Source organism: Lathyrus oleraceus, chromosome 1 (genome assembly GCF_024323335.1).
Source record: "Lathyrus oleraceus cultivar Zhongwan6 chromosome 1, CAAS_Psat_ZW6_1.0, whole genome shotgun sequence".
NCBI lineage: Eukaryota > Viridiplantae > Streptophyta > Magnoliopsida > Fabales > Fabaceae > Lathyrus > Lathyrus oleraceus.
In genome coordinates, this window is record NC_066579.1 from 150,751,577 (window position 1) to 150,823,665 (window position 72,089).

Here is a 72,089-nt window from a genome sequence, read left to right on the forward strand (position 1 = left end):
ACTTATTTAAAATTGTCTGATTTACTTTTAAGGGATTGCTTGGGTATTCTTGAGTGAAAGATCCTACACCCGGATCTAGTGTACCTTAGGTAAGTAGCAATAGATCATCACGACTATCCGGCGTATACTGGAATGGTTAAAATGATGGCTACGGTTAATGTGACACTTTGGTTGTCCTGATGTTCCTCATGTTACTTGAGGAAAAATTTGGCTTCCGCGTGGTGTCATCAAAGCATTAACCAGACTTTTAGAACCCTAATTGACTCATCCTGGCCATTAGAAAGTAGTGAGATAACTGACTTCGGTTCCGACTGGGGTTGGTTGAGACTCGATACTACACTCTTTGAGATTGGACTTTAGGGAAGCTTCGGTCAACCACTTGGTGTTGCACTGAAGTGGACTTAAGGAAAGGTCGATGATTTGAGATCCTTTTAGAACCCGGTTACTATTCTAAGACAGGTTGAACCAACTAAACTTCAGTGGGGAGGGTACTTACCTATGGAACTCATGCAAGCCTTAAAACCTAGGAATGATGGTTGTGTGACTTGCTTGTGCTTGTTATTTATTTAACCTCATAACATCATAACATCATAGCATCATAACGTATGCCATTTCAAGGACTTAGGGATTTAACTTTGCTCTGTTTTGTAAGGATATGGCTCCCAGGAAGACCATCCGGATTAATCTTGTAGCAATCTCTCCTCAACTCAAGAACTTAGTGTCAGAACTTTCCGATCATGCGCAGTTCATCAAGAGACATGGTTCTCTCCTCAATTTGGTTACCACTGGTTTCAAAGAAGATATGATGAGAGTTTTATTCCAGTTCTTCGACCCTAAACATCATTGCTTCACATTCCCAGATTATCAGTTGGTACCTACACTGGAAGAATTCTCCAGACTGCTTGGGATACCTATCCTTGATCAAATACCTTTCAGTGGTTTAGAAAAGGTTCCGAAGTCTGAAGAAGTTGCCGCAGCTTTACACATGACGAAGTCCGACATTGAAGCTAATTGGGTAACAAGGAGTGGAGTTAAGGGTTTACTTGCCAAATTCCTGACAAATAAGGCCCGAGAATTCTTAAAAGTTATGAATGTCCGTGCTTTCGAAGACATCCTGGCATTGCTAATCTATGGCTTGGTGTTATTCCCTAATCCAGACCAATTCATAGACATGAATGCTATTAAGATATTTCTCACTCATAACCCTGTACCTACCTTGCTGGGAGACATTTTGCATTCCCTCCACACTCGTACTATGAAAAGGCAGGGGACTCTCATGTGCTGCATACCTCTATTGTCTAGGTGGTTTATTTCACACCTTCCTCAATCAGTCTTGAAGAATGAGCAAAATCTGAAATGGTCTCAAAGGATAATGTCACTCTCCCATTCAGACATCTGTTGGTGTCCTCAGTTCAAGGAAAATGTTACCATCATTGACCATTGTGGCGAGTTCCCTAATGTACCACTCCTAGGAATAAGAGGAGGTATTACTTATAATCCTGCTTTAGCTCTGCGACAGTTTGGTTGTGCTCGAAGAGATGGTCCACATGAAATGATCATCGAAGGCATTGTGTTCGACTATGACAACGATTCCCAAGGCCTCTGTCAAAGATTTGTACGAGCTTGGGGCATGGTGAAGAGAGGTACGTTAGGACAGAAAAATTCTATTCCTATGGAACCTTATCTCAGATGGGTACGCGCCAGAGCTCGTGAACTTGTCATGCCATATCTTGCAATCGGACCTCAGATTGTCGAACCTGAAGCTGAAGGAGGTACTCCTCAGATCATTCCTTATCCAGATATGCCTACCAACGTTGAGGAACTAAAGAGATCCTGGATCCAGTTGAGAGAAGAAAGGGATACTTTCGAGACTCAGTTCGTCGCAGAAAGGAAGAAAGTGTTAGAACTTACCAGTCAGCTTAATGAGGAACGAAGACTCAATGCGTATCTTCGCCCAAAAAGAAGTCGCCCCTGGGAGACTTGAGCTTTCATTGTTTTTTTTTATTATTATTCCTTTTGTAATGAACATTGATCAAAGAAATTAGCAATAAACATTTCTCTCTTGTTGGTGATTTACGCAAAGTTAAATTCCAAAAGTCCTTGAAAACATTTCATGCATTGCATAACATAACATAACACTGCATAACAGGTATTCTACAAGTTCAATGTTCTCACGGTCTTCATTACAAACAGAAAAATGGATCTCGAACAAACTGTCAAAGATCTCCAGACTCAGAATGCTCAATTCAAGGAGATGATGCTAAGCTTATCCAAGGGGCAGGAGGAACTGAAGGCTTTTTTGGTCGAAAAGAAGAAAGACAAGAAAGCTGTGAGTTTCATTAACCCGGGAAGAAGGCGTAAAGGACAGGCTACGGGAATCAAATTTGGAATCCCGAATGGTCCAGAAGAGGGGGCGGAGAATGACTCAGAGGAAGAGAATGCTGATTTCTCCAACCCTGAGGATGACGATGAGAACTATGAAAATGAACAGTACTCTCCAAGAGACGATAAGTACAGATTGCTGGAAGAACGCATGCTAGCCATGGAGGGTCAGAAGGCGCCTGGTCTGGATTTCGAAAGTTTGGGTCTGGTCTCCGATGTGACCATTCCACGCAAATTCAAAATCCCCACTTTCACTAAGTACGATGGTGCATCCTGTCCTCAGATGCATTTAAGGGCTTATGTGAGAAAGATTCAGCCGCATACCACTGATAAGAAACTATGGATCCATTTCTTCCAAGAAAGTCTGTCTGGCACTCAGTTGGAATGGTATTATCAGCTCGAGAGCTCTGACATCCGCACCTGGACTGATTTAGCAACAGCTTTCTATAAGCAGTACCAGTACAATTCTGAATTAGCACCTACTCGGCTACAGTTGCAGAATATGGCCATGGGATCTAAAGAAAGCTTCAAAGAGTATGCTCAGAAATGGAGAGATTTGGCCGGCAGGGTCAAACCCCCTATGACTGACCGAGAATTAGTAGACCTGTTCATGGGTACCCTGACTGGTCCATTCTACAGCCACCTACTGGGGATTTCTTCATCAGGTTTCACTGAACTTATACTGACAGGTGAACGGGTGGAGAGCGGCCTTCGAAGTGGAAAGATACAGGTAGCTACCTCTACGAGCAGCAAGAAGTCCTACCATGGGAAGAATGAATCAAATGCTGTGTACGCTCAAAAGAATCATAATAAGAAAAATGGTGACCACGCCGTTGGAGCAGTGACGATCGCAGCCCCACCAGCTCAAAACTTCCAGCAAAGACAAGACAGACCAAGAAGGCAGTTTACCAAGCTCAATATGACTTTAGCACAAGCACTGCAAAGTATGCTAAAGGTAAACTTAATCACTCTCAGAGGTCCTCCTGCAAATGTCAACACTGCTTCGCCTCGTTATAATCCCAATGCCAGGTGTGCATATCACTCCGATAGCCCCGGGCACGATACAAACGATTGTTGGTTGTTGAAGAACAAAATTCAGGATATGATCGACGTTGGGGAAATTGAGTTCGAGCCTCCGGAGACTCCTAATGTCATCACTGCTCCTATGCCTAATCATGACAAGGCTGTTAATGCTCTCGATGGCGATTCTCTCATCACTACTGTAGCGGACTTAACATCTCCCCTCCCGATCATAAAGAGGAATTTATTGCAAGCTGGTTTATTTCCAGGTTGTACTGAAGATTGCAATCTTTGCATACTCTGGCCCGAGGACTGTTTGAAATTGAAGAATGGTATTCAACGGCTGATGGACGATCGTACAATTCTCTTTGAAAGGGTTTCTAAGGCGGAAAACCCTATTGAAGAAGTATCTGTGATTGCAAGGTCCAAAGTTCCAGTGAAGATTACTGCTCCCAGAATACCTGTGAAGATTATTGCTGAGCCCAAGATAGCCCCCCTGATCATTACTGCACCTGGCCCGGTACCGTATTCTTCAAGCAAAGCCATTCCGTGGAATTATGGAGGTGATGTTTATATCCATGGCGTAAAGCAAGTTGGTGATTCTGCTAATCCTAATGACATTGTTGGGACTAGTAAAGTCACTCGAAGCGGAAGGATCTTCTCTCCAGAGATCTTACCTCCAGTTCCCGAAAACCGAGGAAAGGAACCGGTCAACCCTTCTCAGTCAGATATACCGATTGAAGCTACTACTGAAGACGTTGCCAAACGAGAAATGGAAGAAGTGCTGAAAATCATCTGCAAGAGTGACTTCGATGTGGTAGAGCAGTTGGGGCATACCCCGTCCAAAATCTCGATGTTGTCCTTGTTGTTATCTTCCGAATCTCATGCCAATGCCTTGATAAAATTCCTGAAGACTGCCCATGTACCTCAGGAGACCTCCGTCGATCAGTTCGAAAACTATGTTGCTAATCTGACTGTCGACGGTGGCCTAGGTTTTTCCAATGCTGACCTGACGCCGGCGGGAAAGAGCCACAATAAAGCCCTGCATATCTCCATTGAGTGTAAAGGGATTACCCTGTCTCATGTGTTGATCGATAATGGCTCTTCTTTGAATGTGTTACCGAAAGCCGTGCTCGATAAACTTGACTGTAAAGACATTGAGTTGAAGCCTAGTCACATTGTGGTACGTGCTTACGATGGTGCGAAGAGTGTTGTCCATGGCGAAGTAGTCCTCCCTATCAAGATAGGACCTCAAGTCTTCAATACTACCTTCCATGTAATGAACATTCGTCCTGCCTATTCCTGCTTACTGGGACGCCCTTGGATTCATGGGGCAGGTGCTGTAGCTTCGTCTCTCCATCAAAAGTTGAGATATCCGATAGAGGGTAAGATTGTCACCGTGTGTGGAGAAGAAGAGTACATTGTCAGTAGTGTGCATAGATTCAGATACGTCGAGATGGATGGTGAATTCGTTGAGACTCCTTGTCAGTCATTTGAAGTAGTTCCTCCGACCGTCCCTGTCCTTAAGCCAACTACCTGTGTACCCAAGGTTATTCGTGCTCCTCCTGCTATGATTTCTCTGAAGGACGCTCAAGCCGTGGTTGAGGATGGTGGTCGTACTGGCTGGGGTCAATTGATCGAAGTACCATACAAGTCTGACAAATTTGGCCTGGGGTTCAGCCCTGACAAGAGTCAAATTAATGCTGTAGAAGATGCTGACAGTGATTGTGACCTGGATAGCTGGATCTACCCAACAATTGGCGACGGACTCAATAATTGGAAGGCTGAAGACACTATCCCGATCTCCTTTAGTCAGGAGTAATTGTTATTGTCCATTTAGTATTGCAAATTTTTAATCTTTCAATTGAACTTCTTAAAGCATTGTGTCTACGCCCGGGGCACACTAGCTAATTTGTTAAGGGCTTTGTCATTTCATAAGCATATTCATATTCAATAAATCAATGGACTTTTTCGCATTCAAATATGGCGCTCTCTATTTTTCCTGTCGTCTTTCAAACAAGCTATGCTTTCTTACACACACTCACGTAACAAATTGCAGATCCGTATCCACTCTGGATCCTATTGATAATAATTCCGCTACTGTTCATTATGACTTTGAAAATCCAATCTACCAAGCCGAAGATGGAAGTGAGGAAGATTGTGAAGTCCCGGGAGAGCTTGCCAGACTGTTACTGCAAGAGGAAAGGACTATACAGCCGCATGAAGAGTCACTCGAAGTCGTAAATCTAGGTACTGGAGTAGACAGAAAAGAAGTCAAAATAGGAGCAGGTTTGGAAAACGGTGTCAAAGAAAGATTGATTCGAATGTTGCGTGACTATGTGGAGATCTTTGCTTGGTCTTATGAAGACATGCCCGGGTTGGATACTGATATAGTGGTGCATCGGCTGCCTACGAAGGAAGACTGCCATCCTGTCAAGCAAAAGGTTCGCCGAATGCGTCCTGAAATGTCTGAGAAAATCAAAGCCGAGGTTATGAAACAATTTAATGCCGGTTTCCTAGCCGTTACTTCTTATCCTCAATGGGTTGCTAATGTGGTGCCAGTGCCAAAGAAGGATGGTAAAGTGCGAATGTGCGTAGATTACCGAGACCTGAATAAAGCAAGTCCCAAAGACGACTTTCCACTCCCGCACATTGATGTTCTGGTAGATAACACCGCTCAGCACAGAGTATTCTCATTCATGGATGGATTCTCGGGTTATAATCAGATTAAGATGGCACCTGAGGACATGGAGAAAACTACGTTTGTGACGCAATGGGGCACTTTCTGTTACAAAGTAATGCCATTCGGTCTAAAGAACGTCGGGGCAACGTACCAGCGTGCGATGGTGGTTTTGTTCCATGACATGATTCACCATGAGATAGAAGTATATGTGGATGACATGATAGCTAGATCTCATACTGAAGAAGAACATCTCGATCATTTATACAAACTGTTCGAGAGGTTGAAGAAGTACAAGTTGAGATTGAATCCGAACAAATGCACCTTTGGAGTAAGATCCGGTAAGCTCTTGGGCTTTATTGTCAGTGGTAAAGGAATTAAGGTTGACCCGGCTAAAGTGAGAGCTATTCAAGAAATGCCAGTTCCCCGTACGGAGAAAGAAGTCAGAGGTTTCTTGGGACGCTTGAACTACATTGCTCGATTTATCTCCCACTTGACCGCTACCTGCAAACCCATCTTCAAATTACTAAAAAGGAAAAATCAAGAGATGGTATGGAATGATGAATAACAAAATCAGGAAATATCTCCAAGAACCTCCAGTTCCGATGCCACCAGTTGAAGGAAGACCTTTAATCACGTATTTGACCGTGTTAGAAAATTCAATAGGGGGTGCTGGGGCAACATGACGAGTCTGGTCGAAAATAGCATGTCATACACTGCCTTAGCAAAAGGTACCGACTGTGAAACAAGATACTCACAGCTCGAAAAGCTTGCTGCGCTTTGGCTTGGGCTGCTCGCCGACTAAGACAGTATATGTTGAATCATACCACTTTATTGACTTCTAAGATGGATTCTATCAAATATCTATTTGAGAAACCTGCTGTCTCCTGAGAGAGTTATCACTGATAATGGTACTAAACTGAACTCTGCATACAGTTCAAAATAAAACACCCTAACTCTTCTCCGTACCGGCCAAAGACGAACGACGCCGTGGAGGCTGCTAACAATATCAAGAATATAACAGTAACATACAAAGACTGGCATGAGATGTTACCTTTTGCTCTTCATGGTTACCGCACTTCGACAGGGGCAACCCCTTTCTCTTTAGTCTATGGAATGGAAGCCGTTTTACCAGTAGAAGTTCAGATTCCCTCTCTAAGAATTGTGAAAGATGCAGGCTTAGATGAGGATGAGCGGATTCAAACTCGACTCGATCAGATAAATCTGATTGATGAAAAGAGACTTGCGGCTGTTTGTCATGGGCAGATATATCAGAAACGCATGACCCAGGCATTCAACAAAAAGGTCAAGAGACGAGTGTACCAAATCGACAACTTGGTTATCAAGCGTATCATTCTACCACAAGGTGATCCCAGGGGCAAATGGACTCCCACATACGAAGGGCCATTTGTAGTAAGAAGGTATTCTCTAGTGGAGCCATGATGCTTGCTACAATGGATGGCGAAGAGTTCCTGCATCCCGTGAACGCAGACATAGTCAAGAAAATACTACGCATAAAAGAGACCCGCTAGGTCGACGTACCTAGGCAAAAGTAAGGGCATCCCGGCGAACCAAAAGGGTTCGGGCAAAATTAGGGATAAACATATAAAAACGTGCACCCGGCAAGTCGAAAACCTGAAAAGGCGGCTTGGGCAAAAAAGGGTATCCTGGTGGACTGAAAACCTGAAAAGGAGGGCCAGGCAAAAATTAGGGATTAAAGCGTAAGACTATGTCCCGTTCTCAGTCAGCTTCAACCAAGTTCCAAGGACTGAACAAGCTAATCACTTCTATCCGACAACAGGAGATGAGACGCTTGAAGACATAATGACAGTAGTGGAATTAAAATCAATAGGACCTGTTCTGCATAGCTTTCTCTTTGTTTTCTTGACGATTTCCTCTTACTAGGATTTCTGTCTCCCTGTACACAAATTGCCTGTTCATAGGCCCCTTTCAAAATCAATACAATTCCTTTCCAAAAAGATGCTTTTGTTTTATTTTTGCTGTTTTGGTTGCGTAAATGTCCATTGATTTGATTTGAATTAATATATGCATTTGAATATGAGCAATGTTTATCAAAATACATGCATAGAATGGCAATAGCAATTACTACCCGAATTCAGGATCAAGGAGAAGGTCTAACCATACTTCCAATGAATTCGCTACCAATTTTATTCTCCCCAGCAAGCTTGTTTTTTCCCTAGGAGAAATTGGCATTATTCCCCGGGCAAAGCCAGCTATTTCCCAGAAGAAGTCGATATCATCAGACAGATTGATCATCTCTTCCATCCCCACCAGGCTCTGTTGAATATTTCCACCATCAGACCGAAATCAACAACCCCCTGCCGAGAAAGGGTCATCATTACAAGTATCTCCAATCAGTAGATGGGGATTTATTTTCCCCAGTAGAGTCTCCAAGCAGAACTTCTCATACGCATAACTCATTCATTACATCATTTCACAGCATACGCATGCATATAACATTCGCATTTATTTCTTGGCATAACACGAAACATCTCATGCATCATGACATAGCATGAAGCTAACGTTTCTGTGCAGGTTAATTATCCTCCTGATATAGTCAAGGTAAAAGGTTCATTCAGACATACACCTTTATCAATTATGTACAAAGTTCGGATACGTATTTCAGATACCATTCATGGGAACATTCAACGTTCATTCTGACAACACTCCGATATCCTCCTAACGATGGCATCTTTAAGCTCATCCCAGACATTTATTGCAAGTACGACATATACAGATATCCTCAGATGCTACCTAGTGTACGGTACATTTCTGAAGTGTAGTCTAGTGTACGACTACCCCCTTTTATCATCAGATTCAGCCTAATGGACGGCTCATTCTGCTCAGATACGGTCTAATGTACGACCCAATTAGACCTTCGTCTCCTCAGATGCTACCTAGTGTACGGTACATTTCTGAAGTGTAGTCTAGTGTACGACTACCCCCTTTTATCATCAGATTCAGCCTAATGGACGGCTCATTCTGCTCAGATACGGTCTAATGTACGACCCAATTAGACCTTCGTCTCCTCAGATGCTACCTAGTGTACGGTACATTTCTGAAGTGTAGTCTAGTGTACGACTACCCCCTTTTATCATCAGATTCAGCCTAATGGACGGCTCATCCTGCAACTCCAATACAGTCTATCATAAGACCCATTTGGATCTTCAACTCAGAGACGATCTAGCGTACGATCCATTCTGATCCCTTATCCCCAGCAGTATATAGCATACTCCGACTCCCCGGCGAAGTCGACAGCATAATGGATGACTCACTATACGGTCTGATGTACGACCCGGTGTGACACCCATGTCTCCAGATATCGTCTAACTTACGACACAATCTGGAAATCTCCTCATCAAACTTCCGGGATGGCATCTTTAAGCCCATCTCCGTCAAGACTGATGGACAAGCGCAAATTGTTGGGGCATTCTAGTGTCCAATAATCTTTCACCTCCAGACCACGAACGGCACATACCATTCTGACTCTCTCGGTTCAAGAATATTGAACAGGGGCAGCTGTCATACCTCAAAATTTGCCCATCAATAGTTCAAGACATTTTTCAGGGGCATTCCGACTCATTTTATGGCACTGATCTTAAAGGGACAAAGGCCCAGCTCACGAATGGCCCAATCCAGAAAATGGCCCAAACTGGCCTGTTCGCTACACGCTCGCCTAGCGAACGTTACGTTCGCTACACGCTCGCCTAGCGAACGTTCGCTACACGCTCGCCTAGCGAAGCAAACGTTCGCTATCAGCTCGCCTAGCGAGGCTGACAGACAACAAAAAATTTCGGGCTTCGTTCTGAGCCCATTAGGTCATGAAAAAGGGCATTATAAATACCAGCACTTCAGTAATGAAAAGGAGGAACGAAAAAAGGAGGAAAGGAGAACCCTAGCAAGCAAACCCTAGCGCTCACAGACGGAAAACCCTAAAGGAAACCCTGAAGGAAAAGCCGGCGGCAGCAAGGTCACTTCCGCTCAATTCGATCCGATCGGTCAACTCAAGGTTACAATTCGATTGCAAACAGGTTTGCATTACTATTATCGCTTTATTTTCTTAATTTGCATGTGATACCGCTTTATGTTCTTAACTTGCATGTGATATTATAATTGAATTCATAAACATATTTGAGGTTTTGCATGTGAATTTAAGTGTGCCTGAATATTGTGAATGCTGAACCATGTAATTATGTGTTGAATGCCATAAGCCATGCCGCAGGTTGAAGTCATACTGTTCTGAAATTCAAAACCCGCAGCCGCTCGCTAGCACATCGCTAAGCGAGCATGTAGCGAGTGTTCGCTAGGCCTTCGCTAGGCGAGGCAGAGGCGAACGGGACAGCCATTGATATTTGTTATGTTCTATGCGTAACCTGATCTATTCTATGTTAATTATGCACTGTTTTGCCTGACATTCATGCTGCTGTATTTTCTTTTGCGGTGTAATCCTCGATTGCACCCTGATTTGGTATGCTAACCCGTTTGTTGAATTTTGCAAAGGTTCATATGTCCCAGAAAAAAGACCGCCGTTAGGTCTTCCACTTTATTTGTGGGATACCCTTTGTGGAGGCTCACCCTAAATTGCTTAATTAATTTTAATGTGTTAATTTTAATAATTAATTTTAATGTATTAATTTTAATGTATTATTTTTAATGTATTGACTTTAATGTGGAGATTCATCATAATCACCTGATTAACTTTAAAACGCGGCCTTTAAATATGTGATCTTGGACCTCTCTTTTGCCTTATGATATTACGGTATTACGGTCATGTCCCGCGAATGTAGGGATACACTTAGCAAAGACCCTTCGATTAAATCATCATAAAATAAATCATGGTCCCTCGGATGTTGCCTTCGAAAATATGATTTTGTCCCTCGATGACCCTTCGGTGTAGCCTACGGTTAAATGATGATCGTCCCTTCGAATGCTAAGGTATCCTCACAACTGTTGCCTTCGATGACCAATCAATGACCCTTCGATGACCCTTTTACATCCAAAGGATAAAACTACTTACTTCTCAATAGTAAGGACAGTTTTACCCTCATAAGGATAGGAAATGCCCATAACGACCTTAGGAAGGTATAACTCTCAATTACTGGATCATAACCTAAAATATTTTCAACACCTCACACCTTTCAAAACCTCTTTTGGAAAATCACCACTTGGTATACATTCATACTAGAATCATTACCAAGTTATATTTTTCCAAACCATTTTCAAAACTAAACGAGATAACCACTTTGTATACATTCATACGAGGATCATTACAAAGTTAAATTCTCTTTTTCAAAACATTTTCTAAACAATTCACCAGCACTTTCCAGACAAAAATATAAGTGATCCAGCAATTAAGAGCCCATGGATAACCATGGATACAAAGGGTGCTAATACCTTCCCTTTGTATAATGTACCTCCCGAACCCAAAATCTATTGAGGTCTTTCCTGTTCTTTTCCACCTTTCCTTATTGGATAAAAGAAAAGTCGGTGGCGACTCTTGCTATCCGCGACATTGCGATAAAAAGCAAAACACCCCAAGTCAGTTCACCGTATGACAGTCGGTATCCGGGATCTTTAGCCAATGTCTTTTCTCAGGGTACCGGGCTGCATACCTTTCATGCTTCAAAATGTCTTCTTTGAATGTACGAGATGGTGAAGTGTACCACTTTGTATCTACTTGTCGATGTATCATGATGGGTGGCTTCTCCTTGATCTTGTGTGATAGTCAGATGTAAACAATCTTCCTTGGGAGTCCTACATCCTTTCCTTATATGCGGAGGTAGGATAACCCTCCCCTTATAGTCTTTCCTTTGGGACAACAATGTGAGTAGGGAGTTTGGGATTATGACCAACCGATCTCCTTGTAACAACAACCTGAGGCATATCTCTTCAAAGTCTGTAATCAGTGAGAACCATTCATTATTTCTATTTCGATCATGATTTTGTTCAAACGTCTTCAGGGTAATTAACCCAAGCGATACAGAAAGGACGCAGTTGAATCGACCTGGTCCACTTTGACCAATTGGACCTAGCTTGATAAGGCTCTGGTTGTGAGTCTTAGACCCATTGGTACCCATAGTGGGTGCCCTTATACCTATTTTTTGCTCAACATTAACTATGAACTTGTCGTATCCTAACAAGACCGCCTCAGTAGGCACCCTAATAGAGGGAAATGAGGGAGGCATTAGATCAGGAGGTGAATTGTGAACCTCCGACCTGACCTTTATGGAAATTTACTTCAGACCCCAACATAAACCTATATCTGGATCTCATATCCTTCTTTTTTGTTATTTTATGGAGTTCTCGAGGGAATTATAGATCTATATCTGATGAATCGCGATAGTAATGAAGACGAACTTAACCGATTGCGGTATATCTTTGTGTTTGCCTCTGAACGCTCTTGATTTTAATATCTGAGAAGGTTGAGCACGATGAAACTGGAAGGTGATTTCAGATTCACATAAAGCATATCAATTGAAGGTCGATTTGTTCTTGATTTGGTGACAGAGAGGTTACAAACTGGTAAATCAGATATTAGATCTAAAATCATGGAAAACGTAGGAATTGGAAGTTGATTCCTGCAAATTACGTCACTGTTCCATTCAGGAACTAGAAATGAATGTAGTTAGGAAACTAATGATCTTAAATGGTGGCTCTGATCTCCTTTACAGCGGCTTAGAGTGGACCTGCTTGGTTAGCAGTGCAATGCCCAAGTTAGCTCAATATTCAAGATGAGTGTAGTGAAAAAATGGAGATCGGAGGATGTGCATTATTCTTATCATGTGAGTTGGTTTTATATCTTAGGTAAATTAGAATGGATTTGAAATTGATTGAGCCTTGATCATTTAGTCCTTTGGCCGGTCCAGAATAGTATCAAAGTCTGATTTAGGATCTATTGAGCTACCTGCTATCAAGATTCCGCTATCGGACCATCCGCTTTTTATTTTCACGCTCCAAATGTCTAATCCTAAACATGAGAGGGGTGTTAAGTATAACACCCTACTGTGAGTGAATCTTTCCATTTAGATAGGTTTTTGTATGATGTCAAAACTAGGAATCTTTCCATTTAGCGTTCTTGCATTAGGGAAATGGTTTGGAAAAAGATTGTGCATCAAAATATTGTGTAATTATTGAAAAAATGGTTTTAGGGGAAAATTTCACATTACAGGTCGACACATGCGTGAAATAAGTTGACACGTAGCTCATCTGCAAATGCATAGATCAAAACATTGTAAGAACAGGTTGACACATACGCTGCAATATTAAAACCCGTAAGGTTCTATTTTATGTGTTGACTGAACACGTCGACCTATACACATCAAATTGCCTTTATAGGTCGATACGTGACCTCAGACAAGTCGACACATTGCTTCAATAGGTCGACACATGGCTCGTACAGGTCGACCTATTGAACAAAAATGTTAAAATGTCACTCTTGTTTTCATTACTTTTGCTTTCTCTATTGGTCATATACATATAGATGCCATATACATGCATCATTCTCTAGTAAGGATTCTACAGTGATTAAAACCTACATGAATCCAGGATTTCGTAGCATCTTATCATCTTCAATTCAATCTATGCATACACACAATCAAACTGCACATAATCATTTTTTGATTGGGTTCCATCTAGATTAAGATTGATAACCTCCAATTAGGTTTGTTGTACCAAGAATATTGTAGAGTATTTAATTAGTTGTGCTTAATTGTTGTTGATTGACTTGTGGATTATTATCATAATATTGACACCTTTACGCATATTCGGGCTATTCAATAGTAGGTTCGATTAGACAATTTTCGATCTGGGAAATATTTAAAACATGCTTTCGCGCCATAAACTTTTCTAAGTCAAATTTTCGGATAAACTTTTAACTTGAGATCTATTCGCCCCCCCCCCCCCCCCCCCTCTCTCTCTATCCAGGCCTATCGTCAAACAAGTGGTATCACGAGCTCCGGTTGTTTCCGGTCTTAAAATTTTCTAATTAGATCATGGTTATCGAACCTAAAGGGGTGTATGATTGAGCATCTGTTTTTACTGGCAAAAATTATGGCTATTGGAAAGCTCATATGCGTATCCATGTCAACTCCGTTGACAAGGGTATATGGGATGCAATCATCAATGGTCCAAATGAAATTAAAATGACCAATGATGAATGTGTCACCATGCCAAAAACAGAAAGTCAATGGAATGATAATGATAAGAGGTTGTGGTCACATGATTGGAAAGCACAAAATATTCTCATATCTGCTTTAGGTGTTGATGAGTATTATCGTGTTTCTCATTGTGGTACCGCCAAATCTCTGTGGGATGCATTAGAAGTTGCCCATGAGGGAACTAATGAGGTCAAACAAGATAGAATTAATACATTAAACCAAGAGTTTGAACTCTTTCGTATGAAGCAAGGTGAAACCATTGCCAACATGCAAAATAAATTCACACATCTTATTAATAGATTGAATGGTCTTGGTAATCCTATCTCTAATTCTATTACTACTAACAAGGTTTTAAGATGTCTTAATAGTGAATGGCAACCCAAGCTCACCGCGATTAAAAAGGCGAATGATCTTAAAGCACTTGATATCACTACCTTGTTTGGTAAATTGGAAGAACATGAGCAATAACTCACTTGCTTGGAAAAACATGAAAAAAAGTATGAAAATAATATGAAGAAATATAAAGGTAAAGACAAGGTAGAAGAGAAGAAGTCCATTACTCCAAATACTTCTAGTTTAAAGTCCTAAATGAGTGAGCTTAGTGGTTGTGAAACTAAAGATGACGAAGATTCCGATAAAGAAGATATGGATTTGTTCATCAAGAGGTACAATAAATATATGTGGAAACAAGCAAATAAGTACCCCAAAAAGGATTATCACAACAAATCCAGAAGGTTGTCAAATTCCTCAAAGGAAGATGAGAAGAAGAAAAGTGAGGGTAGAAGTACATGCTATAATTGAGGCAAAGAAGGTCACATTAGGCCAGAGTGTCCTACGATCATGAAAGTAAAGGAGAGAGGTCATCACAAAAGGTCCAATAAGTCTAGAAGGGCTTATGTTGCTCGGGAAAGCGAAAGTGGTTCTTCAAGTTGGGAAAGTTCTAACTCAAGCGACGAATTGGCAAATATGTGTTACATGGCCAACAAAAGAAAGAAAAATAATGTAACTCACTCTAATCCTAAATCTACGCATGACTTGTCTTATTCTCAATTGCAAGAATCCTTTGAAAATCGACAAAGATAAGCAAAATAACCTTTCTAAAAGCTAGCTTTCAAATAAAAGAATTTTCTCTCATTTGCAAGCTAAAATGTTGGAAAATCAAAAGAATATGGAAGCTCTAAGGAAATCTATGATAGATATTTTAAAGGATAAATGTGATGATAATAAAAACTCATGGTTTGGATGTGAGACTTGTCATATTTGGAAAAAAGAGTTAAGAGATCTTAAAGCCAAGTTGAACAAGGCTTTGTAACCCAAATTCACTTTTTCTATTGACACTTCAAAATATGATATGCCTTATCATAATCCTTATAGAATGTATAGTTATGTTGAAAAGAGTTTGATTAGTAAAAGAGTATCTTCTTACAATGTTTATTTTCATTATTGTTGCATGAAGGGTCATACCATTGCAAAGTGTAACTTTAGGGACTTGGTCTCCAAAGGCACTCATTAATGGTTGCCTAAATGCAACCAATGTTTCACTAATCATCAAGGATCTAATAAAGGTTGGGTACCTCACACTATTCGTTAATCTTGCATGATAAATGTCTTGGTACTACGAAGAGAGTATGGAATCTCGTTTGTGGAAGCTCAAGACATAATACTTGTAACACTTCTCAATTTCTTGACTTGGTGACAAGGAAGATAAAATGTGTTACTAAAGAGTTTAACGTTTAGTGTTCTTTTAATTGGTAAAAGTGTATTTCTTGTTGCTAATGTTCTCTATCCAAGATGCATTGGAAACGGTATTGTTGTTAATGATGTAGGTTATATTTGAAAATACATACTCAAAGTTTATCAAATTAAGGATTGATCAACCTAATATGAGAAAACATGAGGAGGATCAAGATTACTATCATGATTGAACATGATTAAAAGTCCAAGTATTTGGACAATCATCAAGTCAATGATTCACTTGGGCACATTATTAATAGCATTCTCAAATACATGTACAAAGAGAAAAATGGTAAAGGAGTTTTAGATTTGTTTGTGTTTGTGGCACTTGTTGCGTTCATTTCAACTTTCGTTAAAAAGTTTCTCGTGGAATGCTTGTGCATCCTCCGTCTTTCGTACAGTGGGGTAATATCGTTTTAATCTTTTTTCTTATTTCGTAAGTAAGTATTTTTTTTACCTGTTTATTTTCAAAGGTATATGATGTGATATGTGTATGATATGTGTAATATTTGTTCACTTCCAAAAATCTCAATGCATCCATTGTGTGTTTAATCTCATATGTTTATAGTGACTTTATACTAAATATCATCATATGTGATCTATATCTTTTGCCATCTCATGCTTACTCTTGTGTTTGCATGTTAATTGCTTTCAAACCATCAAACCATTGTATATACATGTGTCTCTTATTCATTAGCCATGCATAAGTCAATTTGAGTCATCAAAAATCACTTTATTGGTCACAAATGTGATATTTGTCAAGTTTTTGTCCATAATGCATCAACACATAGTCGTATAGGCCGACGCATAAATTTAAGCTTTGTATTTTTCAAAAATTTGTCAGAATGTGTAGACACATCTATGGATAGGTTGACATGTTGAATTAATTTTTCCATTCAGGTTTAAATGCTTCAGTATGTGCCGACACATAACCTTAACAGGTCGGCACATTAACTCAGAGGTTGACTCATATTCCCTTGTTGACCAAAATCTCTTAATTTCACATTCATGCACCCAAAGTTCTCAAGTCTCCAATCTTCATCTTATCTCACAAAAATCAGTCAATCCCATTAAATCGCATTTATTTCTCCCAATCAATCTCTTTCTCATTTACATTTTCCTAAAATCTCTTCCATTTGTCTAATTTTTCCATCTTGTGTTCTTCAAAACCCCTCTTTGTTACCCTAAGTCATAAAAGTTCAAAATCAATACTTGTTCTTGTTATATCCTTACTTCCTTGTGAGTTTTGTTGGTTGTTTTTCTTGTTTGGGTGTGTGGGTATTCTTATATTCCTCATTCTCCATCGCATTTCATTCAAACATTCTATCAAATACTTGGTGTGCACATCTTATCTCAACTTTTTCAATGGCTCCTACGATTGCTAAAACTAAGAATGATGCTAAGGGAAAGGGCAAGGCCAATTCTTCATCTACAGTAATAGAAACTCCTTTTTCATTGGTATCTCGAAGGTGTATTAAGGAATTTGAAGAGAAACACAAGGATAAGCTCGTTGTCAAACAAATATGTGTGGAAAGCCACTGAGGTTGCTAAGTTTTCTCTTCCTGAAGTTGTTGATTTTGTCTCCCAGCAGAAGATCGACTACTTCTTGCAACTCTCACAAGACTATAATGAGGACCTTATTCGTGTGTTCTATTCCAGACTATATGAAAAAGATGGTTCATGTTTTGAGTTCACTATTTGAAATGTTTTTTATGAGTTTACAGATGATTTTTGGAAGTCTCTATTTGGAATAACTATTAATGATCTTGATGTGGGAGATGAACCGGATCAGTTGGTGACAGGTATTCATACTCATATCCATTATATAGGAAATATCGATGTGAATGAAATGCTTAGAGCTCCTCGTCCTGAAGGTAGCTTTGAACCTCTTACTACTGGTTAGCTAAAGATGGCTCCAAGATTTTTGTTGTGGCTTATTTCTCACGTTCTCCGTCCAAATAATGGTGGTTTCTCAAGAATTGACTATTTTGAAGTTCATCTGATCTACATTATGCTAAATAAGGTTAAGATTAATTGGCTTCATTGCATTGTGTCAAGGATGCTTGCTATAAAGAAGTGCAACAAAGGTACTTATTTTGGCTATGTCTCTATGATTTCAAAGAGTTTGAAATTCTTCAATGTTGACCTGCCTAACATATCCTATAAATCGCATGAGTATGCACAAGAGTTTTCTCAAAGTACTCTTACAAATTTGGTATACTTCTAGGATGTCCAGCGTATGGCATATTACTTCCTTGCTAGTAAGAATACCAGAAGAATTTATAACTTTAATAATCTTGTTGCTTTTGAGGATGAAGGTGAAGACGAATGTGCCCATATGGAGGATGAGCGTCATATTGGGGATCACCAAAATCTCCATGAAGAAGATGTTATGATGCATAATGCACCTATTGGATATCTTCATGGTGCAGGTTCTAGAGCTAATTATGATGACACTTCCACCATATTACTATGCTTCAAAACATGCAGGTACAATAAGATGAGCGCTATGCTGACGAGTGTCAAAGGCGAATCGCATTTGAGTATGCACAAATAGAGAAATATAATTTGATGCAGCAACACTTTTCCACTCAAGATGCCAACTGTAACACCCCTTTTTCTACCCCAAATTATTTAACATATAATCAGAGTAAATAAGCACGCATATAAAGAAAAGGGCGTCACATCGACGTTTTCGAAACTTAAAACTTTCAAAAACCAACAATACACCTGGTCATTCAAAATAACACATTTCACTCATCATGAATATTCAAGCAATATGCGTTCGCAGCGGAAAATAAAGAATACTCATGTATTTCATAAAATGATTCATGTCCCATACCATGATCATCTCTCAATAATTACTCCAAACAAAATAAAACAATTAATGACATAAAGTATATCAAAATAAAATAGGAGTTCAATACCACTAATCTACCCAGTGTTACATGACCAGAGCATTGACTCATTACCTAATTTCAAACTAAATACGGAAACTCTCCAGCTAATCTTGAGCGAGTTACCGTCCACCTACTCCAGCAATACTACTCTGTAGTATCTGCACGATACCCATGTAAAGGTAACATTCAAACAGAAAGGGTGAGAAAACAAATCATCATGAAATAGCATAATAAGGCACAATGAATTAAAACACAATTTAAGAATTCATCACACTTGGTATAATCACGTCAATAATATTAACCAACAATCATCTCACATATTTCAAACGTACATCGCATCCACATCAATACATGCATTCAATGATCACATGACTATAGACGACTCAATGCAAGACAATGTGACTCTATGCATGTGGTACCTCAATGTGAACTCAAAGTTTCACCGCTTTCCGATTCAATATCTAGAATCCAAGCCACGCTTCCGATCCGGACAAGACCAAAGCCCTACGTCTGTTTCCAATAAAGGATCACCGCTTAATACTACGCCTAATCCCAATTAAGGATTAACGTCTGCTACGTCTGTTTCCAATGAAGGATCACCGCTTAATACTTCGCTTGATTCCAAGTAAGAATCAACGTCTGCTAATGTGAACGCACAGTTTCACCACTTCCACAATGAAGTCAAAACCATGCTATGAATGAATGCACAATACCAACACATATGCAATTAAGATCTATATCATCTTAACATCCCACATATCACCATGACTCACAATTGATACATATACACATTCATCACCACACATCATTCATGATTACATATACACATCCATTACCATAAATCATTCACAATTCAATAATGGTATACATACATATTCATACAATATTTTATTCACCAATATATGCCAACCATAAAATAGGTACACATAGATTTCATTCCAAAATGCACACAACAATTAAATATCAATTTTTCAATATTATAACAGTGTTAACCGGTTAACGCCCTGGGTTAACCGGTTAACGCAAAACAGCAAGCGCTCCTTGGCAGTTTATAACAGTGTTAACCGGTTAACGCCCTGGGTTAACCGGTTAACGCAAGACAGAATGTAATTTTTTTCAATATCGTAACAATGTTAACCAGTTAACGCCCTGGGTTAACCGGTTAACGCAAAACAGAATGTTGTTCCTGCGCTAACAACGAACAGAATGCAGAGTTCTCCGCATTTTTCATCGTTGGAGGACTTCCGGACCTCCGATTTCGATTCCGTAAAAAGCTACACGTTCAGAAAATTATGACTCACCCAATTATATATTCATTCACAGTTTTAGCATAATTTAATCATCACAATTCAAGAGTATTTATCAAAACCTAATAATCCCAAACCATGCCAATTAAGGATTTCAACCTAAAACATGTTCCTACCCATTGACCCAATCATACTAACCCACAATGATAAGGATTTCCCCCCTTACCTTGTCAATTTGATGAAAACCCTGACTCCTCTTTACTTTTCCTCTCCTCTTTCTCTATTGCCTTCAGTGCTCAAGTGAATTCTAATTCTCACTTCCTTCACTCTTACTATTTATAATAGTATTCTAGTTGGGCTTAAATCATCTAATTTAATCACTAGGCCCAATAATACCTAATATTTAAATACCTCTATTTAAATTTAAATATTAACCACTCACTATGCAACCAAGTTAATTAATTAATTCAATTATTTAATTATTTCTCATATCCACTGGATAATGAATTAATACACCAATTAATTAATTAACACTCCACATAATTAAATTAAAATTATAATAATAATAGTATAATAATTAAATACTAAAAAAAAATGGGTTGTTACAACTCTCCCCCACTTAAAAGATTTTCGTCCTCGAAAATTTACCTCAAACGAACAACTCCGGATATGATTCCCTCATCTTATCCTCGAGTTCCCACGTAATATTCCCATTGGCGACTCCTCCCCATATCACTTTTACCAAAGCAATCTCCTTACCACGAAGCTTCTTCACTTCTCGATCTTCAATCCGCACAGGTGATGTATCAACCGTCAAATTATCCCGTACTTGCACATCATCTAATGGAACAACATGCGATGGATCCGCAATGTACTTCCTCAATTGAGACACATGGAATACATCATGAAGATTAGAAAGTGACGGTGGTAATGCAATCCGATATGCCACTTCACCTATCCTCTCGGAAATCTGATAAGGACCAATGAAACGCGGCGTCAACTTACGTGACTTCAAAGCCCTACCAACACCCGTTATTGGCGTAACTCGAAGAAACACATGCTCGTCTTTCTCAACCTCAAGAGCTTTCCTCCTCTTATCATGATAACTCTTTTGACGACTCTGAGAAGCCTTCATCTTCCCTTGAATCATCTTAATCTTATCTGTAGTCTCTTGAATCAACTCGGGTCCAACCACAACACTGTCTCCCGATTCGTACCAGCATAAAGGAGTTCTACACCTTCTGCCATAAAGGGCCTCAAACGGTGCCATTCCAATACTCGAATGGAAACTGTTATTATATGTAAACTCAATTAACGGCAAGAAACTATCCCAATTTCCTCCTTGTTCCAAAACACAAGACCTCAAAAGATCTTCAAGTGACTGAATAGTCCTCTCCGTTTGACCATCAGTTTGCGGATGATATGCTGAACTCAAACGCAACTTCGTACCCAAAGCACTTTGCAAACCTTCCCAAAATCTCGAAGTAAACCTCAGATCTCTATCCGAAACAATACTCGACGGTATACCATGCAAACACACAATTCTCTCGACGTACAACTTAGCAAGTCTCTCCATCGAATAATCCATTCTCATCGGAATAAAATGAGCACACTTCGTCAGTCTGTCCACAACGACCCAAATCGCCTCACAATTACTCGATGTTCTTGGTAAGCCCGAAACAAAATCCATAGAGATACTATCCCACTTCCACTCGGGAATAGATAACGATTGCATCAAACCAGACGGCTTTTGATGTTCAATCTTTGACTTTTGACAAGTCAAACATGAATACACAAATTCCGCTACATCCTTCTTCATACCTTGCCACCAAAACATCTTCCTCAAGTCTTGATACATCTTAGTAGCACCAGGATGAATACTCAGACCACTTCTATGCCCTTCCTCAAGAATCCTCTTTCTCAAATCCATACCATCCGGAACACACACTCGATCACGACACCTCATGATACCATTCTCATCAATTCGAAAGTCACCACCTTTACCTTGGTTAATCAATGTCATAACATCGACTAACTTCAAATCTGACCTCTGACCTTCTCTAATCTCGTCAAGAATGTCACACGTAAGCTTCAACATCCCAAGCTTAACACACGAAGACGTCGCTTCACAAACCAAACTCAAATCCCTAAATTGCTCCAATAATTCAAACTCTCGCATCATCAACATAGACATATGCAATGACTTCCTACTCAATGCATCGGCTACAACATTCGCCTTCCCAGGATGATAATTCAAACCAAAATCATAATCCTTCAAGAATTCCAACCATCTCCTTTGCCTCATATTCAATTCTTTCTGATCGAACAAGTACTTCAAACTCTTGTGATCACTAAACACATCAAACCTCGATCCAAATAAGTAATGTCTCCAAAGCTTCAGCACAAACACAACGGCGGCCAACTCTAAATCATGCGTCGGATAATTCTTCTCATGAACCTTGAGTTGCCTTGAAGCATAAGCTACCACTTGCCCCTTTTGCATCAGAACACCTCCCAAACCCAACAAAGAAGCATCGCAATACACCACGAAGGTTTCTAACGGATCCGGTAAAATCAAAATAGGAGCCATAGTCAATCTTCTCTTAAGCTCTTGAAAATTTGCTTCACACTGCGAAGTCCAAATGAAAGCTTGACCCTTCCTAGTCAACTGCGTCAACGGTAACGACAACTTAGAAAATCCCTCAATGAACTTCCTATAATAACCAGCCAAACCAAGGAAACTTCGAATCTCAGCAACAGACTTAGGAGCTTCCCACTGAGATACAGCTTCGATCTTCGTAGGATCCACAGAAATTCCACCGCTCGAAATCACATGTCCAAGAAAACTTACTTCACTCAACCAAAATTCACATTTAGAGAGTTTAGCAAACAACTTCCTCTCTTTCAACACCGATAACACAACCTTCAAATGCTCTGCATGATCCTCTTCGCCCTTGGAATAAATCAATGTATCATCGATGAACACAACTACAAACTTATCCAGATAATCATGAAAGATTCTATTCATATACTCCATAAATACACCAGGTGCATTCGTCACCCCAAAAGGCATCACGGAGTACTCGTAGTGACCGTACCTTGTCCTAAAAGCATTCTTTTGAATATCCTCAGCCTTTACACGCATCTGATGATACCCAGACCTCAAATCAATTTTGCTAAACACACAAGCTCCAACCAACTGATCCATCAGATCGTCAATCCTCGGAAGTGGATACTTGTTCTTAATCGTCACTTTATTCAGTTGTCTATAATCAACACATAATCTCATAGAACCTTCTTTCTTCTTGACCAATAGCACAGGTGCACCCCACGGCGACACACTAGGACGAATAAACTTCTTCTCGAGTAAGTCTTCAAGTTGACTCTTCAACTCTTTCAACTCAGAAGCGGACATTCGATAGGGAGCCATCGATACAGGACTAGTTCCAGGAACTAAATCAATCGAAAACTCGACCTCTCGTTCCGGCGGTAAATCACTTATATCTTCCGGAAATACCTCCGCAAATTCACAAACTATTGGCAATTCTTCGATCGTCCTCTTCTCCCGAATATCCAAAGTTGCCAACAACATAAACAACTCGGCACCATCTTGAACCGATTCATCAACTTGCTTAGCGGACACACACCAATCTTCCTTAGCATCAACCTCAGGAAAAATAACTGTCTTCTCGAAACAGTTGATATACACTCGATTAACTTCTAACCAATTCATACCCAAAATCACATCGAGTTGCTCTAACGGAAGACAAACTAAATCAATTCCAAAATCCCTACCAATATACTCAACGGACAATTCAAACACACATAGGAAGTAGAAACAGAACCCATAGCAGGTGTATCAATAATCATACTTCAACGCATATCAGATAATATGAGATTCAGCCTCTTAGCACAATCCAAAGAAATGAAAGAATGTGTTGCACCGGTATCAATAATGGCAATCAAAGGTGTACCATTAATAAAGCACATACCTTGGATTAGTCTATCATCGGTAGTGGTCTCTGCACCAGACAATGCAAACACCTTTCCCTTCACTTGCTCCTTCTTCGGCTTATCACATTGCGAACTAATGTGACCTTTCTCACCACAGTTGAAACAAGTTACGTTCGCCCTACACTGGTTTGCTCTATGACCCGTCCTGCCACAATTGAAACACTTCCCAGAATCTCTACTACACTCCGTAGCACGATGGCCTTCCACACCACATTTGAAGCACTTAAGTGGAATAGAAGATACTCCCCCACTTGGCTTCTTGCCAACACTAGATTGTCTCCTCTTGTCATCATATGGTTTTCCCCGATCTTGGTTTTTCCCCTTCAGACTCTTGTAGACAGAAGCACTCTCCCTACTATCCTAGTCATAAATCCTTTTTCAAGAGTCGAATCCACAACCCGAAACGTCGAACAAACAGTATCGATCGTGTCAGATACACAAATCAAATACCACGGAAAACCTACTACTATTGACCAACTGGTCGACCATGCTCTGATACCACTAATGTAACACCCCTTTTTCTACCCCAAATTATTTAACATATAATCAGAGTAAATAAGCACGCATATAAAGAAAAGGGCGTCACATCGACGTTTTCGAAACTTAAAACTTTCAAAAACCAACAATACACCTGGTCATTCAAAATAACACATTTCACTCATCATGAATATTCAAGCAATATGCGTTCGCAGCGGAAAATAAAGAATACTCATGTATTTCATAAAATGATTCATGTCCCATACCATGATTATCTCTCAATAATTACTCCAAACAAAATAAAACAATTAATGACATAAAGTATATCAAAATAAAATAGGAGTTCAATACCACTAATCTACCCAGTGTTACATGACCAGAGCATTGACTCATTACCTAATTTCAAACTAAATACGGAAACTCTCCAGCTAATCTTGAGCGAGCTACCGTCCACCTACTCCAGCAATACTACTCTGTAGTATCTGCACGATACCCATGTAAAGGTAACATTCAAACAGAAAGGGTGAGAATTCAAATCATCATGAAATAGCATAATAAGGCACAATGAATTAAAACACAATTTAAGAATTCATCACACTTGGTATAATCACGTCAATAATATTAACCAACAATCATCTCACATATTTCAAACGTACATCGCATCCACATCAATACATGCATTCAATGATCACATGACTATAGACGACTCAATGCATGACAATGTGACTCTATGCATGTGGTACCTCAATGTGAACTCAAAGTTTCACCGCTTTCCGATTCAATATCTAGAATCCAAGTCACGCTTCCGATCCGGACAAGACCAAATCCCTACGTCTGTTTCCAATAAAGGATCACCGCTTAATACTATGCCTAATCCCAATTAAGGATTAACGTCTGCTACGTCTGTTTCCAATGAAGGATCACCGCTTAATACTACGTCTGATTCCAAGTAAGAATCAACGTCTGCTCATGTGAACCCACAGTTTCACCACTTCCATAATGAAGTCAACCATGCTATGAATGAATGCACACATACCAACACATATGCAATTAAGATCTATATCATCTTAACATCCCACATATCACCATGACTCACAATTGGTACATATACACATTCATCACCACACATCATTCATGATTACATATACACATCCATTACCATAAATCATTCACAATTCAATAATGGTATACATACATATTCATACAATATTTTATTCACCAATATATGCCAACCATCAAATAGGTACACATAGATTTCATTCCAAAACGCACACAACAATTAAATATCAATTTTTCAATATTATAACAGTGTTAACCGGTTAACGCCCTAGGTTAACCGGTTAACGCAAAATAGCAAGCGCTCCTTGGCAGTTTATAACAGTGTTAACCGGTTAACGCCCTGGGTTAACCGGTTAACGCAAGACAAAATGTAATTTTTTTCAATATCGTAACAGTGTTAACCGGTTAACGCCCTGGTTTAACCGGTTAACGCAAAACAGAATATTGTTCCTGCGCTAACAACGAACAGAATGCAGAGTTCTCCGCATTTTTCATCGTTGGAGGACTTCCGGACCTCCGATTTCGATTCCGTAAAAAGCTACACGTTCAGAAAATTATGACTCACCCAATTATATATTCATTCACAGTTTTAGCATAATTTAATCATCACAATTCAAGAGTATTTATCAAAACCTAATAATCCCAAACCATGCCAATTAAGGATTTCAACCTAAAACATGTTCCTACCCATTGACCCAATCATACTAACCCACAATGATAAGGATTTCCCCCCTTACCTTGTCAATTTGATGAAAACCCTGACTCCTCTTTACTTTTCCTCTCCTCTTTCTCTATTGCCTTCAGTGCTCAAGTGAATTCTAATTCTCACTTCCTTCACTCTTACTATTTATAATAGTATTCTAGTTGGGCTTAAATCATCTAATTTAATCACTAGGCCCAATAACACCTAATATTTAAATACCTCTATTTAAATTTAAATATTAACCACTCACTATGCAACCAAGTTAATTAATTAATTCAATTATTTAATTCTTTCTCATATCCACGGGATAATGAATTAATACACCAATTAATTAATTAACACTCCACATAATTAAATTAAAATTATAATAATAATAGTATAATAATTAAATACTAAAAAAAAATGGGTTGTTACACCAACTTTGAGGTCTTTGCTTCATACATGGCTGAGGCATTAGTGTCCTTACGCACGAATATGAATGTGAATCATGAAGCCATTGTGGCCAGAATTAATCACCTTATTTCTGCACATGAGGATGACTCTCGTCATTATGAGAGTTTCTATTGGGAAATATGTGGGGTTATTGATTCTCAATACCACAATGAAGGACCGTGTTGGCACAGAGGTGCACTAAGGGGACATGGAAAAAGATAGCTTGGTGTTCGAATGATGTGTTGTGAGTTTGATCTGGTGATGTCCAGTTCTATTTGGTGTCTTCAATCTTTCTTCATTTTGCTACTTCATTTTGCATTAAGAACTTATGGTTATTGTAATTGTTCTGTTTTTTATTAATTGTTGTATTTTCTAGTATATGTTGAGCATATACCTTATCTTTGCAAATTTCCTTTGTATAATGAATATATATGATATTTATGATCGTATGTTTGGTCTCTTTTTGATGTTGTCTAAGGGGGAGAAGTATGATGCCCGCATTCAGGGGGAGCTTTTCATGAACAAGAACGCATTGTCTCAAGTTTTGCCATCATAAAAAAGGGGGAGTATGTGAGTGCATATTTCCGTATAGATAGGTTTTTGTATGATGTTAAAACTAGAAATTAGCGTTTATGTATATTGGACGGTATCATTCGAGTCTAAATGTGAATTTTAGCGTTCTTACATTAGGGAAATGGTTTGGAAAAAGATTGTGCTTCAAAATATTATGGCATTCATGAAAAACTGGTTTTAGGTGAAATTTTCACATTACAGGTTGACATATAGCTCATCTGCAAATACATAGGTCGACACATTGTAGGAACAGGTCGACACATGCACTACAATATTAAAGTCGGTAAGGTTCTTTTTTATATGCTGACTGAATAGGTCAACCTATAGGAAGCATATTTCCTTGATATGTTGACATATGACCTCAGACAGGTCAACATATTGCTTCAATAGGTCGACACATGACTCGTACAAGTTGACCTATTGAACAAAAATGTTGAGAAATAACTCTTGTTTTCACCTTTTGCATTTCTTTTGCTCTCTATTGATCACATGCATATAAATACCATATACATGCATCATTCTCTAGTACTGTTTCTACAGTGAGTAAAACCTACATGAATCCAGGATTTCAAAAGCATCTCATCATCTTTAATTCAATCTATGCATACACACAATCAAACTACACATAATCATTTGTTGATTGGGTGACATCTAGATTACGATTTATACATCCAATTAGGTTTGTTGTACAGAGAATATTGGGTTGAGATCTTTGAGGGATTCAAATCAGAAAAACGAGGTGTGGTTTCCTTCAAGATCTTTAGGGTTTGAAGGTTTTGGACAAGATTGTGCAATTCGGATCCGATCGAGTGAAAGCCTTGAGACTAGGTTTGTCGTGCAAGGGAGTAGTGTGAAACGGTGGATCATGTTGATAAATCTTGGGTTCAACAAGTGTGCGCTTAGGATTAATTCAGTCGGGTGAAAGCCTTGAGACAAGGTGGTCGTACAAGGAAGTAGAAACAACAGGTGAATTGAAGCGGCGTTGTTGGTGTCTTGATCAAGGTTTTTGGAGGTGCTGGAGTTAAGAACAAACTTAGGGCGTATGGGATTTGATCTCTCATCTCTTGTATACATACATTTGCAAAGTAAGATTTATTATAATAATATCTCAATTCGAATTGAGAGAAGACGTACCCTTAACGAGGTCAATTGGGGAACTGTCTAAATCAATCCTTGTGTTCTCTCTCTCTCTCTCTCTCTCTCTCTCTCTCTCTCTCTCTCTCTCTATATATATATATATATATATATATATATATATATATATATATATATATATATATATATATATATATATATATATATATATATATATATATATATATATATATATATATATATATATATATATATATATATATATATCTTTTTCATTTTTTTATTCCCAAATTATCGATTGCTTTGGTCACCGGATCAACATAGTTTGGATCATAATTTTGATTATATTTTGAATCTTGTGTTTGTTGTATTAATCACTAACCATTTGTTTGTGAGTGGATTTCTTAGAATAAAAAACACCATATAAAATTCCAAACTTTGTTTTTCGCACATCAAGTGTTCGAAAAATTGTTTGACTTAGTTTTTAGTGTGTGGATATCATTGGAGATATACTTTTACTATTGTACAGTATTCAATTAGGTGTGCTTAATCGTTTTTGATTGAATTGTGGATTATTATCATAGCATTAACACCTTTGCGCATATTCGGATTATTCAATAGTAGGTTCAATTAGACAATTTTTGATCTGGGAAACATTTGAAACTTGCTTTCGCGTCATAAATTTTTCTAAGTCAAATTTTGGGATAAATTTTTAAATTGGGATCTGTTCACCCCCCTCCCCCCTTTAGATCTACGTCTATCGTCTAACACCTACTTCTTGACTCGATAATTAAATAATTAAATATGTATAAAACATAAATATTCACCAAGCATGATGCTACTCACAACCATTAAAACTTTTTGAACCACATAGTAAAGAAACAAATCATTTGATAAGTAGTGGAATTACAAAAAAAAACTTGGCATAATAGCCTCAACATCATTATCATTTAAAAAAAGTGATTCATCGCAAAATAAAACCAAACAGAAAGATACGTAACATATACAAATATAGGACAACCTGATCCTCTCGTGTTACGCACCAGAGCGACTCCAACTATAAGCCCAAACAATAAGCAACTAAAGAGGCACAACATTGTCCTCAACCTCAAGCTCTTATTCAGGTACCTGATTATTTATACTCTAGAGGAGCACAGATGCAACAACAAAAAAAGGGGTAAGAAGACATTCAAATAATAAATGGTGCATAAACATTTAGGATAGATTCACTCATCTACACAATCATCCACATAATCAGAAAACACACCAACATCATGTATTCACATCTCACCCACATCACAATCGTCAAATCACAATCATGCAATATAATACAACAATGACTCGACTCATGCTCGTCATGGTCCCCACTCTGAACTAAACTCATAACTCAACTCTATATGCATGTGATACCGACTCAATATTTGATTCTTCATACGAACCAAGTCCCAATCTTTACGAACCCCGAGCCCCCACTCAAGGCTTAAGACAAGTCATTAGTCCCGACTCTAAACTAGTGAACATGCCTTTTTCACGACAATGATACATATGATGAATGTCATACCCAAAATGCAGTACAACCCCGCTCTGACTATACATAAATACTCAACAATAAAATATGAAATACAGTCCCTCTCTGATTGTAAATAAAATATATTTTCACTGCATCAGTAATAACTCATATCTCAAATCATACGCCTTATCAACACAAATTAGCATCACATCATACTTCCACTTTTATCACACATTTTCACACTTACACATAATACTTGTTTATGTATAATTTCATTTCACAATACACAATTACTTATATAATTTAATTAATTAACTCATGTTCAACAAATACACCAAACAACATTCAACCTTTGACCGCCCGACAAACTCCTCCATCATAATCCAACTCATCAGGTCAGAACATGCATTCTGACACGATGACAGGCAACCCGTCACTAGGATGATGCTTGTCATCCTACCCATCAACCTACACATCACACTATGACGACCTGGCAAGTCCACGCTCGCCTGGAAGCCATGAAGGTCTCCCTGTCACATTCCTGACGTCCTTCAGTGGTTCACAACGCATGACGCCTAAGGTGTCATATGGGTGGCGTCCCACCCTGCTAGCGGAAGCAGGATTTCATTATGTTATGGCAGAACCTACAAATACTCACTCAAATAACTCCAAACACCTTCAAACAATCTAGAAACCACACCCACATGATTACCACACAAAAGCATGTTAATTCCTATCAATCTAACATATTATTTCATTTATTTAACCACAAAATCCAGAATTTATTCATGCTTTGAAAACCCCAATTTCACATCCAAACTCATGTTTATGAACAAATAACATATGCAACAATCACACTAAATACAATACACAAATTTACAATTAAATCATGACATGCAAACAGAATTCCAATCATATTATTCATCACACAACTCAATCAACAAAAAGGAGAAAAAACCTATTGGAGATTAAGGAAACAACTCAACACAAATTTGCATAATTCTACAAATTCTCACCAAATTCTAATTAATTAATTAATTATAATAACTCAATTAATTAGCACAAAACATCACAAATACCGTCATCGGTCAAACATATCATATATTCACAAAATAATTATTAAATAAAATGCTTAATTAAATTAATAAATAATTAAATAACTGAATAATTAAATTGAGATGTTACATTAAGAGTCTTGCACAGATAATATATTACATGAACATGTCCTTAATCATATTTCTTAAGTGATTGTGATTTATTTATCGTATAAATTTTTTAACCCAACAATAATTAAAATTACTCTAATTAAATAATAAAACATTCAAAAATATATTTTGAAAATATATTTGGATATATCATTCTTTTCTGATCTTATTATGCATCACACTCATCTTAGTTCCTTTTCACACATACTCTGCTGTCTTTGTTTCCTCTTGAACAAGTGTTCAACTACTTCCAAAACTGGACAGTTGTAAAATTATGTAGCCCTTTGATTTTTCTTCTAAGAAGATGAATGAAATAAAAAACGTTAGAAGTAGACAAATACGTGTGACTCATAAGAAAAAAGAAACATGCCTTCTTAAAAAAAAATTGAATTATTTTTAAAATTAATTTTGACAATTCATTATAGTAGAAATCTCAACTATTAACCAACATAATCCAAAACATTGTCTAATCTTTAAGATCAAATAATGAGATTAAAAGTCACATTTAAATTCTTGACTTTTGATTCTTATGCTTTAATATTTTTGTTATCTTTTATACAATGAATTTTATTAAGATAAGGTTTTTTGTATTTTTTGGTTGAGTGCATGTGTATATGTGGATCTTATGTTTTCAACATTGTATGTTTGGCTACTAATCAACCAAGCATGATAAGACCCATCTTTCTCCTTACCACTTCTTATCTTATGCATACATTTTGCTTGTCTACAACTTGCCATCGTAAAATCTAAGCATAATCTAACAAGAATTTAACAATGTTAATGGAAATTATTGTTGTAATTTTATGAACATTGGTCCCATGTAAGGGTGAAGCTAGAACCTACTCTTGGCAATCCAACAAAATGGATAAGAATGTCAGTTGAAGATATTTTTCTTGAATTTTGGTTACCTCTTCAAAAATATCACTTACTTACCCTTCTAAATTTATGATAGTTTTTTATATGAATTAGATCATCTTTATGTATATACAATTGCCTAGACAAATTGAATACAAAACTTGAATATCACGTTTATTTATTTTAATTGTTTGGTTTCAAATTAACTATTGTATAGTTTAGTGTTAACTTTTTCATATCAAATCAACTATAAAAAAAACATACGAGTTAAACTTTCACTTTCAGATGTAAGAATAGCTTTAATAGATAATTTATAAATACATCTATAAATATTCTTTGAACCTTGAAATATGTATCGATTCTTGGGAATCTTCGATGTTCAACTCATATAATTTTATGTAATCCAAAAAATCAAAAATCGAGATAGTTTAAAACACATAAACATGTGTTTCTTAACGACAAGTCAATCCAATCCATAGATAATTTGGTGCATTTACCACATCACACAATTTTTTTCATATACCCATCGTCCGATGTCAAATCAACGGTTGAGATCGTTTAAAGTTGATTATTATTGTGTTATATAAATCGTTCAAGATCTCAAAGTAATAGTCTAGATTATTTAGAGTCTACATTATTTGATCCCTAAACCCTAAATCCATTGTTATCTTTTAGAATATAACTGAAGCAACAAAGGTACAAATGTTATTACTTTTAACTTAAGATAGCCACCTAAGAAATTATGGTCACAAACATGTTAAGATTCAAATGTGATGTAAAAAAATATCACCTTCACCACAATCACACATTCTATGTACTTCCAAAGAAGAGATAAGATATTATGAAACCAAATCCACGTGGCATTACCATAGTGGTCTCTAACGATAAGGCTAACATTTCAAAACTTTAAACTTTCATGTGGCCAATATTACGTAACACCATCTCATATTCAATCCAACGGTCGAAATTTTTCATCAACCAATCCTTTTCATTCTATACCATTAGATTAGTGTCATCCAAATTTCACCATTATATATAGCAACTTTGAGTTGGAGCATGAAGCAGAAGCAAAAGTTGAGAAGGAAAAATGGCCTTGATTTCCTCCGCCGCAATCACCACCGTTAATCGGGCCACCCGGGCACAAACCAACTTGGTTTCATCGATCACCGGTCTCAAATCGTCGGTCGGCTATCCGGTTACCAAGAAGGCCAGCGATGACATTACCTCCTATGCAAGCAATGGTTCAAGAGTGAATTGTATGCAGGTAATAAATTATTATGTTTCTAGGAAAATTTTATACACAATGTATATAGTATAATTGTCATAATTAAGTAATTAAAATTGTAAATTTTGCTAAACTTTTTACTTCATTTTATGTAAAATATTTATAGGTGTGGCCACCAATTGGCAAGAAGAAGTTTGAGACACTTTCATACCTTCCACCTCTCACTCCAGAACAATTGGCTAAGGAAGTAGAATACCTTTTAAGGAAGGGATGGGTTCCTTGCTTGGAATTTGAGTTGGAGGTTAATTTCATTAACTCTTGCAAACTTTTTTTTAATTTTCCAGTTTAAGTCGATATTTTTCGATTTTTTTTTAAACGTTTGATCTCAATCCAAAATCTATATAGTTTAGTGTATTTGATCGGCTCATTCACGAGTTCAACATATCAGTAGACATTTGATTCAGATCAAAATTAATATTTTAGTCTTACAAAAATGTTCGATCTTGATCAAATAATTATAGATGTGATGACTTCATGAATGCTAAGAGTTTTTGACCTAACTGTATACATTTCAAAATCGATATTTGTTTTATCAAAGTGTTAGTTTTTTTTTATCAAACGGAGTTATGTGTGTGCTGATTGACTATGTATAAATATAGAGAATTTCTGACGTAGTAAGATGATCGGAGTTCTATGTTTTTTTAGGGTTAATGTGTTTATTGTTTGGTTTGATTTGTGTTATATAGAAAGGATTTGTGTACCGTGAGCACAACAATTCACCAGGATACTATGATGGACGTTATTGGACAATGTGGAAGCTACCTATGTTTGGCACCACTGATGCATCTCAAGTGTTGAAGGAGCTTGAAGAAGCTAAAACTGCATACCCTAATGCATTCATCAGAATCATTGGATTCGACAATGTTCGTCAAGTGCAATGCATTAGTTTCATTGCTCACACACCAGAAACCTACTAAATTTGATATTTGCATCACTCTTTATTACTACTTTCTTTGTATTATTTGACCATTTGTAAGAACTATATTTCCTACCATTTGTTTTTGTTATATGAATGTATCATCCTTTGTATTTTTTTTTTATGTATTCGGATTTCCTTCGGAAATTATGAATGGATGAGAACTATCATTAATAAAATATATGTTGTTTGTTTCTAAATTAATTCATTATTATCCTTAAATTTTTCTAATACAGATCGAAAATTTTAATATTTTGAAGTTGATGGTAAATTTTTAAATTGTAAATATATTGTGATTTTCGATATTATTATATAATCCTTACTATATATTCTTCACGAACATGAGTGATTTTTTCAATTATCAATAAACTACGTCATATTCAACAGATAATCGATAGATATTTTAAAATATCACATTCATATATGACTTTGACCTAATAATTTTAAGATATGTTGTTCAAGTTTTATTGGAGATATTTGAAAAACCGATGTACTTCGAAAATTATGAATGGATGAGAGGTATCATTAATAAAATATGTTGTTTGTTTCTAAATTAACCCATTATTATCCATATATTTTTGTAACATGGATTGAGAATTTTACCATATTGAAGTTGTTGGCAAAATTTCAAATTGTGAATGTGTTGTGATTTTTGATATTATGATATAATCAAGTGTATATAATCTTCACGAATTCGTGATCTTTTCAATTATCAATAAACTATATGTCATATTCAACAATGATCGATAGATATATCAAAATATCACATTCATAATATGATTTGACCTGACAATCGATAGATACATCGAGATATCACATTCATAATATGACTTTGATAATAATTTTAAGATAATGGGTTCAAATTTTATCGGAGGTATTTTTTAAACTATCACTTTAGTTAAATATGATTTTTCTCTTCTCCAAAACAAAAAGTTTATGTATGTTTCTTTCTTAAACATTCCTTTCAAAGCAATAAAACTAATTGGCATCATATTATTTTTCTTATACCATTTCTCAATCAATCAAGTCACTTTTAAATTGTACAAGTTTATGCAGAAATGGATATTGGATCATGTTTGGTGCTAGCTTAAAGAGTACAATTGTTTTTAGAATTTCCATAATTCTAAGGTATATACTATAATCTTATCCTTGGGAAATAGTTAATATCAACACACCTTTAATTTTTGTTCGTAAGTTGTTGGTATATTGTCATGGATTCTCCATTTGATAAAGTCATTTAGCCGTTATGAGGTATGACTAGTGATAGGTAGCATTAATATTTAGGGTGGACCCTTTAGATAGATACTTTTGTGAACAAGGTTACTTAAAGATAAAGAAATAGATAAGAATTTCATCCTCCTTTACTCACACTACGACATCATAATACATTTATGCAAACATTGTCATATTTTTATTCACAATTTTATTTTGCATTTGACTCATTTTATACATAAAAAAATGTGAACTATTCGGAAGAATATAAATTCGAATTTTGACGAGTGATTTTTATCAAATTTTATTTATATTTATGGTTTGGTTAAATTTAGAGGTTAGTGTCGATTTCATCTAGTGGATGGTTGGTTTGAACTCACGTCCTTCAACCTCCTGATCCTGGGATTGAAATGGAGAGTTAAGCCAGAGATTTAGAGGTTGTTTCTTTTTTCTGTTTCTCATGCAAAATTGTTATGCAGATCATTAAGAGGTGGAGTGTTTGTTGATTAAATTTTAGTGATTTAATTTGCGACTTGCTAGAGAGTATATGGTCTCTCTGAAAAATAATATTTTGTTCAAAGAGGAGATAGCAGATAGTAAAGAAGTTGTGTTAAGTTCAAAGATTAGAGTTTGGTTGTGGTATATTATTGATTTAAAGTTTAGTAGTTGTTCTAACTTTTATGAGTAGAACAAGCTTCTCTACCGTGTCTTAATTTGTATCTCCTTTTGTATTTGAATTGGAGTATCCATAATATTCTCTTTAAATATAAACTTACTTATCGAAAAACAAAATTCATAATATTAAGACAAACATTAAAAGAGAGATTGATACATATTACCGTATCTTCAATTCTCCATAAAAGATAAACATATAGTGTTTATTAATTGTATTTTAATTTTTCAATTTTTTAAAAAAATAATAAATATTTTGTAAGTATTTATGAAACAATTTTACAAAAGAAATCTAATTTATTAGATAAGTTTTTTATAAGGGAATTCAAACAAGTCCTTAATGTTTTGCTCTTTTCTTAAATAATATTTTAAAATGTGTCATCTTTTATAACATTTTTTATATGGACTTTTTTTTAGGTGAAACAAGAAATATGAATGATGCAAGAACAAGAACTTTTGGTGCGGTGGTGAGAGTTTCCGGTACGAAGGAATGGGAAGAACCTACAAGGTTAATATTTCAACTCTCAAATCATTGAAGTTTTAGAAATGTAGTTTGAGAATGAGAATGAGATAATACACATATTCAGCGTGTGGTGAGGTTTATATGCCTCATGTGGTTGGAATTTCCTCGTCTACTCTGACGTGTGACGCGGGAGTCGTTTGATCGCATCCAACAACAAGGGATGTTTGGGGTTAGGATCATGTATTTCGCGTCTCGAGGAAGCTTCATGTGTCCATTTGTCTTGCTTGGCAAAGTCCTAGATTGGACCTTCATAATTGGGCATGTCGCCTCTTTGGCGAAAGAACTTGGTGAATGTGAGTAGGTAGCCTTGAGAACATGCACATTAAATATCACTTTCGTTAGTGAAACATTTTTGTAACATTATTCTTATGTGTGGCTTTGGGTCCCTAGAGTAAGGGCTGGAAATGTTGTTCACTGTGCTCGAGTGAATTCGAGTGCCATTATGATCTCAAGGTTGATATTCCATTGTTGATTTCATCTTCTAAGCCTTACATCATTCTAGGTCTTATATTCATCCAATTCGCCCTCTTACAAAATGATTGGCCCTCACTATGAATGATAGTTTTGAAGGTGAAAAAATTACAAGAAAGGGGTTGAATAGTGTCAGCTTTTTCTTCTTTATGCCTTTTTAACTTCTGCTTCTGATGAATTTCAAAACAGATTGTGAACACTTAGTTTAGAGTTTGACTCAGAAAGACTTGGATAAGTTCTGATTGATCTTAATCAGAGTCTGAACTCTGGTATATATTTATCATATTTTGAAACAGAATCTGACTTAGATTGCAAACAACCGATAATAGTGGAATAAGGCTCAGAAGAAAGTAAAGTAAAAGTATAAATGACACAAGAAGTTATTCTGCTTCCTCTCACAACTCGAGAGTAGTCTAGTCCCCATGTACTTCCAATGGATTTTCATTATAACCAAATATAATTACAAATGCTCAAGCACTCAAGCAAGAGACTTCTTTGCTTACATACACAAGTATAAAACTTCCTTGCTCAAACACACAAGTTTGAGACTTTCTTTCTCAAGCCCACAGACTCAAGACTTCCTTGCTCAATCACACAGGTCTTAGACTTCCTTGATCTAGTACACAAGCTAAAGACTTTAAATGCTCAGGCACTAAAGTAAGAGCCTTCTGACTCTATAACAAATTGTTAAGAGATTTTGGTAATAACTAAACTTGATATACAATGAGAGGTGTAAACAAAATACAACTTAGAATGACTCTAAGACTTAAGAACTTCTAAAATATACATAATGTTAAGATGTTCTAAGTCTAATAGATTTGACAGAGTATCTTCTCTTTGAATGTCAAGTCTATAGTCTCTGGTGTATTGCAGTGTGGTAGTCTTCTTCTTAGGTCTGCAGCTCCTTATATAGAGGGAGGAGCGAAAAGAGACATTGAAGACTTTACCAAAAGGTTGGTTAATCTTTGTACTTGATTAGACATATCAAGCAAACACCTTTCTCCAAGAGGAATGATCTGTTGAAACTCATACAACCTTGAGAGAGATGTTTCCTTAAGTCTTCAAGTGATCAAAAAGGTTCTGAGTCTGTTAGAGTTACCTTGGTAGAAGAGCTTTTGCTTTAGAGGTTGACTTTCCTTCAGACTCCACTCCTTAGAGGTTGTCTTCCTTTAGACTTCACTTTTCATAGGTTGATCACATCACAATCCAGTTCTTGGATTATGAAGCTTCAACGTCTAGGTCACCAGAGGTTGACTTTCTTCAGAACTGACTTCTTTAGAGTCTGGATCTCCATCCGAGGCAAAGCCTTTAGAAGTGATCTTCAGAGCCAGAGTCTGATCTTCAGATTCACATTCTTGAAGCATCTCTTCATTTTTTTTAATGATATAATCTTGCATACTTGAACATATGTTGCAATACCAAATTATTCTTTAAATACTTTATTATCATCAAAACCTAAGGGATATGGTATCAACCAATTTTGTTTCAACAATTTCCTTTTTTATGATGACAAACAATATTATTTAATAACAATGGTTGTTTATTTGATTAACTTAATAACTTCAAGATTAGAGGTTTGTAAGCTCCTCCTAAGTCTGATAGTCCATAGGGTGAGGTTTGTAAGCCCCCCCCCTAAGTTCTGTCTATGTTAATTAAATTCCTTTAACATAATATTCAAACATTAAGCACATAGTGATCATCAGATTCATGTGCTTAAATACTTATCCTCTTTCTCCCCCTTTTGTCATCAACAAAAAGATAAACATAGAACAAAAATGATACTGAAGAGAAGTTTTTATTTAATAAAAAATGAGATGGTATTGTTCAGAAATGATGAAAAAACACAGGGTGACTAAATTCTAAAGCCTAAGGTTTCTTCAGAAGCTCCATAACTGCTTTCGGATCAGCACCCATGATATCTTGTCTAACATCCATAGCCTTCATCCTATCATCCATCTCTTTCTTCTTGTCAGCCATGAATTCCAAATTTTCTCCTGAAGCGCATGTCTCTGACTAGTAGATTTAGCAAAATCTGAAGAGACATACTTCAGATCTTGAAAAACTGATACTATAGAGGCTATGAGAGAATCCCGCTTAGCAACATAAGCTATGGGGTCAGACGTTGTAGTTCTCTCATAAACCAAATTTTGCACTCTATCAAGAAAAACAATTTTGATTTATTCTAGTTTTGCTTGGATATAGGGAGGAAGAGATGAAATGTTTGTTTGTGGATGGTCAGAAGATTGGTTTTCTTAGATAGTTTGGTCCATAGAGGTTTCTGTATGAAGTTGGCCAAAAGAGACTTGTTCAATTTCAATCTGAGGTTCAGAAATGACTTGAACTTCATATTGATTCTGAACAAGACTAGATTCTTCTTGAGGTGTAGATTTAGGTGATGGTCGGGGTTTCGATTAAGGTGATGGTTGAGTTTCTGGTTGATCTGGGGTTACATGTTCAGTTTCATTTTGAACAAATAAATCATTATGTTCAGAAGTTGAATCAATAGAACATGCTTGGTCAGTTTGTAGGCCTTGAGGTGAGAAGATTTGCATAGGGGTGGCTTGAAGAGGTCTGATAAAAACAGGTGAGAGAGTCACCATTTTAAGACCAAGATGAGCAATGAAATCAGTTTCTTCAACTTGTTACTTAGAGCCAGAAGAGGCTTTCCCACTAGATATATCTATGGGGTGTTCAGAGGTGTTGTTTGTTCAGAAGTAGAAAAGTATGTCAGTTGTTTCTGAACATCAGTGGATTCATCAGCAGGATGTTCAAAATCAGCTAAATTTATAGCTTTTTCTAGAATTTGGATAATAGGAGTTGGGTTAGGAGACTCTGCCACAGGTTCTAATTGTTGAACAAGTGATGAAATGTGTTTTGGAGATGATTTGGATGACGGATTGGATGAGTGTGTTGGTGATATGTGATTTAAGATGGAATAATCGAAAAAATATTCCAAGATAGAGTTTGTACTTTTACCTATCTTATCGATCTCCATAGCATCTGGAGTAGCTTGATTCTCTTCACCAACAGCTTCAGAAGTAGAGTTGGCATCACTTCTGATATAATGACTTCTGTTACACCAAAAGTTCTAGCTTTAGAGATCTTCTCAGCAGACTTTAACCCAGCTATGACTTCAGCAGCTTGGACTTCTGCAGTCTCCAGAACTCTCTTCCAATAAAAACTTCTTCCAATAGATCATCAAAGATTGTAGGAAGTTTCTCTGCTTATTCCACCATAGTAGAGGCTAACAGTTGATCTTCCTTGAAAACAGTTTTGTCCATATCCTTCTGGGTTTCAGCATCTGTAATTTTTTTCCTTATGATCAAGAATACCCAAGTTTCTTCTTCTTCCTCTTCAATTTCATCAGGAACAAACATCTTCCTTAACTTCTTATTCCTTATAATTGGATTAGATGTGACATCAAAAGAAGATACGTTCTCAAGAGTTCTTCATTTCTCATCTTAGAAGGCATTAAGACAGTGGATGTAGTAACCTCTTCAACTTCTTTCTCAATCTCCTTCTGTTGCACAACCTTCTTCTTAGAAGGATTTTAAACTTCCTTCTGAGTATCCGAAGCAACCCGCTTTCTCTTTTTAGAAGATTTGTACACATCAGCATGTTCATTTGCTAAGTCTTCATATCTTAGAAGCTTCTAGGTGATTTGCTCATTGTCTTGTTTGTTTATACCTTCATAGTTTGCCTGAGCTAATATTTCTCCATCTCTTCATCCCATTATTTTTGTTCTTATTCTTTCTTCAACCATGGCTAACCTAGGAAACTCAAACATGAATTTTATGGGATTATCTAGTGGGGATGAAATAAGTGACACTTTTTTGCGCACTAGAGTGATTGACCCATAGGTGATATATATGATATCTCTAGCGATTATACCTCTTCTTGTGAATGTTATACAAACTAGTGATACTTGTCACTCTATAAGTAGTTATGATGAAGGTGGTACTATACCCGAGATTCCTCAAGATGACTAGGATCTAAAGGAGACCATGGAGGAGAATATGAAGGCTAACCCATTTAGGCTTGACATTAGAGAGGTTGGTTGTGGTTTTGCTTTCTCTGAAGTGCTTGTGGTGAAACCGTATAGGGATAAGGATTACCAAGAAAATTTGAGTGTTCGTGTTTATATTAAGTCTATTTAGGGCTATGAGCGATCGAGAACCTGGTGATGAAGAGATTAGGAAGTATCTTGAATCTCATGCACGCTTTAGAACTCACTTTCATGATTTTTTTGTTTATTGACAAGGGGGGAAGATGATACACATGGGGTAGCAAAACCTCAAACTGTCCACCAAGTGACCAAGAGACTTATGGCTGATGCCTTGACTTGAGCTTGAGGTCTTATACTTGTTGGAAAGCTTGAGCTCCAAAGTAACATAGACAAGTCTCGTATAGTGACCAAGAGACTTGTGGTCACTTGACAAAGACAAAGGGAATATGTGCAAAGTCAAAGGATCTAGTTGATCAAATGGAACTTGATCAAGTTGAATCAAATGGAAAGAGGTGGATAAAACACACAATGAATGATCATACAAAGACTAGCCTAGGGTATCATTGTTAGGTATCCCAAGAGTAATCCATGTGGATGCAAAAGTGTACTAAGCCTATGTCTCATTGTTAAGTAGCCCAAGAGTAAGACATGTGTGTTCTAATGTGTGCTAACCTAAACAAACGAATGTGATAAGCAGAGGCATAAGACAATGAACAAAAAACAATATGACAAGATCACATGTTCAAAATTCTAACAGGTGAAAAAGGTGTAAGTGATCAACAGGTCAATGAGTCCAATGATCACCCCAAATCAAACATATGCCTAATTTCTAAGTCCAAAGTCCAACATCACTCCAAGTCAATCATGGGTCTTAAAGATCAAGTCCATCCATTTTATCATGTTTTGATTTATTGAGATTGTCAAGTAAACCAAACACAAGATGATAAACATAAGATGAATAAGACAAAATAAATAATGTATGAAGTGAGATGATGAATGAGACATAAAAGTAAATTTCAAGAATAGAAGTTGCAAGAATGTAAAGTGTTAGAGGCTTAGAAGTTAGATGTTAAGTGTTAGATGTTAGAAGGAAAATTCAAGTCACCACATTGGGATCATCTATCAACAAGTCAAAGGACTCAAACATATGTTACACCAAAGGATAAATTATCACTAACTCAGAGTGCCAAAAATATGATCAAATGATCATCTATCAACATATTGAATTAGAAAAGATTGAATCAATCAAGGGACCATCTATCAATGATTTTAAATATTTAAGATCTCATCAACCAATCAATCACTCAAGCAAAGTCAAAAAGATGACAAATTTTGAGTTAAACATGAAATAAAAAGGTTTTAAAATGGTTTAAAATGGAAAATAAAGAGAAAATGAAAAACAAATATCAAAATGTAAATTAAATGGATGAAAAAATTAAGAGAAGTCAATAATATTACAAATAGAAAGGTCTCAAAAGTTAAATGTCAACATGTTTGAAAATGATTGAAAAATAAATTGCAAAATGAAATTAAAAGAAAAATGAAATAAAAATAACTATAAATACAAAAATGATTTTAGAAAATATAAGAAAAATGTATGCGAAGCAAAATATTTTTAAAGACCTAGTGTAAAAAATTTGGATCAAATTAAATTAAAATTAAGTAAGAAATTAAATGGAAAAGAAAATAAATAAAAATAAAATAGAATATGGATCCAATGGTCAAGATATTTAAAAAAAATGAATTGGCACAATGTGATTGGTTGAGTTTGAATCTTGGAACCAAAACGCATGCAGTTTAACTTCGTCTTCAACCTTCAAATTGATTCCTGCAAATCATGAACTCATGTTTTTAGCAACACCCAAGCGTGGAGTTAGCTTCGCAATACCTCATCGTTCATGTCTCCCTACATTAGAGTCATTGATTGGCTCTAAGCAAGGAAATTTTTTCTCAAGAATAAGAAGAACTCTAAGTGTTCAAAGTAAAATTAAATGACTAATAAAAAAGATAAATGAATGGTAATTTAGTGCTTTTGATCAGTGGAATAATGTGAAGACACTGGTAACTTGTTGCTCAAGGATTTAACTCGTAACTACCTTTTCAGTTGAAGCTTCAAAGGTCAACAATGACAGAAACGAGAAATACGAAGCAAGAGGTTTAAAGGCAAAGTGATGATGTAGTTAGCTTCAGATGATGCTGATGAAGATTTTTGGGCAAAGATTTGAGGTTGAAAGAGCTTGAATCGAAGAAACTATAAACTGGCTTTTGTGTGATATTGGGTTCAAGTGAGACGGGTTTTTCTGGCTATTCAAGCTTGCAAATGAAGGCAAAACGATCCTCTACTTATAGGAAATGAAATGGGAAGCTCACACATGCCAAATAGATCTCAAATCGTGTGATCTAGGGTTGAAAATTTGTCAAAGGGGGCTCGTGTGAAAACATGTGAGCAAAGCATGAATTGAGGATGAAATATGGTCGTTTTAGCTTGTTTGCACACGTTTTGGTGTCACGAGTAAGTTATACATGTGCAAGTGGTCCCACAATGCAAAATGACATGTAATTGCAAAATTTGGGCTTCGTGCAAAATAGAGTTCAAAGTGCTAAGTTTGAAGTTATGCCAAATGGAATCCACTCGTGCATTTTATGATCTTCTTTGTGCCTTTTGTTCACTTCAATGCCATGAATCCAATGCAAAAAGAACCAACTCAAAAGGAGGTCTGAGGTGAAAATGGAAAGTGTTGAAATTTGAGGTCATGACATGCCTTCTAGGTCAGGCATTTGGTCAAATAATCTTGGCATGTTTGGGGCATATTGAGGCTCCAAGTTCATGACACCATAACTTTTGATTCCATCATGAATTTTGAGCCAAAATTAGGCCAAATGGACTTTTACATAAGCTTAAAAAAATTCAAAAGGAATGAGATCAAAAGGTTATTTGAGGCTAAAATGGCATGGCTGTCAAGTGGGGTCATGACAAGGTTTTGGCCTATTTTGGCAACTTAGTCCTTTCCAAAATTTAAGTCCTTAAAGGTTGAATTGATGCTTGAGCCTTGAAGAAACATTGTAGAGGAACTCATTAGGAACATTTGGCTCAAATAAGCTTGTCAATTGGTTGAAAGTTGAGGAAGTTATGAGATTTGGACCAAAAGTAAGCCATACTTGCAAATTAGATCAACCAAACTTGTGCCAACTTGTGTAAACTTGAAGTTTTCTAGCATCCCAAGCCAAAATGATGATGGAATGAGAAACCCTTGAAGATAATTTGATTAAGTCTTGAATGATCTTAAGGATAGCTTGAAGATTGGCATGAGCCACCCTTGAATCAATGAACCACACTTGAATGTTTCTTAACCAAAATGACTTTTTTTATCTTGAATTGAGGCATGATCACCTACATGAACAAGGGAACAAACAAGTACTATCTCTTATTGATGCTTTGGTTAGTTGATAAGTGAATCAAAGTGAAAAAAACCCTAGTGTTAAGATCAAGCAAAGAATGTGCTCATGCTTTTGAGTCAATGACCAAATGCAATGGTCATGCTAATGTTATGATGATGCATAATATGATTCCATGTATGCAAAGGAAACTTGAGAAAAAGGTGGAAAAGGAGAGGATAAATTTTGGGGTATGACAACCTCAGGTCCAACACATAGACTAATGGTCAGTATTCCCTATGTGCCCAAAATCAATTTAAAGGAGTGTCTCGCATAAAAAGCATTAAGAATAATAAGCAATTGAATAAGATTATAGATCAAAAGGTTCATACAAAGTCAAATTAACATATTACCCAACAATATTGAAATAAGGTCATCATAACACAACCTAACCTAGAAAAGCTTAGCTCATCATAATTCAAATTATAATACCAAAAAAAATATATGAGAATAGCATGTGAATTCCCTTGAAGTAATGGTCTACAATGGCTTCCAATGCCCTGAAAATCACCCTTGATGCTGCAAAAATTGTCCTTTGCTCTCCAAAATTTTTAACCCTCACCAAAGTGCAGAGTTTCCCCTTAAAAAGAGCTCAGAATGGATCAAACACGTCAGAAAAAGGAGTCATCGTGCATGTGATGACTTGTCTCGCACGTGATGCATGTAACACCCTTCTAAAATACCCCAAAAATTAATTAAAATAATAAACATATAATCAGAGTAATAGTGCACCAAGGGTGTCACACAAACATTCCACACCATTTAAACAATATAACAATCATGCTCTTTTATTTAATTTAAATATAAAGTATTTGCACAATTACGCAGCGGATAGAGATCAACTCAATCATGCAAAACATGTAACATCACATGTAATTTAGTTCAACCACAACAACAATAATAATCAAAGTGTTCCCGCCCGATGTTACATCTATCAGAGCATGACCCACTAGGGAGACTACACTAGACTCCAAGCATTTGCTTCTACTCAACTCATTTCTCGTTACCTGAAAAATAGTTGTAAGGGTGAGTTCCTCAATCAATATAATAAGCATTATAAAACAACATGTAATGCCAAGTAATTAACACATCAATCACCCTAATTGCAATACACATTCAGTAATAGCTCATTGGCTTAAACATCATACTCAACATCAATATACAATACCAGTATAATCTCGAATCATACTTAACAACAACACAACACACGTATAATATTGGAACACATCCATTCATATTATACGCCTTACATATTTTTATGCAATGAGACTCTACACATGCGGTACCGACTATTCTTGAACATATAGTTCAAGCTCACCGATCCCTCCGGATACGGCTACTAAGCTCACTAGTCCCACTCATTGAGACCTAATGACTCACTCACTAATTCCTCACCATGGGAATTAGCTACAGCCCCAAAGGCTAGACTATGCAAGCTAATCATCTAGCATGCAAACATCAACAACAATTCACAACGATTCACTCACCAATTCCTCACAATGGGAATTAGCTACAGCCCCACAGGCTATGCCATGCACACTAATCATCTAGCAATGCAGCATCAACAACAACTCACAATGGACATATGCTCACACTCTAAGCCATACAACAGTCCATTCACAAATACATGCATAATATATACATTCACAACATTTTGCATATCATCATACATCATCAATACATGTATCAACACATCATCAACACATGTATAAAACACTTCCTCAACACATGTATGAAACACCTCAGCAACACATGTATAAACACTTCTTCTGCCTTGCTCGCTAGGCGAGGCAGTGGCGAAGCTCTGGTTCGCTAGGCGAGCTCAAGGCGAACAGCTCCAGGAAATTGGTAAATTAATTCGCTAGGCGAGCTCAAGGCGAAGGTAATAGCGAACTCATTCTGTTTTGGTGAAAAACACAGCTAGCACTCACTCGCTAGGCGAAGCTCCAGCGAGTCCACAGCGAACATTACAGTAGCAAAACCTCTCAATCTCGCTGGGGCGAGGTTGAGGCGCGTTCCTTCGCTAGGCGAAGGTTATGTTCGCTAGGCGAACATGACAGTTCACCAGACGCGTTTTCTTTGGGCAGGGATCTCATGTGCCCATTCCAGACCCTTCCCACTCAAACTTACTCGTCGCCATTCATCACCAATTTATCGGTTTGATTACACACACAATTATCAATTTGATTACGGTTTTCACTCAACCTATTCATCACAAATTTTCAGCATTCCAAATCCCAATTAGGGTCGATTCAACGGTTTCTCACTACCCATTACATATTATCCCATAATACCCATTAATCGACGATAAACCCCCCTTACCTGAGTTAATCCGGCAAATTCTGCAGCTTCAAGCTCTTCCTCTTCTCTTGCTCTGCCTTTTGCCCTTTCTCTCTTTCAGCCGCTTCTCTTTTCCTTTTCACGTGAAAACCCTTTTTCCAAAAATTGGGACTTTTTATTATTCCAACTTATATATTCCAATAAATAATTATTCCAATAATTATTATTCCAAAATAATAATAATAATAATAATAATAATAATCCAGTTATTTAATTAAATTAATAAATAGATTATTAACTTAATTTAAATAATTATTATATTATTATCGGGGTGTTACAACTCTCCCCCACTAAAAGAGTTTTCGTCCTCGAAAACGTACCTCAAACGAACAACTCCGGATAAGACTCCTTCATCTGACTCTCTAGTTCCCAAGTTACATTGCCACCTGCTGGTCCTCCCCAAGCTACCTTCACCAAGGCAATCTCTTTACCCCGCAACTGCTTCAACTCTCGATCCTCAATCCTCATAGGCGATGTTTCAACAGTCAGGTTATCTCTCACCTGTACATCATCTACTTGGACAACATGCGACGGATCATGAATGTATCTCCTCAAATGAGACACATGAAAAACATCATGCAAATTCGCAAGTGACGGCGGTAAAGCGATACGATAGGCTACCTCTCATATCCTCTCCAAAATCTGATAAGGACCAATAAATCGAGGTGTCAACTTCTTCGACTTCAAAGCTCGACCAACACCAGTTATCGGAGTAACACGAAGAAACACATGATCTCCCTCTTGGAACTCAAGTGACTTCCTCCTCTTATCATGATAACTCTTCTGACGACTCTGAGCAATTCTCATCTTCTCCTGAATCATCTTAATCTTTTCCGTAGTTTGTTGAACAATCTCCGGTCCAACCACAGCACTCTCACCGGACTCATACCAACATAATGGTGTCCGACATCTCCTACCATACAAAGCTTCAAACGGTGCCATACCAATGCTCGAATGAAAACTATTGTTGTAGGTAAACTCAATCAAAGGCAAATAACAATCCCAAGCACCTCCTTTTTCTAAAACACAAGCTCTCAAAAGATCCTCCAGTGACTGAATCGTCCTCTCAGTCTGACCATCAGTCTGCGGGTGATATGCAGAACTCAATCTCAGTTTAGTTCCCAAAGCCTTCTGCAAACCTTCCCAGAACTTCGATGTAAATCTAGGATCTCTGTCCGAAACAATACTAGACGGAATACCATGCAAACTTACAATCTCCTCAATATACAACTCGGCTAATCTCTCTAACGGATAATCCATTCTGATCGGAATGAAATGAGCCGATTTTGTCAACCTGTCAACAATCACCCAAATAGCTTCAAAATTCCTACTTGTCCTCGGTAAACCCGAAACAAAATCCATACTGATACTATCCCACTTCCACTCTGGAATAGCCAACGGTTGCATTAGCCCAGACGGCTTCTGATGCTCAATCTTTGACTTCTGACAAGTCAAACAGGAATAAACAAAACTCGCAATTTCCCTTTTCATCCTCGGCCACCAAAATAACTTCTTCAAATCATGATACATCTTCGTAGCTCCAGGATGAATACTCAATCCACTACGATGTCCTTCCTCCAGAATACTCTTCTTAAGCTCAATAACATTCGGAATACACACCCGACTACCAAATTTCAAAACACCATTCTCATCAACTCTGAATTCACCACCTCGACCTTGATTCACTAAAGTCAACTTATCAACCAAAAGCATATCGGATTTCTGACCCTCTCTGATCTCCTCCAGAATACCACTCGTTAACTTCAACATTCCCAATTTAACACTGTTGTGAGTACTCTCACACACCAAACTCAAGTCTCTAAACTGCTCAATTAAATCCAATTCCTTAACCATTAACATAGACATATGTAATGATTTCCGACTCAATGCATCAGCCACTACATTTGCTTTACCCGGATGGTAATTCAACCCAAAATCATAATCCTTCAGAAACTCTAACCATCTCCTCTGTCTCATATTCAGCTCTTTCTGATCAAACAAATACTTTAAACTCTTATGGTCACTGAAAACCTCAAATCTTGATCCATACAAGTAATGCCTCCACAACTTCAAAACAAACACTACAGCTGCCAACTCTAAATCGTGCGTCGGATAGTTCCTTTCATGAACCCTCAGCTGTCTCGAAGCATAAGCTATAACCTGCTTATTCTGCATCAACACACCACCCAAACCCAACAATGAAGCATCACAGTAAACTTCAAATGGTTCCGACGAACTCGGTAACGTCAAAATAGGAGCAGTAGTCAACCTTCTCTTTAACTCTTGGAAACCTTCTTCACATTTTGAGTCCCAAACAAACGCTTGCCCCTTTCTAGTCAACATCGTCAACGGTAACGCCAACTTAGAAAATCCCTCAATGAACTTCCTATAATAACCAGCCAAACCAAGGAAACTTCGAATCTCAGCAACAGACTTCGGAGCTTCCCACTTAGATACCGCTTCTATCTTAGAAGGATCAACAGCAACACCACCTCTTGAAATCACATGACCAAGAAAACTAACTTCTTCTAACCAAAATTCACACTTAGACAGTTTAGCAAATAACTGCTTTTCTCGCAGCACTCCTAAAACCACTCTCAAATGCTCAGCATGCTCTTCTTCAGATTTCGAATACACCAAAATGTCATCAATAAACACCACAACAAACTGATCCAAGTACGGATGGAAAATCCTATTCATGTACTCCATAAATACTCCAGGCGCATTAGTCACACCAAAAGGCATTACAGAATACTCATAATGTCCATACCTTGTTCTGAAAGCAGTCTTCTGAATATCCTCAGTTTTCACACGTATCTGATGATACCCAGATCTCAAATCTATCTTGCTGAACACACTCGCACCAACCAACTGATCCATCAAATCATCAATCCTCGGCAAAGGATACCGATTCTTGATCGTCACTTTATTCAGTTGCCTGTAGTCCACACACAACCTCATAGTACCTTCTTTCTTCTTAACCAACAACACTGGTGCACCCCACGGTGACACACTCGGACGAATAAACTTCTTATCCAACAGATCTTCCAACTGACTCTTCAATTCAGTTAACTCAACAGCAGACATACGGTACGGAGCCATCGATATCGGTCTAGTACCAGGTACCAATTCAATCGAGAACTCAACTTCACGCTCTGGCGGTAACTCATTCACTTCTTCTGGAAACACATCAGGAAAGTCACACACCACTGCTAGATCACGAATCACCAGTTTATCTTTAGCCTCTAAAGTTGCCAACAGCATAAACAACTCTGCCCCATCTGCCACTTCCTCATTCACCTGCCTGGCTGATAGAAACAGACTCTGCCCTTCCTCAATCTCAGGAATTATCACCGTCTTATCAAAACAGTTGATATAAACTCGGTTAAACACCAACCAGTTCATACCCAAGATAACGTCAATCTGCACTAATGGAAGACACACAAGGTCTATCCCAAAATCTCTACCAAAAATATTCAAAGGACAACTCCAACAAACCGAAGTAGTAGTCACTGAACCCTTTGCAGGAGTATCAATCACCATACTTCCACGCATCTCAGATATCTCTAACTTAAGCTTCACAGCACAATCCACAGATATAAAAGAATGAGTAGCACCTGTGTCAATAATAGCTATGAGAGGAAAGCCATTAATATAACACGTACCTCTGATCAAACGATCATCTGCAGAAGTCTCAGAACCTGATAGAGCAAAAACCTTGCCTCCTGACTGATTCTCCTTCTTCGGCTTCGGACACTGGGGACTGATATGACCCAACTCTCCACAGTTGAAACAAGTTACAGTCTTCAATCGGCACTCTGCAGCCAAGTGACCACCTTTCCCACACTTGAAACACTTCATCTCAGCACTGGTACACTCATGAACACGATGTCCAGCCCGACCACATCTATAACACTTAGCAGGAGCACTAGAGTCTCCCCCACTAGGCCTCTTCATCCCACTCTGCTTCTGAAAACCTTTGCCAGCTGCATACGGTTTTCCACGATCCATCTGATTCTTACCCTTCCTATCAACCCTCTGCTGATAGCTTTCTGCTCTAGCCTTGGAATCCTGTTCAAAAATTCTGCAACAGTCAACCAAGTCAGAAAACACCCTGATCCTCTGATATCCAATAGCTTGTTTGATCTCAGGATGCAACCCATCTCAAACTTCACACATTTCGAAAATTCTCCAGCAGCCTCATTATAGGGAGTATAGTACTTTGACAGCTCGGTGAACTTCGCAGCATACTCAGTAACCGACCTGTTACCCTGCTTCAATTCCAAAAACTCTATCTCTTTCTTTCCTCTGACATCTTCTGGAAAATACTTTCTCAGGAACCTTTCCCTGAACACAGCCCAAGTGATCTCAGTATTCCCAGCAGATTCCAACTCAGTGCGGGTAGCAACCCACCAATCATCAGCCTCCTCTGACAGCATATGTGTACCGAACCTGACCTTCTGGTTATCAGCACACTCAGTTACTCTGAAGATCCTCTCGATCTCCTTCAACCACTTCTGAGCACCATCTGGATCGTATGCTCCCTTGAACATTGGAGGATTGTTCTTCTGGAACTCACTCAGTTGACGAGCAGCTCCCATTCCTACAACATTTGGGTTCCCTCCAAGTACTCCAGCCAGCATACCCAGAGCCTCAGCAATCGCAGCATCATCTCTGCCTCTTCCAGCCATCTCTATTCTGAAAACCCAACAAACTAAAACAATAAGTACTGATAGGGTTACACAACTCCTATCCCGTACAGGGAAAACAGAATAATTACGACTCGACACGACCGACTATGCTCTGATACCACTAATGTAACACCCTTCTAAAATACCCCAAAAATTAATTAAAATAATAAACATATAATCAGAGTAATAGTGCACCAAGGGTGTCACACAAACATTCCACACCATTTAAACAATATAACAATCATGCTCTTTTATTTAATTTAAATATAAAGTATTTGCACAATTACGCAGCGGATAGAGATCAACTCAATCATGCAAAACATGTAACATCACATGTAATTTAGTTCAACCACAACAACAATAATAATCAAAGTGTTCCCGCCCGATGTTACATCTATCAGAGCATGACCCACTAGGGAGACTACACTAGACTCCAAGCATTTGCTTCTACTCAACTCATTTCTCGTTACCTGAAAAATAGTTGTAAGGGTGAGTTCCTCAATCAATATAATAAGCATTATAAAACAACATGTAATGCCAAGTAATTAACACATCAATCACCCTAATTGCAATACACATTCAGTAATAGCTCATTGGCTTAAACATCATACTCAACATCAATATACAATACCAGTATAATCTCGAATCATACTTAACAACAACACAACACACGTATAATATTGGAACACATCCATTCATATTATACGCCTTACATATTTTTATGCAATGAGACTCTACACATGCGGTACCGACTATTCTTGAACATATAGTTCAAGCTCACCGATCCCTCCGGATACGGCTACTAAGCTCACTAGTCCCACTCATTGAGACCTAATGACTCACTCACTAATTCCTCACCATGGGAATTAGCTACAGCCCCAAAGGCTAGACTATGCAAGCTAATCATCTAGCATGCAAACATCAACAACAATTCACAACGATTCACTCACCAATTCCTCACAATGGGAATTAGCTACAGCCCCACAGGCTATGCCATGCACACTAATCATCTAGCAATGCAGCATCAACAACAACTCACAATGGACATATGCTCACACTCTAAGCCATACAACAGTCCATTCACAAATACATGCATAATATATACATTCACAACATTTTGCATATCATCATACATCATCAATACATGTATCAACACATCATCAACACATGTATAAAACACTTCCTCAACACATGTATGAAACACCTCAGCAACACATGTATAAACACTTCTTCTGCCTTGCTCGCTAGGCGAGGCAGTGGCGAAGCTCTGGTTCGCTAGGCGAGCTCAAGGCGAACAGCTCCAGGAAATTGGTAAATTAATTCGCTAGGCGAGCTCAAGGCGAAGGTAATAGCGAACTCATTCTGTTTTGGTGAAAAACACAGCTAGCACTCACTCGCTAGGCGAAGCTCCAGCGAGTCCACAGCGAACATTACAGTAGCAAAACCTCTCAATCTCGCTGGGGCGAGGTTGAGGCGCGTTCCTTCGCTAGGCGAAGGTTATGTTCGCTAGGCGAACATGACAGTTCACCAGACGCGTTTTCTTTGGGCAGGGATCTCATGTGCCCATTCCAGACCCTTCCCACTCAAACTTACTCGTCGCCATTCATCACCAATTTATCGGTTTGATTACACACACAATTATCAATTTGATTACGGTTTTCACTCAACCTATTCATCACAAATTTTTAGCATTCCAAATCCCAATTAGGGTCGATTCAACGGTTTCTCACTACCCATTACATATTATCCCATAATACCCATTAATCGACGATAAACCCCCCTTACCTGAGTTAATCCGGCAAATTCTGCAGCTTCAAGCTCTTCCTCTTCTCTTGCTCTGCCTTTTGCCCTTTCTCTCTTTCAGCCGCTTCTCTTTTCCTTTTCACGTGAAAACCCTTTTTCCAAAAATTGGGACTTTTTATTATTCCAACTTATATATTCCAATAAATAATTATTCCAATAATTATTATTCCAAAATAATAATAATAATAATAATAATAATAATAATCCAGTTATTTAATTAAATTAATAAATAGATTATTAACTTAATTTAAATAATTATTATATTATTATCGGGGTGTTACAATGCAGCCTTTATGTCACTATCATACACGCGATGGTGCACATGATTTTTCCCAAAGTTTCACTCTTTTGCTCCCATTTTCACCTAAATTTTTACTAAGTCCAATTTCTTCACACTTAGCTATTTTTTCTCATTCTTTGATCTTTCTTCTTCAAATGCAAACACGATTCACCCATATCGTGAGTCGTATGAGAACTTTGTGGAAAACATTCTCAAATGAATAAAGAGAAAAGAAATGGGTACTCTCTTTGGTAAATTATGGGTGCATGAGATGGATCTCAAAAGACTTTCCATAGATGAAGAATGAGAAAAGAAAAAAAGACTCTAGCACTTAAAGTTGAGGAATCTAACTATGATGGTGACATGGCTCTCGTAGTAAAGAACTTCAAGATATTTATGAAGAATGAGAAAATTCAAAAATAATAGCAAGAAAAAGATGTAGAAAAACACCATTTATTCCGGCATGCTTCAACTATGGAAATAAAAGACACATCAAACTATATTGTCCCCTAATCAAAAAGGAAAATAAAAAATTTAGAAAATCTCAGAAAAAGAAGAAAGTTTATGTCCCATGGGAAGATAATGACATGGAATCCTTGGACGATGAAGAATAAAAATCCAACATCTTTCTAATTGCAAATCATCAAGATGATGAGGTAACCTCTGACTTCTCTTATCATGATTTATTTAGAATTTATAAAATAACTAACAAATAAATGAACAAACTAGAATAAATTGTATCTGCATCTAAATATATTATCTCCTCTCTTGAATCTAATAATAAAACCCTGGAAAAGGAGATGGAATTCCTTAAAGAGAGACAAAAAGAATCAATTCAATATTTTTCCTCTTCAAACGAAGACGATGAACTTGACTAGTGTGATAACTGTGACAATTTAAAAAATAAAGTTTGCGATCTTTGAAAAACTTTTGTAAGTTCACAAAAAGGAAGAGATGATTTAAATTTTTTATTAGGAAATCAAAAAGCCTCTTACAAAAAAGTTGGATTAGGCTATGAATCAAAGAACAACAATAGAAACTTTGAAAGTTTAAGTTTGGTCTCCAGTCTGCCAAAGATTTAGTTTTAGGCATGAGGATGGCATTTTCAAATGTATGGTCGGCCTATTATCCTATTTAAAAATCTATTTTAAAAATATTTAGACCTTTTCTATTTTAAAAAATATGATTTAGTCTAAGTGTCAGTATAAACTAAGTCGTAGACTCGTAGACTTTTGCTAGTTGGATTATCACGTTTCTTTCCTCTCCTATTGAGATCCATTTTTTCATTATAATATTTAAGGGTTGTCTAGGAGTTCCTAAATACCCAAGAGATACCCTTAATTATTCTTTTATGATCTATAGGATAATCTATAGTGATCTTGAGTAAATAGGATTCAACCTCAAGAATTGTAAATGCTATGACTAAAATAAACTTTTTTCATTTATCTCCTTGGATTCTATCTGAATTATCCCTTTCTTATGCCCCTTATTTTAAATCAATTTAATGCCTTTCAATAATCCCCACAGCTCTGCAACTATGATTTTACACCTTCCTAATGCCTTTGAAAAAAAACCTTAGTCAATTGCCATTATTGTTTCTGATTATAATTTCACATCCTTCCTTATTTTCATGATGCACCACCCCATTTGTATTGAGGGTTAACCAACCTATTTTATGAGGAATCGAATGCATTTGTTTTGCTACTTTCTGCTTCATAGTGACTTTTTTTTGTAACTGCATACAGTCTGTTTATCCTATTCCAATTCCATTCTTCATCCACGTTAATAAGCTCAGCTATTGTAGTATTATCTTGCTCATTCCTAGTGTTATTCATGAGATCCTTCATAATGATCCTGGTGCCACCCAACAATCGTGTCAAGAATTGATATTCCTACTACTTACTACTAACCATAGCACCATGTTACCTGTCAGTAGCCATACTATAGCTATACTTTTCCACAAGTTGGAGTCATAAGGTTTGGCCTCAAAACTCACAGTTAAAGGATTGGATTTGTCATACTTTCCTCTAAAACTTTACATCAAAATGTATTGTCACCATTTCAAAATTTCCAACCTAATTTGGCTATGCCTGTGAAGCACGGGTACTTCATTTTAGGCAAAGTACCGGTACCTGGTACGTATCAGGTACCGGTACGCGTACGGTATGCATCGAAGTCGTACCAATTTTTTTTTAAAATTTGGCACACCAACCGGTACACATTTGGTACCACGTACCCAACTTTTTTTTTTGTCGGCATAATTTGGACTTTGTTTTTAATGAATAAAAATTAGATTAATTATTCTATTTATAAAAGAATAAAAGAAAAACTAAATATTATTATTAACCCTTGTTTTCTCTTCTTCTTTGTCGTCTATAAATTTCAAGTTTCAACCTAGAGCAAAGATATTGCACAACTTTACTACTTTGTTGTATTATTATACCATGAAAAGGTACTGCACAATTCATTGCATTGTGGATTGTGTCCTTATCATAAACCAAAGGTATTGCACAATTCATGTTACGACGTAGAGTTTAATGTTTGGACAGGAAAAAGTGATAGTAAATTGTCATTAATTAATATACCATTATAATAGTAAATTAAATTGTTGTTAGTAGTGTTTAGAGGAATGATGCTCTCAATGGAAGGCAAGGCAAATCATCTTCTTCCTGGCTATTTAATATTGGCTCTCAATGTTACTAGTAGTGTTTAGGATATAAATTTACTATTATTTTTTTATGATAATTTATTCTTTTTATTTCAAATATTATTTTCTTTATTTTTATTTTATTATTAGATTAGATATTGATAAATTTACGATTTCTTTATAATAGATGTTTTCTCGGCAATCTAGTTCTACACTTATAACGGAAAAATATACAAGTGGAACAAAGAGTAGTGACGATAATCGTCCTCTTTGGGCTTATGTGACTCTAGTGCAAACTAGGAATGAATCGAAAGGAAATGTTAAATGGCGTTGTAACTTTTGTCAAATAGAATATAATGACTCTTATTTTAGGGTTAAATCCCACTTGTTGAGAGAGAAGAATAAAGGGATAGCTATTTGTTCACAAGTGACAAATGATTATTTGAATGAGATGCAAGAAGTTCAAAGAAATGCACAAAAGGTAGAACTCGTACAAGTTCCTTTACCGACCGAAACTATAAGTTGGAATCTGCCAATTGACAAGAATAAAAAAAGAAGGGGAAGTGATGGACCTTTATCAAACACATTTAATAATGAGGCAAGAGACCATTTATCATGTGAAATAGCTAGACTATTTTATTATGCTAGTTTGCCATTCAATGTTGCTAGGAATCCTTATTTTATTAGTGCTTTTAGTTATGCGGAAAACACTACTATATCAGGCTATATTCTTCCAAGCTATAATTCCATAAGAACTTCATGCTACAGAGAAAGAAAGCTAACATTTTGAAACTACTTCAACCTATCAAAGACACTTGGCCAGAAAAGGGTGTGAGCATAGTTACAGATGGTTGGATAGATGTACAAAGAAGATCATTGATTAACTTCATGGCAACCTCGAGTACAGGACCTATGTTTTTGAAAGCGGTTGATGGTACAGGTGAGTACAAAGATAAACATTATATTGCTAACTTAATATTGAATACAATTGATGATGTTGGAGCATAAAATGTTGTCCAAGTTATTACTGATAATGCCTCGGTTTGTAAGGCTGCTGGTTTAATTGTTGAAAGTATGCATTCTCATATTTTCTGGACACCATGTGTAGTGCACACATTAAGTTTGGCTCTCAAAAGTATTTTCTCACCAAAAAATACACCAAGTAATGAAGTTGTTTACAATGAGTTTAGTTGTATTTCTAAAGTCGTTAATGATGCTTTTTATATTAGAAATTTTATTCTAAACCATTCTATGAGATTTGCTATGTACAAACAATTTATGCATCTGAGGCTGCTTTCTATCACTAAAACAAGATTTATATCAGTTATTATTTTGCTCAAGAGATTGCAAGTTATTAAGAAAGGTATCTTGTCTATGGTAATTAATGAACAATGGTCTTAATATAAAGAGGATGATGTTTAAAAGGCTTCTTTTCTGAAAGAAACGATCTTAAGAGTGATCAATTTTTGGATAAAATTGATTACATTTTAAAATTTACAGATTCCATCTATATCATGCTTCTTTCTTGTGAAACTGATGAGCCAAATCTTCATTTGATTTATGAGAAATGGGATTTTATGATTGAAGAAGTCAAATTAGCTATTTATAAACATGAAGGCAAGGAGTTAAGTCAAAGTTCATCTTTTCATGATGTGGTGCATGACATCTTAATTATTAGATGGACTAAGTGTTATACACCTCTTCATTGCTTGGCTCATTCGCTTAATCCAAGGTAAATCGCAATTTGTTTTACTATTTTCTATTATATTTCAACTATCTTACCTCACATACAAAACTTATATTTTATTTTGTATAATAATAGGTAATACTGTAAATAATGGCTTGATATATCTCTGAATTGTGTTGCCCCACATAGGGACAATGAGATTTGTATTGAAATAAACAAATGCGTACGAAGTTACTTTGTGGATGCAAATGAAAGACTAGAGGCAACTGCTAAATTTGTTAAATTCTCAAGTGCTGAAGGAGAGTTTGACCAATTTGATTTATTGCAAGATAGGTGGAACTTGAAACCAAAGGAATGGTGGGTAACTTATGGATCTTCAATCCCTAAACTCTAATCCGTTGCACTGAAACTTCTTTCACAACCAAGTTCTTCATCTTTTGCTGAGAGAAATTGGAGTACATATGGATTTATTCACTCATTGAAAAGGAATAGGCTCAATCCAAAGAGGGCTGAGGATTTAGTTTTTGTTCATACAAATCTCCGTCTTCTCTCAAGAAAGAGTAAGGTTTATAATGAAGGAGCAACAAAAATGTGGGATATTGGTGGAGATGAATGGGATCTGTTTGATGGAGCTGGTATTCTTGAAGTTGCTAGTCTTTCTTTCGATGAACCTGAACTAGAATCTTCTCTTTTTAATGATATTGGAGAGGAAAATATTAATATTTAACCATAATTTCATGATTTATTGATACTTTTTAAGTGTGATTTATTTATGCTATTGCGCATCTATTAACTATTTTTAAGTAAATTATTTTTTAATTTTACTATTTTATTGTTATTTAAATAATATAATTCCGTTTTTATTTTTATAATTGTATTTAAAAAAAATTATACTACGTACCCGTACCTTAGTTTTTTTAGAAATGTTATACTCTGTATCGGGTACTGGGTACATACTCGTATCTATGCAACGCTGGGCTATGCATACATTATTCATTTCAGTCAGATTTCACATTCCAAAACCATCATGCTTCTTTGGTTTTTGTATTTCCTTACATCTAACAATATGTAAGTGTTTATCTTCTTTTGTGTCTCCCTAGATAAATTTTCTTTGGGCCTTATAAATTTCTTTAAAACAACTTTTTGGAACCATGGTGTTCATCATAGAATAAGTATGAATTGCTTCTAACGTTGATTTAGTCAAAGTATATCTCCCAGACATTGGCAATTGTTTTCCTTTCAAATTTGTATATCTCCCAACCTTTCTAGAACACTCTTTATATTCCTTATTTGGATTTTTAAGGCCCTACCAAACAACAACAAATCATCAGTAAACATAAGGTGGGAAATCTTAGGCCCGCTTCTTCTAGCCTTCATACACTCTCATCTACGATCCTCTACTAATTCAGTTGTCATATGTGACAATTTATCCCTGCAAAGAACAAATACATAGAGAGAAATAAGGCCATCTTGCCTTAGTCACTTTTGTGTCAAAATAGTATTCCTTTTGTCCCTTCCATAAAATAGTCATCTTCGTGGTTGAAATGGATTCCATGATAATTTTCCTAAGCTTACTAGGGATTCTAGTTTCGATAAGCACCTTATTCACGATTTTACAACTCATATATCATAGGATTTTGCAATATCAACTTTGATCACAAAAAGTCTGTTCTTTCCTCTAATTCTATTCATGTTATGCATCATTTCCTGAGCCACCACAATGTTTTCTTATATACTCTTAGTTGGGAACCTGTTTGGTAGGGAGATATTATATTGTATATCACCATTTTTAGTCTATTGACTATGATTTTTCTTAGCACTTTGTATATGGAGTAACACAAGGATATGAGCCTAAATTGGTTCACAATTTAGGGATTTGGAACTTTAGGAATCAAGCATAAGTCAATGTAATTTACCTTTGCAATAACAACTGAATTGTTCCACATGTTTTGAATGTAGCCGCGCACATTGATTCCTACTATGGTCTAAGATTTTTGGTAAAATCCAACTGGAAATCCATCAGGGTTTGGGGATTTATAAGGAGTCATTTCAAAAATAGTCTTTTTAATATATCTTGCCTTCAATTATTCATTCAATTGGTCCACCATGTTAACCTCTAAAGTTGGGATGCTTGTTTTAGTCTGGTACCATTCTTCAATCTCCGCATTTGTTGTATAAAGCTTGTGATAACACTCCTTGAAGAGTTTCTTAATAAGACTTGGATCTTCAGTCCACTATCCACTTTGATTGGATCTTTGAATTCTAGTTAGTCTTCCCATTAGCTGATTCTTTTTCTTTTGAATGCTTCTAACTATGTGCATGTTCCACTAAGTAGCTTGATTTCTGTTTTTTTTTCTAAGTTAGATACAAGGGTATTTTTTCTATCCCAGGCATTTGACATCATCTCATAGGAATTTTCCAATACCCAAGCACACTCTAATTTAAAGGGTTTGTCAAATCACCTATAACCCTCTTCCTTTAGGGAGATAAGGATAGGATGATGATCTGAGAAATGTATCTGAGTCAGCACTTTAACTTGAACATCTGGAAATTGGAGTCTCCAAGAATATTGCACAATGTTATATCCAACCTCTCATAAACTCTAACTCCCCCATGATGAATTGGTCTTATCCAAGTGTATTATTCCCTAATGATTCAATGTCCATGAGGTTGCAAGAATTTATTCTATCTTTGAACAAATTACGCTTTTCGATAGAATTTGGAGCTCCTCCCCTCTTATTTGTCGCCACCATAATGTTGTTAAAATAGCCTCCCAAAAGCCACTCACCCCTCATATGTTGAGATACCTTTCTTAATTCTTACCACGGTTATTTCGTTTCTCCTTCTCTAGACTTGCATACATGATGAGAGTCGGTCAGTGTATGAATTCGGTCGAAGGAATGAATCAAAATAAGTTAGATTGGAGAAAAAATAAAGAGCAAGGACCAAAGAATGAGGACAAAATATCTAAGTGTGAAGAAATAGGGACTTAGTAAAATCAGGTGAAAATAGAGCAAACGCGTGCAACTACTGGAATAATCATGTGCATCATCAAGCAGCATCGCTCACACGATAAGGATGTATCAGCTGCATCGTGCGCGTGATGCGGGTAATCATGCGTGCGATGAACCCTTTTTTGGGATTTTTTGACGCATTCTTGTTCATTCTGAAGGTTTTTTAAAGGGGATTTTGTCACTTTTTCAAGGGTTACAAAATTTGGCACAACAAGTACGAGTTTTACATAACCATGAGTGATTTTTTAGAGCATTAAAAGCCATTATAGGCCAATCCTTCATGGGATCTCATATGAAATTATTCTTAATTGTTTTTGGTATTGTATTTTAAATTATGAGTAGCTAAATCTCTCTGGGTTAGGTTGTGTTTGATGAACATGTTTCAATATTGTTGGGACATATATTTGATTTGATGTTGCATGAGTTTTTTGACTTATAATTCTACTCAATTGCTTCTTTTTTGTAATGCTTTTTATGTGAGATACTTTTTTAATCTGATTTTAGGTGTAAGACCCCAATTTTGACCCTAAGATCCCTCATGTAATTTCATCATAAGCATTAGCATTGGGATCATACCTTGGCATCCTCCTTACCCCTCTTGCATTGGGCTTATTTTGGGGGAGATCACCAAGAACTATGTGATTTTATCATACTTGTATCTTATCATTACTAACCAAAAAATCAAAAATATATCTTTGTATTTGCCTAACTCTTTTGTAGGTAGAGCATGATCACCATTGATCTATCAAGTTCATATCTAGGGTTTGAGACCCTCATGACAAAGAGCACAACCATGAATTGATCCAAGAATGGTTATGAGCATCATATATGAGTTCCATTGATTACTACATGTTATATTGATCAAATTTTTTTCAAGGGTTCGAAGGTGATTTACCTTGGAAACCCTAGTTTGACTGGGTATCTTGAGTAACTTCTTCAACAAGCTTCTTCACCAATTGATCAAATTTCTCAAGGTACAATTAAAAATTCATCATTTTATGCATATATGATCTGCCATAAGCCAATAAAGTCAACAGAATTGAAGGTTAGCAAGTTGGTTGATGGTGGTTGGCCAGATGAATTCATCTAATCAAAACTGGGTCTCCCTAGACCCTATCTCCTACTATTTTCACCATATTAAAATTATTCCAAGAGAAAAAGTACTCTAAATGACATTACAAACAACTTTCGTATTGAGACCTAGAGCTAGTTTTGCTTGGAAAATCATTTTCTATGTTGAAACATTATAGGTCATTTTGTCTAAACCCTAATTTGAAAGTCAACTTCCCAAGCCCATAACTTGCTCAATTTTTATGAGATGAAATATTTTCGAGTTGCACAATCAAATTCAAGATGTCTACTTCAACTTTTATGTTTGGAGTGAGAGATGATTAAACTTTTATGAGCATGTGATATGAGGTTACATTAGAAGTCATTTTTTACCTATACCATTGAATAAGTGATTTTTCCAAACTTCAAAAATACATAACTCTATCATTATAAATCCAAATGACATGAAATTGCTGACCATTTTGAAGGTATTTGAAATATCTACAACTTTGATGAATAAACTTTTCTCATTAGAATCTCACATAAAAAGTTAAGCAAGATGGAACATTAAGATATATGGCTTGACACAGAAAAAAATTCAACATGTTGAAATTTCCGAACTTCCACCTCGAAATTCTCCATGTTACAAGCTCCAAATGAAAAAGTATTGAACATAAAACTTGTTCCCCTTGATCCAAGCTTTCCAAAGAACCCAAGTTCATGCATTTTGGATGAGGTTTCCTAGGTCTGCACATGGCTTTAACAGGGATGCATCATTGGAAAGAATCAATTGCACAAACTTCAGTTCACAATGCCTTTCCATTCAAGCTTCATTCAGACCTCAATTGGAATCATTTTGACCTTTTTGCATTGCATCATGGGCTTGTACATGCCCATGCACTCGTGCCATCAACATTGCTAATTTTGGACAGATTTTTGAAGTGTGCAAATATCATTCATTCATGCTATAAATACATGACCTCTGTGCTCATTTGAATCACACCTTGCGCGCCAACTTTTCCCCCCATTAAAACCCTCTTATTCTAAAGGAAAACCTGAGAAATTTCAATTTGAAATTTGAGTTTGAATCTCAACTGTTGGAGATTCAAGAACTCTAGGATCCAAAGCCTTGCAACCTCTCTAATCACTTCCAGCAAGCTTCTCAAGCGTGATCAGTTCGTGTTTGGAGCAAGCCACATCAAGAACTGTATATCATTGAAGGTGATTTTCAGAAAACTTCATCTCTTCGATTCTCACTCAATTCTACTCAGTTCTCTTGGATCTTTGGTTGTCTGAAGTCCTACCAATATAGACAAGAAGATTGAGTTGCTTAGAGGTCAAGTCGAAGCAACTCAGTTGACGCGCCTCAAAATTGAACTCCTCAAAATGCAACTCAGATTCGTGCTCTACGCTATTTTTTCTTTCAGATCATGTCCTCATTTTTTATTTTGGTGATAGTTGAAGGTGGACCAATTCGGTGAGGTCCATCGGAGAAGAAGACCGGAGTTACAGCTCCAGCCGTGTGTTGGCACGTCTCCAACCACAAGATCCAGTTGAAATGTTTTAATCTCACGCGTCCATTGTGATTACCATCCCTGCAGCGCACTGACTCGTGTGTTTGGTGGAACGCGCATTTTAGGCCACTTGATATGCCACCTCAATTAATGAGGGAGATCAAGTGGTTCACGTTTTTTTCACATTTTCTGATTTTTGTTTTATTCCTTTTATTTTCATTAATTCATATTAGTTTTAATATTGATCCAAAAAATATGAGAGTTTCACAAAAAAATTCAAATAATTTTCTCTTTCATATTCTGAATTTAAATTATTTTTTGGATCATTATTATTATCTGTCATGATTTAATTGATTTTGTGATTATTTTTAATTGTTTAAAAATACTTTTAAGTCTTTAAAAATTCTGAATTTTTTTCTCCAAGGTCCTTTGACCTTGTTTGACCTATGATAAATCTCATGGCCATTTCTTTGGTGTTTTGATGAGGTTTAAGGAATTTGACAAACCATATTTAATTTAAATGCATTATTTTAGTTTTTTTTAAGTGAATAAATTCCCAATAATTTGTTGACCTCTTGTGATGGTTTGTGTAAGTTTGACTTGTGTTGTTGGGCCTTGGTCAAGGTTGATTTGACTTTGTCAAGATAATATCATTGGATTTAGTGGATTAATGGAATGTACATTCCATCTCCCAAAATGAATGAATGCTATTAATTTGGTAAAAGTCCTCCTTTGACCAATTTGAGTTTTGATCCATTCCCCTCCCTCTTCATCTCATTCCCCTTCTTTATGCATACATCTCATTTGGCCTATGATATCTCAAAGTCCTAATGCTAGTTGATGGAAAAATCAACATAAGTATGGATGAGATTAGGCCACCTCTTTTTGCATATTATTTTTGTGTGTGGTATGTTTCATGAGCATAGTCCATTATACTATGTCTCAAACATGCATTAACACCAAAATTCTAATGCCCGACCTCAAATAGTTGTGACTTCTATATAAGTCCAATTACGATTGCTTAACATAGCGCTAAATTTGTGACTCAAAAGGCATAGAATTCTAGTTAGTGAGATTGTAAGTCTCCCCTTTTTCATGGTATTGTGTGGAAACTTGGCCTTTTTTCCTTCCTTTGGAAGATGTCTTGGCTCAAGGATCCATGCTTGTGATAAGCGGGTTGAGTGTTCTCCAAAGAATGACTTAAAAGATGAAAAGCAAAAGCAAAACAATACTAACTTCTAACTCATTAACAACTAACTTTTAATTTCAAGCCATTTACTTTAATGTCATTTAATTTTAACCTTTATTCATGTGCCATTATTCATACCATTCTAATTGTTTATGTTAATGCAATTTTCACTTTGTTCATTTGGACCATATTGTGTGATATATCTTGTTTGTGTATACTTTGCTTGTTTGGGTGGTCTTTGACCATTAATGTACATAATAACAACAAAAACCCTAAAAAAACTTTTGTGTGGATTGTTGGCTTGATCTTGGACAAATGGACTTAGAACTTAGGTAACATTCCTATGCTAAAGGACTTGGCCAATGCCAAACTTTTTTGTTGTGAAACTAAGTGCTTGCAATTTGAAACTTCATCTGATACATCATTCAAGATCCTTTTGAATTCATCTGCAACATGATCATTGTGAAGTTGTTATTTTGAACCTGTGACTTGTGGAATTCATCTGCTACATGGGCTAATTTGAAGAAGATCATGGAGTGGATAAAGCTTGGATGTGGCTATCTTTGTTTGATTCCTTTTCTCTTCAAGATTGATATAGTTGTGCATTTTTATGTTGCTTAATTCGAAATGTCCAAGGGAATTTGAGATTTCTATATGGCATTCTTGCCTATTGGATTGCTACCCATCGGTCAGATCTTTTCCACTCTTAACTTTTAATTTTATGCATAGGATTAGTCTCTTCATCTTCTCCCCATTTCATTAATTTCAAAATCTCTCCCTCCTTTTAAAAAAATTCTTTGTTTGAACTTATTTTGTTCTAAACTTTGACCACTTTGCAAAAAGATAGAAACTTTGGCCTTATGCCATTGCATTTTCAAACTTCTTTTCTTAAATCAAACTTGTAAATAAACTTAATTATACTTGACTTAAACTTTCAAAAAAACCAAAAAGAACTAACTCATTCAAACCATTTTCAGGCCTTTGTGCCTTTCAAACTTAATTTTTGATAAAAGCAATGCATCCACTTTATAATTTGTATCACAAACTACGAGGTTTTGACCCCTCATTTTTATGTTGGTACGTAGGCACAAGTCCGAAGGTCTTGTCAAACACAAAAATATAATTAATTGAATTTTTTTCTCGTCCCCTCATTCTATTTGTTTGTAAACATCAGTTTTATACCAAATACATATGCACACAAAAAGGGCTCCCTAGGAGTACCTAGGACACTTTGGATGCTTATACCTTCCCTCTGTATATATGTATGTGTGATATAATCTGCTTGTTCTGCTTGGTGATCTCTGAGTGGTAAGATAAATTCTAACCCGAACTTGAGTGAAATTAAGATAGGAGGATGGTATAGTCATGTTAGACTTGTGTGGAGTAGTCCTTAACAAGTTGGCTTGAGACCCATCTGCTCAGTGGAGACTCTTTTGGATTTCGAAATTTCACACAAGTATTTGTGGTTAGGCATTACTATCTCTAATTTGGGTCCGAGAAGCTGAAGACCGTAGAACATTTACCCCCTCTTGGCCTATTTAGGACGTAGTGCGGAAACTGTTCAAGTGTAGACTTGATAACAGTTGTTACACGATACTACACTCAGACGAGTTTCTCTTAAGAATATTATGGGTCAATGAGTCAGTCATCTTAACCTGTAATATCCGATAGATGGAATTAAGACTCTGGGAACTTTTTAGAACATGATCTACAGGTTTTATCCTTAGTTCACTCTTTTGGGATGGTTCTTACCCAGACTCCATGCTCGTGATTTACAATAAACCCTTGATTCTTGGTTGATGCAATCCAGTCTTGTCAATATCAATGGAACTTGGGTGTTGATAAGGTGTAAACCATAATCCACCAAAATGGATGATTGATCTTAACAATGACTTAATTCATCCCTTGACCTTTGTCTTCCTTTTGTGTGATCCCTTATTTGTGATTGTTGCATTCATGCATTCATGCGCATCATAACATTCATCACACGAAAAATTTCAAGGAACTGAGGTATTATTTGCAAATATTTTCAGACCATGGATTGTGGACGAAGGAACACTAAGAAGAACAGTTTTAGATGTCCCGACTTGAAAGAGTTAAGGAAGCTAGCATCTTTTGTATTAGATCCCTTGGACTTCAAATAACGTCATGGGAAGCTTTTGTCCATCTTGTCCACTGATGTAGTTGAAGGACTTTTGAGTGTATTGCTACAGTTCTATGATCCTCTCTACCGTTGTTTCACTTTCCCAGATTTTCAGCTTGTGCCTACCTTGGAGGAGTATTCTCATCTTTTGGGAATACCTGTTTCTAGTAGAGTGCCTTTTAGTGTATTGGAGGAGATTCCCCGATCTAGTATTATTACTGAAGCTCTTCACTTGAAGAAGTCTGAGATAGAGGCTCATTGGGTGAAGAAAGGAGGATTGTTTGGGTTGCTATATGATTTCCTCATCAAGGAAGCTACTGCTTTTGCTCAATCCGGTAGTGTGGATGCTTTTGAAGCTATCTTTGTATTGCTCATTTCTGAATTAGTTTTGTTCCCTAACATTGACGGTTTTGTTGATGTTAACTCCATTAGACTTTTCTTGATTGGGAATCATGTGCCTTCTCTGTTGGGTGATATGTATTTCTTTTTGAATCTAAGGAATTCTAAGGATGGTTGAACTATTCTCAGTTGCATTCCTCTTTTGTACAAGTAGTTTATTTCACACTTGCCTCAGACACCTGCTTTTGTGGAGAACAACCAATGTCTAAGGTGGTCTCAGAGACTTATGTCTCTCATTAATGATGATATAGTTTGGTATGATCCTTCTTTGGGCAGTTTGGACCTTATTGATAGTTGTGGTGAACTCTCTAATGTGTCTCTCATTGGTACACAAAGAGGAATTAACTACAACCCTCCTTTGGCTCGTCGTCAACTTGGATTCCCCTTGAGAGACAAACCTAATAATACTTTGTTAGAAGGTCTTTTCTATCAAGAGGGTAAAGATCCCTAACATTTGAAGCAGAAGATTGTGCATGCTTGGCATAATGTGCATAGAAAAGGAAGATCCGAGCTTGATCCGTGCAATTATGTAGCTTTGGAAGCTTACACTATTTGTGTGAAGAAGAGAGCTTTGGAGTTGAAGATGCCTTATCCTTGTGAAAGACCTATGTCTATGGTTGTGATTGAGCCATTAACTCTCCCTAACCAAGATATAGAGGAGTTGGAAGACGCGCTCGTCAAGATGAAGCAAGAGAAGGATATGTGGGAAGAGCGTTTTCGTGCTTTGAGAAAGAAGCATGAAGAGTTGCAGTTGGAGTCTAAGGATAAAGATGCACTTATTGAGCTACTTGAAGACCGAGTGACAAAGAGACAGAGAGAGCCAGAGGTTTCATCGTCTAGCATGCCTCAGCCTTCTGTTGCTTGGAAGAAGATTGTTGATCAGCTTGTCCTCGAGAAGACTCAGATGAAAGCTTCTTTTGAGACCGAGATATGTCGCATTCGAAGGAAGTACGCGCCTTCAGCTAGGGCTTCTGACATTGTTGTTAGGTATCCTTAGGATGACTAGTCTCCCTTTCTCTTGTATTTTCATTTGGTTTCTGAAATTGTACTCAGTGTAATCCTTCCAATTATATAAATGAAAAGAGATTTTTGGTCATATAAAAATTATTGCAATTGTTGATATATATATATATATATATATATATATATATATATATATATATATATATATATATATATATATATATATATATATATATATATATATATATATATATATATATATATATATATATATATATATATATATTTGCAAATGATATAAGTAAGTTTCTTGAAAACAAAAATAAATAATAAAGCATTGCATTTCATGCATCATTTGCATAAGCAGGTCTCTCTTTCGCCATATGTCTCATTGGTGTTTCTTATGTGCTTTAGCCAAGCTGACTCATCGGTACAACACCCGCGCCAATCATCTCAGAATTATGGAGCATCTAGAGCAAGGGAATAGAGAGCTAAAGGACGAGATCATCCGTCTGACTGCCATGATGGAGTCAGTTCTTGCTGCTCAAAGTCAATCTTCTCCAATGCCCGCGACTCCTCCTCCTCATAGGGTAGTTATTTCACAGGTGGCTACCTTTACCATGCCTTCTGCTACCTCCCATTTTGCACCCATTATGCCTGCTGGATTCCCATGGGGAATACCTTCCAACTTTATGCCTGAAGGCTTTGCGCCTACTTTTGCTTCAATGTCGGCATCTAGCCCGGACATGTCTGTGCCACCTCCCGTTGTGCACACCTTACCTCGTGTAGAGGACACCATTTATCACTCCGAGCCATCTAAGGGTCCGGATGTTTACGAGAAAATGGATGAAATGAAAGATCAGTTTCTTGAGCTGCGCAAGGAATTGAAGACGCTAAGAGGTAAGGACTTGTTTGGAAAGAGTGCTGCCGAGTTGTGTTTAGTGCCCAACGTCAAGATCCCGGTGAAGTTCAAAGTGCCTGACTTTGAAAAGTATAAAGGGAACACTTGTCCACTCAGTCATCTAGTGATGTATGCTCACAAGATGTCTACTCAGACCGACAATGATCAACTGTTGATTCACTATTTCCAAGACAATTTAACTGGTGATGCGCTAAGTTGGTATATGGGATTAGATAGTGCCAACGTTCGTACTTTCAATGACCTGGGAGAGGCTTTTGTCAAGCAATATAAGTACAATGTGGATATGGCGCCTGATAGAGACCATCTGAGGTCTATATCTCAGAAGGATAAGGAGACATTTAATGAGTATGCACAGAGATGGAGGGAATTGGCTGCCCAGATCACTCCTCCTTTGGAGGAAAAAGAGATGACAAAGATCTTTCTGAAAACTCTGAGTTCATTTTATTATGAATAAATGATTGCTAGTGCCCCCAGTGACTCTACCGAGATGGTAAACATGGGGATGAGGCTTGAGGAAGGAGTCCGAGAGGGACGTTTGTCGAAAGATGAAGCATCTTCGAGTAAGAGGTATGGTAGCAATTTTGGGAAGAAAAAGGACAATGAAGCAAATGCAATAAGCAGTGGGAGGAAAATGAGGCCTCAGATCAGAAGGAATCCAACATCCTGTCAACATCATCATCAAGTATCTTCAGTTATCCTTGTGTTTTCTAATCAACAATCAACACCAGTTCAACAACCACAACATCAACAACAACAACCACAACAACGAGCAAATACCTACAACAACAACAATACCAACAACAATCAGCATCAACAAAACTTTGAGAGGAAGAAGGTCTCTTTCAACCCGATTCCTATGTCTTATGCAGAATTATACCCGTCTTAAGTTCTCAAGAACCTAATCCAACCCAGAAACCCGCCGCAGATTCCAGAACCACTTCCATTATGGTACAAGCCTGAGCTACGTTGTGCTTTTCATCAAGGATCCCCTGGACATGATATAGAAAACTGTTATCCGCTCAAGTATGAGGTCCAAAAGCTATGAAGAGTGGAATGGTGTCCTTCGAGGATCGTGCGCTGAATGTGAAAGAAAATCCATTACTCGCTCATGGGAACTCTTCTATTAATATGGTGGATGGTTGTGAAATTCTAGTTATCAGACTTTCAATGTCACACGGGTTGTTATGACATCCAATTCTGCACATACAAGAATTATGCAGAACTTAAAAGTAAGTGCAGTAAATAACACAAGTAATTGTTTACCCAGTTCAGTCCAACATGACCTACGTCTGGGGGCTACCAAGCCAGGGAGGAAATCCACTATCAGTAGTATTAATTCAAAGCTAAACTCACCCGTTTATAACTCTTCACTTAATCCCTACCCAATGCAATTTCAATCTTACACTAAGATCAGAGTTCCTACTCACTCCCCCTCAATCACCTCAGTGATTACTATCTTTAATCAATATTAAAGACAATTTTGAAGTGACACTTCAAACAATTCTTGATTGTGCTTAACAGCTTTAATCAAGATACACAGCACTCACACTTAAAAGCTTAGAGTGACACAACACTTACAACTCAATGAACACCCTACACCAAAGCAATCATCTACGAGATAACAACTTGGTTTACAAGATATGTCTAATACAAGACTCACAAAAATACAGCAGTGAAGTATGATGGACACACTAAATCTTCACGCCTCAAAATCCCCAGTTCTGAATGAAGGAACGACTTCCTTTTATATTGCAGTACTTGGGCTTTGCACTTGTATTCTCCTAAATTTAAGGTCACGCGAGTTCCCTTAAATTCCACATCTAGGTTACTAACAAATAGGCTATTTGTTAGGTTCATTAAATGTAGCTTGGTTGTTGATTTCCTGGATTTTCTCTCAGCTGTTGAATCCCTGAAGAATAGCCTGAGAAAAAGCTGAAACAGAAAAACTAAACAACCTACAATCTAGCATATGCTGTCAGGAATGAATGTCACAACATTCAGCTTGACATCAAGGACCATATGCTAAGTCTGTTTTTCCTGAACACAGACTGTACAAGTTTGCTGAACTGTACTGGACCAAACTGTCCATTCTACATTAGCAGCTTACATTAATACATGTCAAAGCATCCAATTTGACATTTACACATTTAACCTTAAGTCAGTTCTGTTATCCTTTTGAAGAACAGACTGAGAAACATACTGAAGTGTAATAGAACACCACTCTGTCTATTGTTCAGTATATGCTGTCAATGATGAATGTCATAACATCCAGTTTGACATTCAGAAAGTAGGCCTTATGCTAGGTCTGGTATTTCCTTGATAACCAGACTGGAAATGAATACTGAGCTTTAACAGAACACCAATTGTTCTATTCCTCAGTATCTGCTGACAGGGATGAATGTCACCACATCCAATTTGACATTCAATAAATCCTGTATTAGCTAATCCTGCAGTAAACTACTCAAGTGTGTCATGACATCAGTCAAGACATCAGAGTACAGTTAGATATTCTAACCTACAATGCAGTCACACAAACACCTTCACAGCATGTCATGACATCAGTCAAGACATTAGAATCCAGCTAGTGTTTTACCATACAATGCAGCCAATTAAACACCTACAAACTCCCCCTTTGGCAAATTTTTGGCTAAAACACTTTGACCCCACAACAGAGTTCATAGCAGCGGAAATCACACATCTAGCAGGAAATAGACCTAGCTAATACACTCAGAGTGACAGCACACTCACACACATGGAAGTTAAATAAAAACTTCACACACACATCAGCACACAAACAGAAGTTAAATAAACACTTCATCACACATCAGCTGCAGGGGAGGGAATCTTGAATCTGTCATGAATAT

At 37.0% G+C, this 72,089-nt stretch overlaps 1 protein-coding gene and 1 long non-coding RNA gene across 2 annotated transcripts; both read left to right on the plus strand.

Annotated features, from left to right (window-relative positions):
* The first annotated feature begins 33,103 nt into the window (after positions 1–33,103).
* LOC127123281 (ribulose bisphosphate carboxylase small subunit, chloroplastic) lies at positions 33,104–34,464 on the plus strand. The gene is made up of 3 exons (XM_051053518.1): positions 33,104–33,327; positions 33,455–33,589; positions 34,035–34,464. The coding sequence occupies exons 1-3, from the start codon at positions 33,151–33,153 to the stop codon at positions 34,263–34,265; spliced, it is 543 nt and encodes a 180-aa protein (XP_050909475.1). The 5' UTR covers positions 33,104–33,150; the 3' UTR covers positions 34,266–34,464.
* A 1,211-nt stretch (positions 34,465–35,675) lies between these two features.
* Positions 35,676–37,145, plus strand: LOC127115545 (uncharacterized). Its single transcript, XR_007800766.1, has 2 exons — positions 35,676–35,966; positions 36,566–37,145. It is a non-coding gene; the product is annotated as an uncharacterized LOC127115545 (long non-coding RNA).
* The last annotated feature ends 34,944 nt before the right edge of the window (positions 37,146–72,089 follow it).

Bases quoted from the DNA above. Each gene is read 5' to 3' on its own strand.
- LOC127123281 (XM_051053518.1), top strand. From the start codon at position 33,151: ATGGCCTTGATTTCCTCCGCCGCAATCACCACCGTTAATCGGGCCACC. The intron at 33,328-33,454 runs GTAATAAATTAT...AAATATTTATAG, and splicing joins CAAGAGTGAATTGTATGCAG to GTGTGGCCACCAATTGGCAA. The intron at 33,590-34,034 runs GTTAATTTCATT...TGTGTTATATAG, and splicing joins GCTTGGAATTTGAGTTGGAG to AAAGGATTTGTGTACCGTGA.